Genomic DNA, 72089 nt, shown 5'->3' on the forward strand with positions numbered 1-72089 from the left:
ACTTAGGAAACAGACGTCCAAGTCCAGGAAGCACAGTGAGTCCCAAACAGGATCAACTCAAAGACGACCTCACCAAGACACACTGTAATTAAAATGGCAAAAATTAAAGATAAAGAGAGACTATTAAGAGTGGCAAGGGAAAATCAACAAGTTATGTACAAGGGAATTCCCATAAGGATATCAGCAGACTTTTCAGCAGAAACTCTGTAGGCCAGAAGAGAGTGGCACAATATATTTAAAGTGATGAAAGGGAAAACCCTACAGCCAGAAATACTCTACCTGGCAAGGCTCTCATTCAGATATGATGGAGAGATCAAAAATTTTATGGATAAGCAAAAACTAAGAGTTCAGCCCCACCAAACCAGCTTTACAAGAAATGTTACAGGGACTCCTCTAAGCAAAAAAGAAAAGGCAGCATGAAAATCATGAAAGGGAAAAGCTCATTGGTAAAGGCAAATATACAGTAAAGGTAGGAAATCATCCACATACAAGGCTAGTAGGAAGGGTAAAAGACAAAAGTAGGAAAACATATCCACAGTAAGCAGTTAAAGGATACACAAAACAAACAGATGTAAAATATTATGCCCAAAGCAGTAATTATGAGGGGAGGAGAGTACAAAGGCAGGGTTATTAAAATGCGTTTAAAATTAAGAAATCAACTTAATCATATTTATTTGTGTATACGCATATATATGTGTATATACACATTATGTGTATACACAAATACACATATATATATATATATATATCTACATTCATACAGCAAATGGTAACCACAAGCCAAAAATCTGTAGTACGTGCACAAACAGAAAGGAATCCAAACATAACACTAAAGACAATCATCACCACAAGGGAAGAGAACAAAAGAAGAAAGGAACAGAAAAGAATTACAAAATTGCATATATACCAATAATTACCTTAAATGTAAATGGACTAAATGCTCCAATCACACAACATAGAGTCACTGAATGGACACAAAAAGAAGACCTGTATATATGCTGCCTAAAAGAGACTCACTTTAGATATAAGGACACACATTAGACTGAAAATAAAGGGATGGAAAATGTTACTACATGCAAATGGAAATCAAAAGAAAACTGGGGTAGCAATACTTAATCTGAGACAAAACAGACTTTAAAACAAAGATGGTTAAAAGAGACAAAAAGGACGTTACACAATGATCAAGGTATCAATCCAAGAAGAATATATAACAATTGTAATTATATATGCACCCCACATTGGAACAACTAAATACATAAACCAAATATTAACAGACATAAAGGGAGAAATTTACAGTAACACAGTAATGGTAGTAACACACCCCTCTTACATCAATGGACAGGTCATCCAGACAGAAAATCAATATGGAAATACTGGCCTTAAATGACACATTAGACCACATGGACTTAACAGCTATATATAGAACATTCCATCTAAAAGCAGCAGAATACACATTCTTTTCAAGTGCACATTGAACATTCTCCAGGAAAAATCACATGCTAGGCCACAAAGCCAGCCTCAGTAAATTTAAGAAAACTAAAATCATAATCAGGCATCTTTTCCAACCACAATGCTATGATACTAGAAATCAAATACAAGAAAAAACACTGCAAAAAACACAAATACATGGAGGCTAAACAATATGCTACTAAACAATCGATGCATCACTGAAGAAATCAAAGAAGAAATTTAAAAATACCTGGAGACAAATGAAAATGAAAACACAAAGATCCAAAATCTATGAGACACATCAAAAGCAGTCCTAAGAGGGAAGTTTATATCAATACAAGCTTACCTCAGGAAACAAGAAAAATCTCAAATAAACAACCTAACTTTATACCTAAAGGAACTAGAAAAATAACAAAACACAAAGTTAGTAGAAGGAAAGAAATCCTAAAGATCAGAGCAGAAATAAATAGAGACTGAAAAAACAATAGAAAAGAACAATGAAAGTATGAGCTGGTTCTTTGAAAAGATAAACAAGATAAACAAAAGTAACAAACCTCTAACTATACTCATCAACTCAGTAAAATCAGAAATGAAAAAAAGTTATAACCAAAACTACAAAATACAAAGGATTAGAGATTACTGTGAACTATATGCCAATAAAATGGACAAGCTATAAGAAACATACAAATACCTAGCAACATACAATCCCCCAAGATTAAACCACAAAGAACTAGAAATATGGACAGTATCAGTAATTAAACAAATGAATAATCAAAAAAAAAAGAAAAAAACTCCCCCAAAACGAAAGTCCAGGACCAGATGGCTTCATAGGTGAATTCTACCAAGCATTTAGAAAAGAGTTAACACCTATCCTTCTGAAACTATTCCAAAAAACTGCAGAGGAAGGAACTCTTCCAAACTCATTCTACTAGGCTAGCATCACCCTGATACCAAAACTAGGCAAAGATATCAGAAAAAAAAGAAAACAGGCCAATATCACTGATGAACACAGGTGCAAAAATCCTCAACAAAATACTAGCAAACCAAATCCAACAATACATGAAAAGAATCATACACCATGATCAAGTGGGATTTAACCCAGGGATGCAAGAATGGTTCAATATCAAAATCAATGTTATACCACATTAACAAAAATTGAAGAATAAAAGCCATATGAAGAATAAAAAGCATATGATCATCTCAACAGATGCCAAAAAAGCTTTTGACAAAATTCAGTATCCATTTATGATAAAAATTCTCCAGAAAGCGGGTATAGAGGGAACATACCTCAACAATAATAAAGGCCATATGTGATAAGCCCACAGCTAACATCATACTCTATGGTGAAAAGCTGAAATTATTCCTCTAAGGTCAGGAATGAGATAAGGATGCCCACTCTCACAACTTTTAGTCAACGTATTGGAAGTCCTAGCTATGGCAATCAGACAAGAAAAAGAAAGAAAAGGAATTCAAACTGGAAAGGAAAAAGGAAAACCATCACTGTTTGCAGATGACCTGATACTATGCATAGGATATCCTAAAGAGAGCACCAGAAAACTACTAGAGCTCATCAATGATTTCAGTAAAGTTGCAGGATACGTAATTAATATACAGAAATCTGTTGCATTTCTATACACTAAAAACAAACCATTAGAAAGCAAAATTAACAAAACCAATTCATTTATAATCACATCAAAAGGAATAAAACACCTAGGAATAAACCCACCTAAGGAGGTAAAAGACTTGTACTCAGAAAACTATAAGACTCTGATGAAAGTGAAGACAACACAAACAGATGGAAAGATGTACCATGTTCATGTACTGAAAGAATTGATATTGTTAAAATAGCCATACTACCCAAGGCACTCTACAGATTCAATGCATTCCCTCTCAAAATACCTGTGGCATTTTTTTTTACAGAACTAGAACGAATAAATTTAAAATTTGTTCAGAAACACAAAAGACCCCCAAATAGCCAGAACAATCTTGAGAAAGAAGTATGGAAATGAAGGTATCATGCTCCCTGACTTCAGACTATACTACAAAGCTACAGTAATCAAAACAGTATAGTACTGGCACAAAAACAGACACATAGATCGATGGAACATAATAGCCCAGAAATAAACCCACACACTTCTGGACAATCTAGGACAAAGGAGGCAAGAATGCATAATGGAGAAAAGACAGTCTCTTCAATAAGGGTGGAGAAAAGACAGTCTTTTCAATAAGTGGTGCTGTGAAAACTTGACAGCTACGTGTAAAAGAATGAAATTAGAACATTCTCTAACACCATATATAAAAATAAATGAAAATGGATTAAAGACCTAAATGTAAGACTGGAAACCAAAAAGAAAACATAGGTAGAACACTCTTCAGCATCAATCGTAGCAATATTTTTTTGTATCTGTGTCCTAAGGCAAAAGAAACAAAAGCAAAAATTAAACTTAAAAGCTTTTGCACAGCAAAGGAAACCATCAACAAAACAAAAAGACAATCTACTGAATGGGAGAAGATATTTGCAAATGATAAGACTGATAAGGGGTTAATATCCAAAATATATAAACAGCTCATACAACTCAATATCAAAAAACAACCCAATTAAAAAGCAGGCAGAAGATCTGATGGACATTCTTCCAAAGAAAACATACAATGGCCAACAGGCACATGAAAAGATGGTCAACATCACTAATCATCAGATTAGTAATGCAAATCAAAACCCAATGAGAGGACTTCCCTGGTGGCGCAGTGGTTAAGAATCCACCTGCCAATGTAGGGGACATGGGTTCGAGCCCTGGTTCGGGAAGATCCCACATGCTGCGGAGCAACTAAGCCTGTGTGCCACAACTATTAAGCCTGCGCTCTAGAGCCTGTGAGCCACAACTACTGAGTCCATGCGTCACAATTACTGAAGCCCACGCGCCTAGAGCCCATACTCCGCAACAAGAGAAGCCACCACAATGAGAAGCCTGCACACCGCAATGAAGAGTAGCCCCCGCTCGCCGCAACTAGAGAAAGCCTGCACGCAGCAATGAAGACCCAACGCAGCCAAAAATAAAATAAATCAATTAAAAAAAAACAACCCAATGAGATATTACTTCACATTTGTCAGAATGGCCATCATCAAAAAGACCATACAAAACAAAGGTTGGAGAGGATGTGGAGAAAAGGGAACCCTCGTGCACTGTTGGTGGGAATGTAAATTAGTGCAGCCACTGTGGAAAACAGCATGGAGGTTCCTCAAAAAAGCTCCAGAACTACCTTATGATCCAGCAATTTCACTCCTGGGTATATATCCAAAGAAAATGAAAACATTAATATACATGCACCCCAATGTTCATAGCAGCATTATCTACAGTAGCCAAGACATGGAAGCAACCTAAGTGTCCATCAACTGATCAATGGATAAAGATGTGTATATACACAATGGGACAGTACTCAGCCAAACAAAAGAATGAAAGTTTGCCATTTGCAACAACATGGATGGACCTGGAGGGTATTACACTTAGTGAAATAAGACGGAGAAAGACAAATACTGTTTGTTATCTCTTATATATGGAATCTAAAAAAAAACTAGTGAATATAATAAAAAAGTAACAGACTCACAGATATATAGATATATAAACTAGCTGTTATCAGTGGAGAGAGGGAAGGGGGAGGGGCAAGATAGGGGTAGGGGATTAAGACATACAGACGTCTATGTATAAAATAAATAAGCTACAGGGATATATTCTATATACAGCACAGGGAATACAGCCAGTATTTTGTAATAACCATAAACGGAGTATAATCTATAAAACTTTTGAGTCACTATGTGGTACACCTGAAACTAATATATTTTTGTAAATTGAGTATACTGCAAAAAAAACCAGATTGGGTGTGGTAAACTGCTTTGAAAGTTGCTTTTGCATTAAGATTCATTTAGAAACTAACACACCATTGTAAAGCAACTGTACTCCAATAAAGATGTTTTAAAAAAAAAAAGATTCATTTAAAGGCAACAGATGGAAGATAAAGAGAGCTGGCCATTGCAACATTACAAAAATAACGTTTCTATTAAGGCAAAGAGGTTTTGAGAGATTTGCTACAGAAACTTACTGCCATGAACCTCTAAAATCTCCCAAGGTAAGCCGATCCTCTTTAAATTTCTTAAATAGCAACTGACCTGTCGCCTGAGAAGTGGCTTGTGATTGATCCAGCTGCCAGGCATTAGAAGACACGTTGCTTACCACTGTTTGTAGTAAAATGTCCCACCACTATACAAGGCAAAAATTGTAGAGCTTTTGAAACTGCACACAAGCACTTGAAAGGTAATGGTGACTGGAAACACCTGCAAGAAATTTATCACTTTTATTAAAAAGCAATGATTGTACAATTCCAGATAAAAAACCAGGTGTCTGATGAGTTGTTTCTGAAGGTAGAAAATAGCTCTTTATAAGAAATCATAGTAAAAAGACTCATTCAATTTGTTTGGCAAAACATTTTATTCACAAAATGTCCCTTTCCTCCTTAACTCTCAGCTCAAATAACTCGTAAGGCTGGAAGCCGACATCTGATATTTACACAGCTCAAAATCTGAATACTCACTAATGTCTTAGCTGTTCTACATATTCTGCTGCTGTCTAGTCCCCTCCTCCCCCATCTCTGTTCTTAAATCACAATATGAATGAAGAGCTCGGAGGCTGGATAAATCAAATCCCCATCATCCCTCCCCAGCCCCACAACACATAATCTGTTAAGAAATCCTACTTAAAAATCATCCCCTTCTTCTTTGGAGGATGATGCCATTCTCTGGAATGAAAGCAACTCACACAGAAATGATTTGTGATTGCAGGTGATATACAAAGACATTTTTATCACGTTGGGGAATAACTACTGCTTCTCTCGGTTCACGGGAGTCTTCTTTACATCTTAAAAACTATAAATAATCCAATGTGCCAAAGAATTATTACAACTTTTCCCTTAAAAAATATGGGTCTTATTTCTTCTAAATGTAGACGAAGCTTTTCCCCTCACCTATCTCTGGTACCCGCACAGCTTGCCTTACTTGATTGAAATTGAGGACATTTTGCAGGATCTTAGTGATTTAAGTAGGTAAAGCTCAGAGGAATGTCTCAGTATGATACTGAGGAGACAAAAAGACAATGAGCTCTAGGCATCAGCTGATGCAAACCAACTATACCAGCTTTGGAGATGTAAGGGTCACCCCAGACAGCCTACTCCAAAAACTTTTAAGCATCTTTAATGGTGCCCTGAGGGCAGCTCCTGGCACTGAGCGTCAAATAGATGGAAGGTGCTAAATTTGTAATGCTCTGCCCTCCTCCCACCAGGCAACCGGAGGACAAAAAGCCGAGTACCCACAACTCCTGGTGTGCATCCTTCCTTCCCTCTCTGGCTTAGAATCTTAGGAATGTTTCGTCTTATTCGTTTTCTTGCTAATCAACTGATGAAGAGTGGGAAGGGGTATCAGGAACCATTAGAAGGTTTCTCCAAAACTTGAGGGAATAAGAGATCTTGGTAAGGGTTTATTTATTCATGGGACAAAAGTCAGAGCCTGGTCCCTCCCTTCTCTGCAAGGTCCACTGTGAGGAAGCTGCTAGAAAGAGAGAGCACACTACAGAGTCTCCCACCCCAGCCTGGTACACACTGAACATATTCCAATGCTTATGACTAGTTATTTTACTGACACTGTTTATACTCGTTTTCAAAGGTCACGCATCTGTAATAAAAATGGATTTTATCTATATTGACAGTTCTTTCAACCCAAGACTGAACTGCCACAGGTAAATTCCATGCACATTTTTCAGAATAAAGCTATTGAGACCAAAATGCTCATAATTCTATTTACTCCTAGGCAAAGAGAAACAAACTACAACAAATTGTAGGATCTTGATTTCAGATCTCTACGTTGGGGTGCCTCTCAGTGTGCATCTGTGGAGATGCTCAGGTCTTTGTTGCACAGTCTCATGTGCCAGCCGTCCACCAATGAGCATGTCCACCAGCCCAGAGCTAATTCAGTGGTTTACGATTACTCCTGACCTAATGCTTTCCACCTCCTCTCACCACAGGCATTTGGCACTGAGAGTGAAGTCAGCTAGAGGCAGGGTAAAAATGAGCAAAATACAGATACTACTGCTTTCCAAATATAGACAGGAACGTGGTAAGGATTCTCAGCCCCACTTTGAGCTACAACAGAACATATAAATATTTTCACATTACATTATTACATTAAATCCCATTCATATTCATCTACACATACATTCACATACTCTGCCAGATATTCGCATCCTTATGGACACACCCCCCTAGTATCAATGCATAACAAGATACATGCTACACAGATACGTATACCCTGTAAAAATCCACCGAGAAACACCCAGAGGCCCCAAAGAATAGAGGCATAAACAGATACGAGATTAGTAGAAAACTACGTGAGTGACCATAGGTTGCTGAAGAAACTGGAAGTGGGGATCAGCAGTGAAAAAAACATGCAGAAGGGAGGAAACGTGCTCAGGAAATGACTGCGAGATATTAGAACCCTTCAAAATGATCAGGTGACCTTCCCAGAAGAATGGAAGGGGTTTGGTAGGGGTGGCACAGATCAGCTCAGCTTTCGTGGTTTTTCTTCACTCGACACAATGACCTAATCAAAGTACCGTATTCATTTTGGATAACTGGGCATGAAGAAGGAAAAAACGATTTGGATCGTATCTAAATACTTTAGAACTAGATAGAAACTTGTCAAATGCATTAACGGTTTTAGTTGGATGAAAAAGAAAAGATCAAAAATAAATTCCTAATAAAAAATGAAAAAGCATTTATGACAACAGAACTGTGGTAACGGTTCTATACACATTAAATAAAATAATTCAAGTGTCCCCCATATTCTCCTGGTACCTCACGACTCTGGTCAAGCTGTGAAGTGAGTACACAGGTGTACACACACACACACACACACACACACACACACACACACTATTCTGGCTAGTCGTTTGCTATTTGATCTTTGTTCTAAGGGTAGAGTCTTGGATGCCTTAAACACCAATCTCTCTAGTAAACAAACTAAACCCTCTATCTCTGGGGCACAAAATTACATGGTCTTGACCCAGAGAAAGATGAAAGGCATTTAATAGACATTTCTCCTCCAATTAGGGATGAGTCTGACCCTCTATAAAATGGTTTATTTGCTCTTTTAACAGGGATTGAAATCAGTTCCAACTTGAATTGAAAAATAAGTTAACCAAGGGGAATAAATTGTTTAAAGAAGTATTAACTAGTGTCTGTTAGATGTATTTCCTAATAACCAAATACTAGAGAAAAAACCCAATTCCCAGGGCATTTCAGACATTCTGTTCTTACATGCGCTTATTTCACTGTATGAGTGCCTTAATCTGTCCATACGTATCCTCCTGTTAATAAGACCGGCAGAGGCGTTCAGACTGAGGAACACACACACTCTAAAGCCAGAATCTAAAACCTCGTGGACCCAGTTGAATGCTGTCTGTGTACATCAACACTGTTTCAGTAACTAAAAATTGTAATATTTCCCATCAACATAAAAAAAGGGATACTACGTCATGTAAGGCTCTATCCTGTCAAGACTCCAGATATGCAGCAATCAGATAGCCCCTGGGGACAGGTTCTTCTATTAAACAACAAGAAAGGTAGCTTTTGTTGTTCTTGTTTTTAAGAGGATATTTAACACATGGTATTTATAGCACCATCAGTCTGAGGAACTCTAACAGTACCTTTTGAGTCCATGAACAAGTTCACACCTAATTCCGCATCTTTTAGTATAGACCTTCACTGGCACTGAACAGCTGTCAATGTCCAGAACCACAAATTGATCTGAAAACCCTGGGACTTAGGTGGAGAAACAGCATCCACATTTTATGTAACAAAAAACCCGAGCAGCCTAAGGGACTTCCCCAAAGCAACCTGGTGGTTCTAGGACACTTATTGCAGACCCATCAGAGAATAGCTCCAGATAGTAGAATAAACACACCACACCCTGGGTGAGCTCAAGAGACCCTGAGAGCCAAATCTCGATATAAGAACACAACCTGAACCCAGCGCAGAAGGAGCGGCCTCTGTCTGTGTGCAAAAAGATGGGCTGGTAAGTCTGACGGCCTCCAGAGCACGTACCTGCGTGAGACAATGAAGGTCCGAACTGAGTGAAGGACAAGGAAATAAAAACACTGACTTTCATGCTCTCCTCTTCTCCCAAGTGATCACAACCCACACGAGAGCACACACACACCTACATGTGCCATCCTGACACCATTCTTTCTCAAAGTTACCCCATGGGAGGAAAACCAGACCTTTGAAATGATTAGCAAAAGGGGGGCATGTTTCTATTAATACATATGATAAAACACACACACTCCCATACCCATCAAGAACATTAAGATGACATCCTCCCCCCAAAAAAATTTCCATTTTAGTTGTGATTTGGCCTGACTGATACACCACACCCACACCCATTGAATATATTGGTTCACTCATTAGCCTGGCTGGTCATAACTATCAGAGTTGCCAGGCGGAGCTCCCCCACGTGGAGCCCACCCTCAGTGCCTGTCCGTGCTCTCTGGGTGCCCCTGCCCCCGGAGCCAGCTTCTCCTGGGCCATTCTGGCATCACCATCTTAGCTCGAGGCTAATGAACCAGAAAAGTGAGAGAAGACAGAAAAAGTCTCTCTTTCCCAATTCCTACACAACCTTTCTTTCTTATTAACACTGTGCTATACAGAGATGCTGCAGGTTTGTTCTAAGTACAGAAAGCAAAAGGTGTGAAAGCATATGACTTTTGCATAGAAACAAGAAAAGGAAAAATGTGGGAAAGGATTCCCACCAGTCCTGCCCCGGGGTCACCAGGGTGCACAGGGCCACCTGCTTCTTTCCCAACACACAGGAGAAAGCCCAGCCCCAGCATCCCGGTGCGGCGGTTCACCCAGCCACTCGGTTGTTCCTGGTTGGGGGGGTGCCTGGAGCGTCTGCTTGAAAAGTGCTGCTGTGGGTGGCAGGTTAATGGAACAAGGGGAAAGGCCACAGGACGATAGAGACTGTTACAGCAGAGAATCATCAGGACAGGGATAATCTTGTCCAAGACCGTGGATGTAAAACTAGTAGCTCTGGGGACTCAGATTTCAATAAGCAAGTACAGTGCTGAAATTCTGGTAGAAACAACGAATGGAAAGGCTGTTCAATAGTGGAGAACTGTTCTTTTTTTCCTATTTCAGGGTTGGGGGCTTCTATTCAGGGTCCACAAATGTTGGTCTGTATAGGCATGAGAAATCTGAGAAGTGTGTCCCTCTGAGGATTCTCTGGTACATGGGGGGTGATTCAGCATTAACCAAGGTGAGATGGTGGCCAGCCCCTGGCTCACTAGCCTCGGGTCTCTCTACTCCAGGAAGGCCTCAGCTCTTCTTGGCCTCCTTCTGAGGCTGGCCTTTGGTGGCTCCCAGGGTGTTCCACACCTCTGTGTACATTAGGGTCCCAATGAAGACAAACAAGGTGCCCAGCCAATGCCACCGAGTGAAAGGGTTCTGGAAGTACAAGATGGAAAAGATGAGGCTCACAAACTTGCGTAGAGTGACGACGAGGGTGACGGTGAGGGAGGCGCATTCTGTGGTCAGGATGAAGACGCCCCGGATGCACACGTACCTGGAGGCGCAGGTTAAGGGGGTTTTCTGTAGACAACCCAGAGATCAGTGGGAGAACCTTCTGTTCCAGGACCCAAAAAACACGGGGGTTGGCTACAGCTGCCCTGAGGCTCTTCCTTGCTAGAATATCCTGGAGAATTCCTGGCCTGCCATTCCATTTGGGGACCCTAACTTGAAACTGCCTGAAAGCCTCCTATGATTCTTATCCTGGATTCTTGCCAGAGTTTACAGAGAAGCCGCCTCCCCAGTAATGACAGAAGGTAACGCTCTCGGTAAAGGTGATCACACCTCCTCCCAAAAAGAACTCTGTAGGGCAAACGAATGAGGTGACTTCAGAGGAATGAGGTCCATCTCAATCTGTTTCATTGTTTCAAAGACTCAATGATTTGTATAATGGACTTACTGGTGGTTCCAAAGAGCCATTTTAAAAATCAGGTTTTACTTAATTTGAACTTTCTTGCAGGATTCTGTGGCAGCTTGTGAAACATCCTAGGACACTGGAAAACTCCATGTAGAAATCACAGCACATTTAATCCTTAATTACCCATTGATTTCTACACCTCCACCCAGAGCTTTTCCTTCCTGGTGCCCTGGGACTTACTGACCCTCCACACCACCAGCATCTCTTCCCCCTTCTTCCCGCAACAAAGGAGCTCACTGGATGGGCCTGTCTGTCTCCTGCTTACCGCAGAAGAGATCAAGGCAAAAACGAAACTCATGGCACTGCACCATTAGAAGAAAGGAATAAACATTCCTATGCCAAAATACCACAGCAAAGGCCATATGGCAGAGGGGTGCAAAGGATACTGGGTGATGACATTCATGAGGAGGTAGAACCACATGATGGGCACTATCACACCAACGACTGGAACCTGATACAATTCTGCAAAGATTAAGAGGAGAGAGAGTTGTATCACTTCCGACAGCTTATGTTTTCATCTTTTTGAACAAAGTAACACAGATGAACATAACAGAAATAGAAGCGTTATTTCTCTTGCAAATACATTTGGATCATACACTACTTACTTGCCTTGATTCGAGGCTACACCAGCCTCAAGAGTCATTACATTGGTTTCTTAAAACAAATAATAATTTATTTTACTTTAAAAAAAAACTCTTTACCGTTCACCTGAATAGGACCCCACTTTACAGAGAAAGAGTGTGAAACACAGAGAGCTTCAGAATGATACGGTCTTAACTGACAGTTAACACAAGATGTAAGATAACCCATAACTAAATGCCATTTGGAAATACGTTCAATCCTTAATCAAAGAATTCTAAATTATACAAGGCTGTACCATTCTATATCTATTAAGTTAGCAATTGAACATGTATAAATAATATCCTAATCTGGCAAGGTGGTAGTGGAAGTAGCAGCCATTCAGTGGGTGATAGTATAAATTGGTGTTTTTTGTTTTGTTTTGTTATAAATTTATTTATTTTATTTATTTATTTTTGGCTGTGTTGGGTCTTCGTTGCTGTGCGCAGGCTTTTCTCTCTAGTTGCGGCGAGAGGGGGCTACTCTTCGTTGTGGTGTGCAGGCTTCTCATTGCGGTGGCTTCTCCTGTTGCGGAGCATGGGCTCTAGGCGCATAGGCTTCAGTAGTCATGGCTTGCAGGCTCTAGAGCGCAGGCTCAGTAGCTGTGGTGCACGGGCTTAGTTGTTCCACAGCATGTGGGATCTTCCCGGACCAGGGCTCGAACCCGTGTCCCCTGCATTGGCAGGTGGACTCTTAACCACTGCGCCACCATGGAAGCCCTGGTGTTGTTTTAAAAATCAATTTCACAATATGTATTAAGAAGCCATAAAAGTATTGCTTCTTATTCTTAGGAATTAATCCTAGTTAATTCAAAAGAAAAAAGTTTTATATATTTTGCAGTCATATTTATAATAAGGAACTACTCTGAATCAATCTAAATGTCCAATGATAGAGCAAGGACTATGTAAGCAAACTAGATGAGGCGTTATATACGTGACCAAAAAAAATCGTAAAGATTATATATAGTCATATAAAAAACTCAGAATGAAAGTGAAAAAGCAAGTATAAAATTATATCTACACAAGGATTACGACTATGTAAGCATGTATGCGAACAGAGTCAGGAAGGAAACTGGTAAAATGAAATTAGCTCACGTGTAGGGTGATGAACTGTAACTTTCCTTCCTTTAAATACATGCTTATGTTAGTTTTATATCATGAGACTTGCACACTAAATATGCGGGAGGAAATAAAATATCCAAGATCAGAGAATAAGGACATAGTAATCCTCGAAGGGTCAGTTTTTTTTATATTGCTAAATTGTTTGTGGGGCTTGAATTATACAGCATAACTGAGAAAAGTGTAACAAAGTGATGTTGAGATCTGGTTAGTAAATGAACATTAATTTTCTTTTGCAAAAAAAAAAATTCATATATATAAATAATTTATTAAAATTGTATGTCTGGACTAGCGGGAAATCCCCATAATTTGGTATTCTATTGTCTTTGAAACACTTAGCAAGTATTGAAATGAAAAGAAAGTTAACAAATATTATTACTGTTTAATCACTTCAGAGATTCACTGTATCAATTTGCTGAGGAAAGACTATCAGTATGACATAAAGTATTTAGACAGATGTACAGTTCCCTTAGAATATTCAAGGATAACACGTTCATCTGAGACACTTAAGAGAAAAAAATGTATACTTCACTTAGGAATGATTCTAAAGATTCAATTTTTTGAAAGCAGACGTTAAAAAATTTTTTATAAAAATACCCATCCCTGTGACTTTTAGAAGGAGCATTCTAGTAACTAAATCAATATCAATCCTAAGGAATTTGATAATGTGTTTATTTCCATAGCCCTTTGCTATGTGGGGACTCTTAGAGACCTTAAAAACCACTGCATCAAAAATCAGCTATATGTCAATTATACCTCAATAAAAAAAAGTCAGGGGCTTCCCTGGTGGCGCAGTGGTTGAGAGTCCGCCTGCCGATGCAGGGGACACGGGTTCGTGCCCCGGTCTGGGAAGATCCCACATGCCACGGAGCGGCTGGGCCCGTGAGCCATGGCCGCTGAGCCTGCGCATCCGGAGCCTGTGCTCCGCAATGGGAGAGGCCACAACAGTGAGAGGCCCGCATACTGCAAAAAAAAAAAAAAAAAAGTCAAATGATTGAGTAATTGAGTAATTCAGAGCCTTAAAAACTTTCTTACACATTGCTACCATCACACTTTTTGCAAGCAAATGGGACAGGCAATTCTGCAAACTCAAACAGAGAACAGTCACAACTTCACAACTTGTGACCAGATAGCAAACAAATGTTTACTCAGCACCTACTGTCATTCTACAAAATACACTTACCATTTTAGGTCTGAGCAACATGAAGACTTAATTTTAAAAGTGTGTATTTGTTCCTTGTGTATTCATTTGTCTGTATAACAAGCTATGTCTTTTAGTAGATAATAGGATTAGTAATTTATTTGAAGTTAACTGGCAATTATTAGCTAATTTATTAAATCCTTTAAAAAGTAATAGCTAGGGGCTTCCCTGGTGGCGCAGTGGTTGAGAGTCCGCCTGCCGATGCAGGGGACACGGCTTCGTGCCCTGGTCCGGGAAGATCCCACGTGCCGCGGAGCGGCTGGGCCCGTGAGCCATGGCCGCTGAGCCTGCGCGTCTGGAGCCTGTGCTCCACAACGGGAGAGGCCACAACAGTGAGAGGCCCGCGTACCGCAAAAAAAAAAAAAAAAAAAAAAGTAATAGCTAACTTACACTGTAGACATTTGAACTAATTTTGTTTACTCCTGCTGCCTATCTGTCCTGTAACTAGGAAAAAGCCCTGTCATCATTTTTGTTCCTCTTTGCTCAGAGGCAGCTCGGCCTGGATCTGTGAGCAGACTGCCTTTCCCAGCAGAGAACAGGAGTAAAGAAGCTGGACTGCTGCCCAACTTCTCACGGCTCCAGTCACTGCAGTATTATTACTATTTGTTTGCATTCTCAGAACATCATACATTGCACATTCAAATGCAAACACAAATTCCACAGCAAAACAGAAAATTTGAAGATACTGTCTTACTTCATTGATTGAGAAGTGCCTATAAAGGCTTTTGCTGCTGCAACCACTGACTAATGGCACTATATTCCAGGAAGGTGGAATGGGGACTGTTTCCAGGGTGACAGATGATTTGGATAAGACCATGAAAAAAGCAGTGGTCAAGTCGAGAGTAAAATGGAGACGCTGCCTCTGAAACTGTTAGGTAATTCTACTAGATAACCCCAAACTCACCAGAATTATTGAATAGAACGGCATGGTCATAAATGTCAGAAGCCAGGAAGATGAAACCAGGAAGTGGAAGGGCATGCTAGGGGAAGAAACATTTCATGTAAATTTAAATGCAAAAACATTATAGAAGAATTAGAGTATCTTTACACTGATTGAAAGTTTTACAAGTTGTTTAACAAGCAATATCAAGAAAAGCAAGTCAGACTTATTTATTAAGTTAAAAGTATCCAGTGCTACTGACCACTTACATTGTAGGGCATGATATCAACCCCCAAATTACAGTTCTTGCCCTTTGAAGTCTGATGGTCATTACACACAAAACAAAAAAATAGAGCCAGCATCCTTTCCTCAACAAAAGGGAATGGAAAATTGAAACACACAGTCATTCTGCCCAAAGGATCTGCTACATTTTACTATTTTTACTATTTACTATAACGGATTTAAAAATTATATGGAACGTGCAGGCAGATTTTAGGGTGTTCAGGAAACTAGTGGGAAAAGAGAGTGGAGGACAATATGAAGTCAGGGATAAAGAAATGAAGACAAGAATTAGAAGAGACTGAAGAGGAAGGGGAAACAATAGGTAAGCAAAGATAAGGTGCTTGACAACAACCCACCACTACTACCACCACGATAACAAGGAATCACAGGAAACATCTGCCAAGCAGTTAACTGTACACCAGGTACCATGCTAAAAGAAACACGGAAACCAAACAGCATGTTCCTTTATGTTTTAAATTCTCAGCCGCGTACTCTAGTTCTAAGTAAATGTCTCAAGTTGCTTGTCTGCAACTTCAGTACAAACGGTTGGCAGGGAAGGAATCCCTGAGATTACTGAATCTGGAGGCAATGATATCACCATGACCTTGAGGAGCCGGGCATTATTTCAACAGAAGAGACGGGGGAGAGAGAGGAAAGTTAGAGGAGGTGGCTCTAGATCAGCAGTTTCAAACAAGAAGCGAAAGAGTATATAATTAACTAATTAACCTCTCCATCAAAGGAATAAAGCCCATCGGAGGGACTTACTCCTCAAATCCCATCTCCCCCAACTCTCCCAAATGCCTGACCGCACATATTCTCCTCGGCATGGGGTTTCTGAAACTTCTATTCCCTTTCTAGGTTTCCATAGTGGTTTTAACTTGATTTCATCTATAGGAACATTGGGTTCCTTGTCCCTTGGGGTTGTTCCTGGTTGGCAGACATGTTCTGTTCACACTGACTGATAATGATCACCTCGTGTAGAGAACTGTGGCAGCCTATTAAAACTGCCAAAGTCCGTGGGCCCCAAAACAGTTTATTGGATAATAAATTGATCCTTCGACTACATCAGAAGGATGACATATCACATTTGAAATAACATATTACAATAACAATAACAACTCAATAATTTTCATCTTCCCTGGGTTCAAGAAACTGCTTACATTATAAAACAAAGCCTCCTTGGAGTGTTTCCCAAATTGTTTGTACAGAGTCTCTTGGAAAATACCCATCCTTGCTGACATCAGAAGAGCGAAAGTCAGTGCCCCAATACCTAAAAAGCAAACATCGAGTTACAAGATGCCTGCATTTGCTAACTTCCAGATCTTTTCTTAAAGAACATTAAGCTCTACAAACATTACACACTAAATGTGCAACATGTACAAAATTTAAAAAGAAATAAAAATCAACCACAATATTACCATCCAGTCCTAAACAGTTTGCTATCTCTCTCTGTGTATATACTTAGGTAGGTATTTTATGCTGAGACAGGATCATAATGAATATATAATTTTATATCTTGCTTTCTTCACGACCTTTTTCCTGGATTTTCCTTCAAGTCATTCATTAAAATTTTTTCAAAAGTATGGCTGCATATTATTCTATCATGGGGATGTACCATACTTAAATGTCTTATAATAGGAGAATGGTTAGATTACTTCCAATTATTTCATCATTAAAATCAATGTACATCCTAGTACATAAATCTTTAAACAAAATGTTGATTATTTCCTTAGGATACACTCTCATAAGGGGGATTACTGAGTCAAAGGTTGTAGACATTTTAAAAACTCAATACATACACATACTTTTTTTCCCAGAAAGGCTGTGTCAATTTACCATAAACAGTTTATATGGAAATGGTTGCCTTACTGCATCCTCAGCAGCAATGAGAATAATCATTTATTATCTTGCCAATATAAGAGACCAAAATTAAAAGGTACTGCATTTTGGTTTCAATTTGCATTTCTTTGATTACTAGACTAGCAAGGCCGAACATAAGTTTACTGAACATTAATTTTGTCCCCATGAATTGTGTGTTCATGTCTTTTGCAAGTTCTTATTGGATAAAGTATCTTTCTAATAGCTGATAAAGAGCTTTCTATGTTAAGAACAACAATCTAAAGAGATAAAGTTTCAAAGTCAAGAGGCGAGGAGAATAGTTCTTTCATTGCTACTTTTCTTCCATTTGGTCAGTCTCAATATCTTATTGCCATCACTAACTTTCCCCTCTCTATCATACACAGCAAGGGCAAAGCTCTATAGGAGTTGTTTAATTAATTCAACAAAGAGATATTTGTATTTTTAAAAACTCCCCAGGAGATTGTGATGATCCGTCAGGTTTGGGAACATTGCCATGTGGAACAGCTTATGAGGAAAATAAATCTAAGATTTAGAAATGGGTCCCTTGGAAATTTAAAGAGTCAGCTGCTGTAATGTGCCCTCCTTTTGTAGAAGCTTCTGCTCAGCAGACAGATCATAAAGAAATGGATGATACTCTATTGCTCCCAGAGAGTGTGATGGACAACTAGACACAGACTTTTCTTTCTACACCCGTGGCAACCAAGACAGCATCCATGCTGTAGAACACGGTACCATGAATACAGAGTTTTTTTTTTTCGTTTCTTGAACACTAAGGTTCAGAGATATATAATCCCAGACGCCTCTCTCTTCTATGGCATAATTTGTTTAGCCAAAGCTTCTTGCCAAGAAACATATCCCTTAGGAGAAGCCTCTGAAAACAGAACTGCAGAGGCAATTAGCTTTATTGTAATTACTGTACTTGCCTAGAAACCACCATGCAAATGCCTGGAATCCATCATTCTCACCCGAGCTGGACTGGGAAGTCTAGGAAATAAGAAAAAGTACGAGGTACGGAGACCAGAACTACATTCAAGGGGCCTCAATACAAGGGAAATATTTATGTTACCCGTTTCCCTCCACTCTTCTCTTTCAGAGATTTAAATCCTTGTATCACATGAGCATTTACATTTATTATATCATTAATAAGTACCTGGGCCCCCAAGGCAAGTAGTGAATAGAAATCATTTGTGAACAGATTCTTACCACCTGCTTTGCTGACATGAAAGTGCAGATAAATATCCCCACAGACACCAGGGCGATGGAGGTATATTTGAATACACTGTATCTGCGAAAATAAGAAAAAGCACCTCAGGAAAGCGCAGATACAAATTTCCACAGGACACTGACAGTCAGATGGTGCATGAGAGTACAAGTCACCAAAACACAATCAAGGGGATCACGTCCCAGCAGAGTCCACGTAAGTGTGCGTGAAAAGAATCAGGATGCCGACTAGTTTCTAAACAGCGCCCTTTCTGGTGGTGGTTAAGACAGTTTGTTTCCCGTAGTTTGTGCACCAATAGATTGTTTCATCAGAAAACAAAGACAGACCAGACATAACAGCCCATCCTGCTCTCGAGTCCGGATGAAAGCCTGCTAGATCTTAAGGGGTGCCTGTTGCTTTCCCTGGCTTCTGGGGCCCAGATCTGAGTGTGAAGAGACACAGCATGAGAGGAAGGGCGGAAGGAATATCAGGGACAAGCAGCAGGGGAGGGCACTGTCTTTACGTCTCTTAAATATTGTTTTGAAATGTTGGCATAGTTGGATAAAGCAAGTAATATGAAACTAATAGAACTATTAGCAGTAATAAGAGTGGCATTTCACATTAACTAAAATAGTATCAATTAACATCCCTCTCAGGCTCTTGGTGATAAAGCAAAAGGCCTCAGACAGGAAAGAAAAGAAGTTAAAACCTTACATCTGAAGTTTTCTACTCAAATACTTTGTATAGTTCTGGTCACAGCGCCTCAGAAAATGGCCAGCGGAACTGGCTGCGGGGCAGAGCAAGGGGCCAAGTGCACCACGCTAGAGAAGAGGGGCGGGCGAGGACACAGGCGCTGCTGCGGGCAGACAGAAACATAAGGGAACTCTCCAGTCTGCAAAGATCAGATAGGGAGGTCTCAAATTCAGGCCTAAACAATAATGAAGGGCATGGTTAAGGTGAATATAGATTTGGTCTTCAAATCCTGGAAAAGGAAACACACTATAAACTTGACGGGTGCTACTCAAGATAAACAAAAGGAGAGAATTACTAAACCATGATATTAGACAGTTAGCTTAGGGAAATTCCTGTTCTCTGGGGGATACAGACTGGAGAGAGTCAAAAAAGACTTAGAGAGATTCCAGATGACAGACTAAAAACAAGCTCTTAAGGAAAACTGTAATGTTTAAGGCCCCCCAACATTTGGGGTATGTCAGGAGAATACATTCCTTTTATAATAAGTTCTTTTGTATCCCTGCTATGCACCAAAATCAAAGGTTGGAAAGACCATGGGTCTGTCCCAATGTGACCTTTACATTACCAAGAAGCACAGGGGTCCCTTCAAAGATAATGAACCTGACCATTACCTCCGTGTGCTTGAATAGAGTCAAAGGTTGTAGGTCTTTCTAGAGAGACCTAGAAAAGAAATCAACTACAATGGTGCTTATCTGGGGAATACATAAGCCTCAGGAGACAAAGAGCTCATGGTAAGGAGCCTTTTCATGACACAGCCCTTATTACTTAAAAACTCTAGCTTCCCACACTGAATTGACAGCTACTTTCCAAGCTGGTACAGAGGGTTTTAATACTTCGGGCTGGGTACTAAATACATTGAAAAGCAGGCACCAACTTGCACGATTTTGGTCTCAACAGTGAGGATGAACTTCCCCCTGAGAAGTGTTCCAGACTGCACGGGCTGTCTCTGCCCCACACCTCTCCTCCCTGGGAGTGAGGCTCCGAATGAAGGTGAGAGACAAATGCTTGGCAACAGCATCCCAGATACTTCTGCTATTTCCCAGCCGTACCCAGAGAGAGCCACTGGCGACAGTTACAAAGAAGGGTCCTGAAACTTTTCATCGCATCTTGTTTGGCCACTTGGGCCTTTGTTAGGAATTTTCTTTATAATACGTATGATTATTTCTTAGCTCATTGTGTTGTACGCTTCCTAGGACAGCACTGTCCCACAGAACTCCAGGGAAGCTGGCGATGTCCCGCATCTGGGCTCTCCAAGGCGGTCACCACTAGCCACATGTAGCTGCTGAGCACTTAAAATGTGACTAGTGAGATGGAGAAACTATATATTTAATTTTATTTACTTTTTAATATTTAAAATTAAATGTAAATAGTCACATGTAGCCAGTGGTGACCACGTGGGACAGTGGAGTTCTAGATCAATTGGCTTCGTAGATTAGTATGGTACTGAAGATTCAACGATGACAAGAGTTTATTAATTCTACACAGAGAATGTGCTGCTCCAAAGCCACAGGTGGGGCCTCTTACCTGGTCCACTGCCTCAGGAATGAGCACCACTGTCACAGACAGAACTAAGAAACAAGGCAGATGGCCAAGCACAAACTTATCATCACTATGAGAAAAGGAATCCAGATGAGCTTATGGCTGGGGCTCAGCTTATCCTTCCTATACACAAAATATAAAAGAGTATTGTTTACCTTTTCTTCAAAATGATAATTCCTAGAATCATGTTGGCAATTAGAGAACCCTGTGAAAAGAGACAACAGAGTTTTAGTGCACTAGGGAAAGGAGATAACACAATTCAAGATAAGTATGAACAGGGGCAAGGTGAGGGAAACAGCTGGAAAGGAGGAGGTTAGGATGAATGATCAGTGAGGTACACCATGTTGCTAGGATGGCAGAAGTTACAAACCATAACGATCTACACGTAAAATAATACAACATTTTAAAGTTGACAATGAGAAGAAAAATGATCAATTCTCAATAAGGGGTCAAAGCTGAAGCTGGGCTAGCAGGAATGAAGTATGTTATAGACTTATTTTTGTCAAATTTCCCATCTGGTTTACAGGAGCCTTTAACACGCTTCTCCTCGCCCACAGTTTGGCTGAATGAAGTTGTGCAGGGATCTGTCTCTTGTCTGGAAAGTTGTCAATCAATCAGCAAGTGTCTATTGAAAGTCTGTTCTGTGATCAGTGCTCGGAAGGTCATCTTGGTCATTATAATCAGCTCTGGAAAGTTGCTTTAGGGACAGCACATTCCATCTCACAAAAATCTCAGGCCACACAGAAAAGTTATCATCCCAATTTTTACCTATTTTGCATTCTTCTGCAATCCTAACTATATTCCCTCTTGAGTTTCTTTCCTGTTCTTCTGGGAACACTCTGTTCTTATTTATATACAAACTAGCTCTCCCACCATGCATGAGGCAAAGATGAAAACCTCTGCTGCTTTGGGAGAAACCCTACCTTCATCAAGAATTTCCTTTTATGTAATTATCTGAAGTCTCTATTTTCAAAAAACATCAGAAAAGAGAAGTATCTATATCATGTACTAGAAGTCAACGTAATTTCATGGAAGAAACAAAGAGTGATGAGAAATAAGTTAAATAACATTCATAGCAAGAACGAATATAAAACCAACCAGATGAAGAAAATTAAAGGTAAAATCTGTTATCCAGGGAAATTTTAACCTTCCTTTTATTAATCACCTGTAAGACCTCTGATAAATAAAAGTAAACCACCCACTTTCATATTTTTTTGCCCTATTTCTCAGATGAAAGCCAGCCTCTGCTTATTCATCCATGAGACCTATTCTTACACCCTAGACTTTACTCCTTATAGGCTCTTTCTACTTCTGTCATGTGTTTAATGGACCCACTTGGCTGCATTTTCCAGAGGAACATGTTCACATGAGCCGGCAGACTTACAGATCTAAATATCATGTGCAGGGGCATGGCGATGTTGAGATTCAGGGCGTAGTTGTTGACCACGCTGACGGTGAAGAACATGGTCACCATTATGGCGTAGTACCTGAGAGGCAGAGACGACAGCTCATCACACAGGATCCACGATTTCAAGAAAATCAAGTAGAGAAGGAAATACATATTTTTGGTTTAAAAAGTCTTGTGCTTATTTCCTCTGGATTAAAAGATCGTATCACTATTATCATGTGAAGTCAAGCACCAAGTACATAGGAAAATACTTCACAAAGCCAGAATAACGTGGAAAAAGTTTGAACTACAGAATGTGTTCCAAGAAACACTATTTTAATATTTTTCTAGTATGTACAGCAACTATAAATGAGGCTTCAAAAAGAGTTACCTGATAGACAGCAATAGGTTTTTTAAAGTGAATGGATAATTTTTATTATTGTATCAGTTCTTTGTATATAATTTTCATGTAGCTCTAAAGAACTTAAAAATTGTTAAACTCTCTCAAATATTTCCTCTGTACACTTGTTTATACTATTAATTTTCACTGTTTCTAAAGAAAAGATGTGCTAAGTCAAGGCTTACTTTCACCCTAGCAACTGTTAAAATTATCCCACCTTGAACCAGTGGCCTCCAAATTAATGAGGGCATCATTTGACTTGCATAGATTTGTATTTAAAATTAGGGCCCCTGTTTTTTGAGACTGTATAGGTCTTTAAATAATAATAAAAAGCAAAAACTAAAAGAAATCCAGGAACTCTAATCATTTAGAAAGATAAAGGGATGAACACAAATAACAAGTTATAAATAAATTAATTAATTACATAATTTTTAAGATGCCTTTCATACATATTAGCTTAAACCATTTAAAATGCCGTTTTTTGGTAGGTCAAAAGGGATTGAACATCAGCAACTTCATATGATTCAACCTAATACATTCAACAAGGGAAAATAATAAGTACATGGCTAAAGAATGCAGGGCAAAGGTGAATAAGTGGTTCCACATTCTTCAGGAATTGTCGAAAGTCTTTGAGCACAGATCCCCATCCTTTTCACCTTTGCACATCTGGAGAAGATGACAGCAGTGCGTCTCAAGTTATCTTCCCTGACAAGAACCAATTTTGCGTTCCTGGTGAGGTAGGGGGCTATCTGACCGTGCACACCAGGGCTAAAAGAACACAGTCTGGAAAGTCTGAAGAGCTTTACAATGAATGCAGAACACAGTAATACACACATGCAAAGTTACTGGTGAGAACTACTTCACAGCTTATAAATAATATACTGCTGGTGATTTCACAAGCTTTCTTGCCCAATTTTCCTAGTTCAGTCTTGAAAAGATGCCATCTGGAGATAGAGGTCATCAAGTTCTTTCAGGATAATTAATTCCAACTATTCCACATCACTGCCTACATAGTATTGCCTAGAAATCGCTCATGGGGATGAACGACAAGAGCAAGATTTTGATTACGGCTTCCCAGATAGAAAATAAAATAGGCGGCACGAACTGCACACATGGGAGCATGGTTGTTAGGGCAGGTTCACGGGGAGCCTCCAAGGGCAGGTTAGGGAGTTTGGGCTTCACTTTGAATCTAACGGTGACCTGAGTGCATGTGGAGTGGGTGTTGTGATACAATGGTAGGAAGTTGAAATGGAGGGATGAAGAGGTGATAGGCAGGAGGTCAGCCAACCAGGCTATTATTATAAAAGTCATGGCGAGAGTGAATACGTTCCTGAACTGTGCTAGTGGCAGCCAGAGAAGAAAGAAATAGTGGAAGGAGGAGGGAAAGGACCAGAGGAATCAAAAAATGCTGGGGTTCCTACTCTGATATAAATGCTGGTCTTGGGAGCAGAAAGTTTTATGCAGATACTAAAGCCAATGGGGGAAGGGAAAGTATTCAGAATATTTAGCATCACCTTGGGATATTTAAAAATACAATATTAGTAACAAAATTCAGCCAGATTTTCTACAGCGGGCTACTCAGGAAGGCTGCAAAATAACACCAATGAATCTTAGCCAGTCCTTGGATGCATTCACACCAGAACGTCCCTCTCAAAGGGATTAAGTGACACTATCCTACTAAATACAACTGGATGGATTACACTTTGTGTGTGTGTGGTTCTTTCTTTTAATTTAACAACAAGGACCTATTGTACAGCACAGGGAACTCTACTCAGTATTCTGTAATAACCTATACAGGAAAAGAATCTGAAAAAGAATGGATATATGTATAACTGAATCACTTTGCTGTACACCTGAAACTAATACATTGCAAATCAACTATACCCCAATATAAAACAAAAATAAAATTAAATTTAAAAAATACACTTTGAGGGCTGCCCTGGTGGCGCAGTGATTGAGAGTCCGCCTGCCGATGCAGGGGACACGGGTTCGTGCCCCAGTCCGGGAAGATCCCACATGCCGCGAAGCGGCTGGGCCCGTGAGCCATGGCCGCGGAGCATGCCCATCCGGAGCCTGTGCTCCGCAACGGGAGAGGCCACAACAGTGAGAGGCCCGCGTACCGCAAAAAAAAAAAAAAAAAAAAATACACTTTGATTTCAAGTCTCTCACAGCAAGAATGCTGTTTTCAATACACTGTTCGTTATAAGATCTGCCCTGTTTTCTGTTTGGCCCCATGAGTACAGTTATGCAAATTTGGACTAATGGATGGAGGTCTGGAAGCAACAATTTTACCTTAGCTTGCAGTTCATTTTCTTTTGATTGAGGTGACAGTCACATAACATAAAATCCACCATTTTAAAGTGAACAATTCGGTGGTATTTAGTACACTTACAATGTTGTGTAACTACCACTTCCATCTCCAAAAGCCATTAGTCTTTTAAAAGTAACAATGATACCACTCTTAACATATTTGATAACTTTACCAACAAGAGGAAAATATGCATAACTGGTTAAAAATTGGTTGTCACACCAGGCCTTTGACCATATACCAGACAGACACAGACAGACACACGCACACATATATATAGTTGCCTCCATCAGAGTTATTTTAAGTGTCATGGCAGGAATTTTATTCTAAGAATAGGCTCCCTGCAGTGTCACAATGTATTAAATTCAGAAAATGAATTATTCTACTGATATATTTGGTACCAATCTTATAAAACGATGCCTCATATTCCTTTTGTATACATACCAGAAAAGCTCTTAACTTAGAAAAAAAAAAAAAAGGCTAAAAAGAGACTTCAATGCGCCATACCTTATTGGGATAGCTGGATGCTTCCTTCCCAAGTCAGCTTCAAAGAGGAAGCCTTCCACAGCGATAAATAAAAATTGTGCAAATGTCACGATGTTCCCGCATCCTGGATGCTTCCTGTGTAGTGAATAAAAAGAAAAAAAAAAAGACACAGAAAACTGAGATAAAGAGCACTAAGAATTGTTTTATTCATAGTTCAGAATAACAGGGAAGATGGATTTCTGTTACCCATTGTCCTTCTTTATCTCAGTTTTCATATCCCACGGATCACACACACTTAGCAACAGACCCACAGAGAAGAACGTCAGCTTTCTTCCTTTACTCTTGCACGGGTATAGCAGGCCATGAGTAAGAATGATAACGCTTGTTCCTAGAACTATGATACAATTTTCCCGGTAAACTGTAGGAAGTTGGTCACAGGTTCTCGTTGAGATCCTCACTTAACCAAGAGGGCTTTAGTCCAGATCCTCGTCAGCTTGGGCACAAGGCCCAAGGACAGAAACATGCTCAGATCTCCTATAATGTTTACATATCCTCCCAACCAGGATATCTCCGAGACTGCTGTCAATCAAAGACTCCTACCCAGTGTTAATGACAGGGATGTTACCTTAGACAGAATCCTCATGGGGGCAACAATGGTGGGGGGCTGGGGGCGGAATCTTACTATTTTTCTAAGTATAAAGCAAGGGTTATATGTACAGCACATAAGTCCATATACAGTGTACCTGCAGAGAGATGATTAGGAAAAAATGTCTACAAAGGGTCTTTGGTGGGGTTGGGGGGAGGGCCAATAATGAAGACAGGACTGAGGAGCACTGCTGCTGTCTTACTAGTCTCCACCACCCTTAACACAAATGTATCAGGGATTCAACAAACGTTCGTGGAATTCAGTGGAACCTCTTCAGTGATCTACTCAAGGGTTGGGGAATCTTCCACAGTGACCGTTACGAGCAAATCTACAAGGTAGAAAAGTTCCTCTGATATCAATCCCTCTTGAGGCACTCTGTGAAAGTTAGTTACTTCAAATGTTGTGGTTTTCTTGAGCTTGTCCTCCATGAGGCACTGCCCAATCATTGGAAGAAGGACAAAGTGAGCAGCTGTCTTTGTTCTCCTGAGGCCTCCAGAGTTCCCACATTACCAATAAACGCATATTACGAAATATAGTGCCCTGTTCTGCATTTTCCTCTTAACCAAAGACATTTACCCAAACCTACTGATGAGAGGGATTTAACTGTATTATTATATATTAATATAATGCTATTTATTAAAAACAACTCCATTCTCTATTGGTGTTATTAATATTAAACAGCAGTGCCAAGGATCATTCTTAAATACTCCCATCAGGCATAAAAATAAACAACACCAAGCCTAAGCCATTCCTGTGCTCACCATCGGAAGCGAACTCCTGTTCCGCTTTAGGCTCTACTACCTATGAAGGTGTCCTTGAAAACTACTGCTCTATATCCAATTCAGCGTTTTCTTCTAGCACGCCTTATGTTTGAGGGACAGGGCTAAACGTTGCAGGAATCCATAAATAACCATGTAAGACATTTCCCTCAGTCTAGGAGCTAATTAAAACCATTAGCCTAAGTATGACTGACAGAAGAAGGAACCTTAGCTCCAGATAGTTCCTAGCACAGTGCTTTTCAACCCTGGCCAGGCTGCTCTTTAATAACCATAAGCCTGAGAAGCCTCCCCCTCCCAGGTGGGGTGGGGCTCTGGATTTGAGGGCTGGGAGGTGTGTGTGTGTGTGTGTGTGTTGTGTGTGTGTGTGTGTGTGTGTGTGTGTGTGTGTGTGAGAGAGAGAGAGAGAGAGAGAGAGAGAGAGAGAGAGAGAGAGAGGGAGAGGGAGGGAGAGAGAGAGAGAGAGAGAGAGAGAGTCATAGGGTTGAGAGCCAGTCCACAGTGCTTAAAAGCACACAATGACACGCAGGATATCCAGCTATGCTGCTAACCTTATGACAGTAGAAGTTTATTACCCTAAGTTTACTTTGCTTATCTTTAAAATGGGAACAGTATTAGGGCCTATCTCATTGGTTTATTGTAGAGTAAATAAGCCAGTCCCTGAAACACACTTAACAGGGGGGAAAAGGCAAAAACTAAAACACTAGGATACCTTCAATCTAAGTATAGGAACCCTTTTAAAGACATTTATGTTGAGCAATTTTTACCTGTAAAAAAGAAGTGATGTGTTTTTAACGTCATAGGATTCAATGAGAAAATATACATAAATCGCCAAGCACAAGACTTAGTCCAAAAAGAGCTCATTATACTTCTTGTTTTCCCTTCCATTTTCTCTTTCCTGAAAGCTTAGGACAATTCAATTAAAGAGTAATTATCAAGAACCTATTGTGTGTGCAGGTAGGTGCTGGCTGAGAGGGAGCTGCCAATTGAATGAGACCTGATCCCTGCCAAACACCGAACGTGAGACAGTAGGAACCCAGTGCCCTGTGGGGATGGTTAGAGGACCGTTCTATTCATCTTCACACCACCAATCTCTGGGCACCGAGTCTGGCTTTCACCCAAGCAACTGAATGAATATGGATGCCTCACTTTAAGCAAACATGATCTAGAATATGAGGACTGTATGAAAGTTAAAAATAAACTATTTTGAAAAATGATTCACTTTTAAAGTGTATTCTTCATAGGATGTTGTAAAAGGCATCATAACAGGATCGTATCAAGGTGGCAGAGGAGTAGGACATGGAGCTCACCTTCTCCCACAAATGCATCAAAAATACATCTACATGTGGAACAATTCTCACAGAATATCTGCTGAACGCTGGCAGAAGACCTCAGACTCCCAAAAGGGCAAGAAAATCTCCACATAACTGAGTAGGGCAAAAGAAAAAAGAACAAAAGAGAGAGAAAGGAATCCAGATGGGATCTGCACCCCTTTTGGGGAGCTGTGAAGGAGGAAAGGTTCCTGCACCCGGGGAAGTCCCCTCACTGGCAGCAAAATCAGCTGGGACAGAGAGGGAACTTCAGAGCCTCGGAGGAGAGTGCGGCACCCTGTTTGCAGAGAGAGACCTGCATAGAAGATCAGTGCTGCCAGCACTCCCCAGCTTGGGTCGCTTGTCCACTGGGGAGAGTCGGGGCTGGGTGCTGAGGCTCAGGCTTCGGAAGTCAGACCCCGGGGAGAGGACTGGTGTTGGCTGTGTGGAGACAGCCAGCACACGCGGAGGAAAGAGACAGCAAATATCCAAACCCAAAACCACCCTCACGCCAAAAAAAATTAAACCCACACAAGCTACACAGGGACACTGCCACATATAAATAGCCCTCCAAGACTACAGTAGATAATTGTTTCTCCTAAACTCACACAGTAAGAGAAATACAAGCAAAATGAAGAAGCAGAGGAACTACTCCCAGTTAAAAGACCAAGAGAATTCCCCTGAAGGAACAAACAATGAAACAGACCTCATCAGTCTAATAGACGCCAAGTTCAAAAAACAGGTAATGAAAATACTGAAAGAATTAAGAAAGGCTATTGACAGGAATGCAAATTACTGTAAAAAGGAACTAGAAACTATAAGGAGGAGCCAAGAAAAATTTAAAAATTCGTTTGCCAAGACGAAAGCTGAGGTAAAGGCAATGAATAGAATGAATAATACAGAAGAAAGAATAAGTGATCTGGAAGATAGAATAATGGAAATTACCCAATCAAAACAGCAGACAGAAAGCCAAATGAAAAAAAGAAAAAATGAAAGCAATAAAAGAGACCTGTGGGATAATATAAAGCAGTCCAATCTACATATAATAGGGATTCCAGAAGGAGAAGGAAGAGAAAAGGGGGTTAAAAATGTATTTGAAGAAATTATGGCTAAAAGCTTCCCAAACCTAAAGAAGGAAACAGATATCCAGATACAGGAAGCACAGAGGGTCCCAAACAAGATGAACCCAAACAGACCTTCACCAAGACATATAATAAAAATGGCCAAAGTTAAAAAGAGGATTCTAAAGACAGCAAGAGAAAAACAAAGAGTTAATTACAAGGGAACCCCCCATAAGGCTATCAGCTGATTTCTCTACAGAAAACACTGAGGGCCAGAAGGGAGTAGCAAAATATATTCAAAGTCTTGAAAGGGAAAGATCTGCAGCCCAGAATATTCTACCCAGCAAGATTATCATTTAGAATAGGAGGAGAAATAAAGAATTTCTCAGACAAGCAAAAGCTAAAAGAATACAGCAATTCTAAAGCTATCTTAAAAGACATATTGAAAGGTCTGCTCTAAATAGAAAAGAAGCAAGAAGATACAAGAAGGAGGAAATCACAACTGGAAAATAAATCAGCCAGTAAACAGATCAAAAAGAAAAAACAAAACCTACTTGTGAAAGTGATGATAAACACAAGGAACAGCAAAAGGATAAACATGAAGATGTAAAAAAGACGTCAAAATCATAAAATGTGGGGAAGGAGGGTAAGAAAATGCAGATTCTTTTCTTTTTTAGGGTATGCTTGAGCCTATACGACTACCCATCTAAAGCAAGCAGATACAGGAAAGGGGGTTAACATACTTGAATAACAGGGCAACCACAAATCAAAAACATACAATAGATTCACAAAAACCAAAAAGAACACAAGCATAAAAGGAAATCACCAAACCACAAACAGAAAAACAAAGAAGATACAAAGAATCAACTGGAAAACAAAATTTAAAATGGCAATAAATACATATGTATCAATAATTACCTTAAATGTCAATGAACTGAATGCTTCAATCAAAACACATAGAGTGGCAGACTGGATTAAATAAACAAGAGCCTACAATATGCTGCCTACAAGAGACCCACCTTAGGGCAAAGGACACACATGGATTGAAAGTGAGGGGATGGAAAAAGATATTTCATGCAAACGGAAATGACAAGAAAGCAGGAGTTGCAATACTCGTATCAGACAAAATAGACTTTAAAGCAAAGGCTATAAATAAAGATAAAGAGGGACGCTATATAATGATAAAAGGATCAATACAAGAAGAGGATTTTACACTTGTCAACATATATGTACCTAATATAGGAGCACCCAAATACATAAAACAAATACTATAGACAAAGGGAGAAATTGATGAGAATACAATAATAGTAGGAGACTTTAACACCTTGCTCACATCAATGGAGAGAGATGCTAAATGATACAACAGAACAGTTATATTTAATTGATATTTGCAGGACATTACATCCAAAAAAAACCCAGAACACACATTCTTTTCAAGTGCACATGCAACATTCTCTAGGAATGACCAGATACTAGGGCACAAGACTCACCACAACAAATTTAAGAGTATAGAAATTATATCAAGCATCTTCTCTGACCACAGCAGTATGAAACTAGAAATCAACCACAGGAAAAGAACTGAGGAAGAATGAAAAAAAGATTACATGGGGACTAAACAACATGCTACTAAAAAACCAATGGGTCAACGAGGAAATCAAAAAGGAAATTAAAAATTACCTTGATACAAATGACAATGAAAACACAACCATACAAAATCTATGAGATGCAGCAAAAGCAGTTCTTAGAGGGAAGTTCATAGCAATACAGGCCTTCCCCCAAAAATAAGAAAAATTTCAAATAAACAATCTAACCTACCACCTAAAAGAATGAGAAAAAGAAGAATAAACAAAACCTAAAGTCAACAGAAGGAAGGAAATAAATAAGATAGAGATTTAGAAGACAATAGAAAAAAAATCAATAAAACCAAGAGCTAGTTCTTTGAAAGGGTAAAGAAAACTGACAAATCTCTGGCCAGGCTCACCAAGAAGAAAAGAGAGAGAACCCAAATAAACAAAATAAGAAATGAAAAAGGAGAAAGCACAAGTGATACCACAGAAATACAAAAAAACATAAGAGAATACTATAAAAAATTATATACCAACAAATTTGACAACCTAGAAGAAATGGACAACTTTCTAGAAACATACAGCCCACCACACTGAATCAAGAAGAAATACATTATTTGAACAGACCAATCACTAGAAGCGAAATAGAATCTGCAATTTAAAAATACGCCCACGGGGCTTCCCTGGTGGCGCGGTGGTTTAGAGTCCGCCTGCCGATGGAGGGGACACAGGTTCGTGCCCCAGTCCGGGAAGATCCCACATGCCGTGGAGCAGCTGGGCCCGTGAGCCATGGCTGCTGAGCCTGCGCGTCCGGAGCCTGTGCTCTGCAATGGGAGCGGCTACAACAGTGAGAGGCCCGCGTACCACAAAATAAAAATAAATAAATTTTAAAAGTAAAATAAAATAAAAATACGCCCCACAGGGACTTCCCTGGTGGCCCAGTGGTTAAGACTTCACCTTCCAATGCAGAGGGTGTGGGTTCGATCCCTGCTCAGGGAGCTAAGATCCCACATGCCTCATGGCCAAGAAACGAAAACACGAAACAGAAAGAAATATTGTAATGAATTCAATAAGACTTTAAAAATGGTCCATATCAAAAAAAACTTAAAAACAAAAAAACTCCCTACAAACTAAAGTCCAGAACCAGATGACTTCACAGGCAAATTCTACCAAACATACAAAGAACTTATACTGATCGTTCTCAAACTCTTCCAAAGGATTGAAGAGGAGGGAACACTCCCACAGACATTTTATGAAGCCACCATCACCCTGATATCAAAACCAAAGATACCACCAAAAAAAGAAAATTACAGGCCAATGTCTTTGATGAATATAGATGCAAAAATTCTCAACAAAATATTAGCAAATTGATTCCAACAACACATAAAAAAGATCATACACCACAATCAAGTGGGATTCATCCCAAGTTCACAAGGATGGTTCAACATAGGCAAATCAATCAATGTAATATACCACATTAACAAAAGAAAAGTCAAAAACCAAATAGTCATCTCAACAGATGCAGAAAAAGCATTTGACAAAATTCAACATCCATTCATGATAAAAACTCTTACCAAAGTGGGTATAGAAGGAACACATCTCAACATAATAAAAGCCATTTATGACAAACCCACAGCCAATATAATACTCAATGGTGAAAAGCTGAAAGCCTTCCTGCTAAAATCTGGAACAAGACAAGGATGCCCATTCTCACCACTTCTATTCAACACAGTATTGGAAGTCTTAACCACAGCAACCAGACAAGAAAAAGAAATAAAACGTATTCAGATTGGAAGGAAAGAGGTAAAATTATCACTATACGCAGATGACATGATACTATATATAGAAAACCTTAAGGACTCCACACAAAAACTACTAGATCTAATAAATGAATTCAACAAAGTAGCAGGATACAAGATTAACATTCAGAAATCAGTTGCATTTCTTTATGCTAACAATAAAATATCAGAAAGGGAATGTACAAAAGCAATACCTTTCAAAAATCACACACACAGACACAAGGAATAAAACTGACCAAGGAGATGAAAGACTTATACGCTGAGAACTATAAAACATTAATAAAGGGACTTCACTGGTGGCGCAGTGGTTGAGAATCTGCCTGCCGGTGGAGGGGACACGGGTTCGATCCCTGGTCCAGGAAGATCCCACATGCACCGGAGCAACTAAGCCCGTCCGCCACAACTACTGAGCCTATGCTCTACAGCCCTCAAGCCACAACTACTGAGCCCACGTGCCACAACTTCTGAAGCCATTGTGCCTAGAGCCCGTGCTCGGCTACAAGAGAAGCCACTGCAATGAGAAGCCTGCACACCACAAAAAAGAGTAGCCCCTGCTCGCTGGAACTAGAGAAAGCCTATGTGCAGCAATGAAGAACCAACAGAGCCAAAAAAAAAAAAAAAAGACTTAAACATAAGACATGACACCATAAAATTCTTAGAAGAGACCATAGGCAAATCATTCTCTGTAATATATCACACCAATGTTTTCGTAGGTTAGCCTCCCAAGGCAACAGAAGTAAAAACAAAATAAACAAATGGTACCTAATCAAACTTACAAGCTTTTGCATAGCAGAGGAAACCATAAAAGCAAAACAAAACAAAGAAAAGACAACCTACGGAATTGGAAAAAATATCTGCAAATTATGCAACTGACAAGGGCTTAATCTCCAAAGTATACAAACAGCTCATACAACTGAACAACAACAAAAAAACAACCCAATTGAAAAATGGGCAGAAGACCTTAATAGACAATTTTCCAAAGAAGACATACATATGGCCAGTAGGCACATGAAAAGATGCTCAGCATCACTAATTATTAGAGAAATGCAAATCAAAACTACAATGAGGTACCACCTCATACTGGTCAGAATGGCCATCATTAAAAAGTCTACCAATAACAACTGCTGGAGAGGGTGTAGAGAAAATGGAACCCTCCTACACTGTTGCTGGGAATGTAAACTGGTGCAGCCACGATGGAAAACAGTATGGAATTTCCTCAGAAAACTAAAAATAGAATTACCATATGATCCAGCAATCCCACTCCTGGGCAAATACCTAGACAAAATTATAATTCAAAAAGATACATGAGTAGGACCTGTGAAGAAGGGGAGAGGCAGCATGTGGAAAGGAGGGCCTCTGGAGTGTGGTGTTACACAGTTTGCAGAGCACACTGGACACAGCAAAAAATTAGAATATCTTCAGAGGAACTCAAGAGAGTGATCAACATTAATGTGTCAGAAGATCGGAGGAAGAACCAAGATGGCGGAGTAGAAAGACGTGCTCTCACTCCCTCTTGCGAGAACACCAGAATCACAACTAGCTGCTGGAAAATCATCGACAGGAAGACACTGGAACCCACCAAAAAAGATACCTCACATCCAAAGACAAAGGAGAAGCCACAATGAGATGGTAGGAGGGGCGCAATCACAGTAAAATCAAATCCCATAACTGGTGGGTGGGTGACTCACAGACTGGCAAACACTTATACCACGGAAGTCAACCCACTGGAGTGAAGGTTCTGAGCCCCATATCAGGCTTCCCAACCTGGGGATCTGGCAACAGGAGGAAGAATTCCTAGAGAATCAGACTTTGAAGCCTAGTGGGAATTCATTACAGGACTTCAACAGGATTGGGGGAAACAGAGACTCCACTCTTGGAGGGCACACACAAAGTAGTGTGCGCATCGGGACCCAGGGGAAGGAGCAGTGACCCCATAGAGACTGAACCAAATCTACCTGATAGTGTTGGAAGGTCTCCTGCAGAGGCAGTGGGTGGCTCTGTTTCACCGTGGGGACAAGGACACTGGCAGCAGAAGTTCTGGGAAGTACTCCTGGGCATGAGCCCTTCCAGAGTCTGTCATTAGCCCCACCAAAGAGCCCAGGTAGGCTCCAGTGTTGGGTTGCCTCAGGCCACACAACCAACAGGGAGGGAACCCAGCCCCACCCGTCAACAGTCAAGTGGATTAAAGTTTTACTGAGCTCTGCCCACCAGAGCAACAGTCAGCTCTACCCACCACCAGTCCCTCCCATCATGCTTCCTAGATAGCCTCATGCACCAGAGGGCAGACAGCAGAAGCAAGAAGAACTACAATCCTGCAGTCTGTGGAACAAAAACCACATTGACAGAAAGATAGAAAAGGTGAAAAAGCAGAGGACTATATACCAGATGAAGGAACAAGATAAAACCCCAGAAAAACAACTAAATGAAGTGGAGATAGGCAACCTTCCACAAAAAGAATTTAGAATAACAATAGTGAAGATGATCCAGGACCTCAGAAAAAGAATGGAGGCAAAGATCGAGAAGATGCAAGAAATGTTGAACAAAGACCTAGAAGAATTAAAGAATAAACAAACAGAGATAAACAATACAATAACTGAAAAGAAAACTACACTAGAAGGAATCAATAGCAGAATAACCGAGGCAGAAGAACGGATACGTTACCTGGAAGACAGAATGGTGCAATTCACTGCTGCAGAATAGACTAAAGAAAAAAGAATGAAAAGAAATGAAGACAGCCTAAGAGACCTCTGGGACAACATTAAACACAACAACATTAGCATTATAGGGGTCCCAGAAGGAGAAGAGAGAGAGAAAGGACCAAAAAATTGGTCGAAAATTTCCCTAACAGGGGAAAGGAAATAGCCACCCAAGTCCAGGAAGCGCAGTGAGTCCCATACAGGATAAACCCAAAGAGAAACACACCGAGACACATAGTAATCAAATTGGCAAAAATGAAAGACAAAGAAAAATTATTGAAAGCAGCAAGGGAAAAACAACAAATAACATACAAGGGAACTCCCATAAGGTTAACAGCTGATTTCTCAGCAGAAACTCTACAAGCCACAAGAGAGTGGCATGATATACTTAAAGTGATGAAAAGGAAGAACCTACAACCAAGATTACTCTACCTGGCAAGGATCTCATTCAGATTCGATGGAGAAATCAAAAGCTTTACAGACAAGCAAAAGCTAAGAGAATTCGGCACCACCAAACCAGCTCTACAACAAATGCTAAAGGAACTTCTCTAATTGGGAAACACAAGAGAAGAAAAGGACCTACAGAAACAAACCCAAAACAATTTAGAAAATGGTCAAAGGAACATACATATTGATAATTACCTTAAACGTGAACGGATTAAATGCTCCAACCAAAAGACACAGGCTTGCTGAATGGATGCAAAAACAAGTCCCATATATATGCTGCCTAAAAGAGACCCACTTCAGACCTAGGGACACATACAGACTGAAAGTGAGGGGATAGAAAAAGATTTTCCATGCAAATGGAAATCTAAAGAAAGCTGGAGTAGCAATACTCATATCAGACAAAATAGACTTTAAAATAAACAATGTTACAAGAGACAAGGAAGGACACTACATAATGAAGAAGAAGAAGAAAATATAACAATTATAAGAAGAAGATATAACAATTATAAATATATATGCACCCAACATAGGAGCACCTCAATACATAAGGAAACTGCTAACAGCTATAAAAGAGGAAATCGACAGTAATGCAATAATAGTATAATAGGGGGACTTTCACACCTCACTTACACCAATGGACAGATCACCCAAACTGAAAATAAATAAGGAAACAGAAAAGCTTTAAATGACAAAACAGACCAGATAGATTTGATATTTATAACACATTGCATCCAAAAACGCAGATTACACTTTCTTCTCAAGTGCGCACGGAACATTTTCCAGGATAGATCACATCTTGGGTCACAAATCAAGCCTTGGTAAATTTAAGAAAATTAAAATCATATCAAGCATCTTTTCTGACCACAATGCTATGAGAGTACAAATGAATTACACACGCACACACACACACACACACACACACACACAAAACGTAAAAACACACAATCACATGGAGGCTAAACAATAAGTTATTAAATAACCAAGAGATCACTGAAGAAATCAAACAGGAAATCAAAAAATACCTAGAGACAAATGACAAAACACGATGATCCTCAAACCTATGGGATGCAGCAAAAGCAGTTCTAAGGGTGAAGTTTATAGCTATACAAGCCTACCTGAAGAAACAAGAAAAATCTCAAGTAAACAATCTAACCTTACACCTAAAGGACCTAGAGAAATAAGAACAAACAACACCCAAAGCTAGCAGAAGGAAAGAAATCATAAAGATCCCAGCAGCAATAAATGAAATAGCAACAAATAAAACAATAGCAAAGATCAATAAAACTAAAAGCTGGTCCTTTAAGATAAAGAAAATTGATAAACCATTAGCCAGACTCATCAAGAAAAAGAGGGAGAGGACTCAAATCAATAAAATTAGAAATGACAAAGGAGAAGTTACAACAGACACCACAGAAATACAAAGCATCCTGAGAGACTACTACAGGCAACTCTATGCCAATAAAATGGAAACCTGGAAGAAATGGACAAATTCTTAGAAAGGTAGACCCTCCCAAGACTGAACCAGGAAGACAGAAAATATGAACAGACCAATCACAAGTAAAGAAATTGAAACTGTGATTAAAAATCTTCCAACAAACAAAAGTCCAGGACCAGATGGCTTCACAGGTGAATTCTATCAAACATTTAGAGAAGAGCTAACATGCATCCTTCTCAAACTCTTCCAAAAAATTTCAGAGGAACGAACACTCCCAAACTCATTCTATGAGGCCACCACCACCCTGATACCAAAACCAGACAAAGATACTACAAAAAAAGAAAATTACAGACCAATATCACTGAGGAATATAGATGCAAAAATCCACAACAAATTACTAGCAAACAGAATCCAACAACACATTAAAAGGATCATACACCATGATCAAGTGGGATTTATCCCAGGGATGCAAGGATTCCTCAATATATGCAAATCAATGTGATACACCATTTTAACAAATTGAAGAATAAAAACCATATGATCATCTCAGTACATGCAGAAAAAGCTTCTGACAAAATGCAACACCCATTTATAATAAAAACTCTCCAGAAAGTGGGCATAGAGGGAACCTACTTCAACATAATAAAGGCCATATACAACAAACCCACAGCAAACATCATTCTCAATAGTGAAAAACTGAAAGCATTTCCTCTAAGATCAGGGACGATACAAGGATGTCCACTCTCACCACTATTATTCAACACAGTTTTGGAAGTCCTAGCCATGGCAATCAGAGAAGAAAAATAAATAAAAGGAATACAAATTGGAAAAGAAGTAGTAAAACTATCACTGTTTGCAGATGACATGATACTATACATAGAGAATCCTAAAAATGCCACCAGAAAACTACTAGAGCTAATTAATGAATTTGGTAACATTGCAGGATACAAAATTAATGCACAGAAATCTCTTCCATTCCTATAGACTAATGATGAAAAATCTGAAAGAGAAATTATGGAAACACTCCCATTTACCATTACAACAAAAAGAATAAAATACCTAGGAATAAACCTACCTAGGCAGACAAAAGACCTGTATGCAGAAAACTATAAGACACTGATGAAAGAAATTAAAGATGATACAAACAGATGGAGAGATATACCATGTTCTTGGATTGGAAGAATCAATATTGTGAAAATGACTCTACTCCACAAAGCAATCTACAGATTCAATGCAATCCCTATCAAATTACCAATGGCATTTTTTACGGAACTAGAACAAATCATCTTAAAATTTATACGGAGACACAAAAGACCCCGAATAGCCAAAGCAGTCTTGAGGGAAAGAAACGGAGCTGGAGGAATCAGACTCCATGACTTCAGACTATATACTACAAAGCTACAGTAATCAAGACAATATGGTACTGGCACAAAAACAGAAACACAGAGCAATGGAACAAGATAGAAAGCCCAGAGATAAACCCACGCACCTATGGTCAACTAATCTACGACAAAGGAGGCAAAGATATACAATGGAGAAAAGACAGTCTCTTCAATAAGTGGTGCTGGGAAAACTGGACTGCTACAAGTAAAAGAATGAAATTAGAACACTCCCTAACACCATACACAAAAATAAACTCAAAATGGATTAGAGACCTAAATGTAAGACCGGACACTATAAAACTCTTAGAGGAAAACATAGGAAGAACACTCTTTGACATAAATCACAGCAAGATCTTTGTTGATCCACCTCCTAGAGTAATGGAAATAAAAACAAAAATAAACAAATGGGACCTAATGAAACTTCAAAGCTTTTGCACAGCAAAACAAACCATAAACAAGACGAAAAGACAACCCTCAGAATGGGAGAAAATATTTGCAAACGAATCAATGGACACAGGATTAATCTCCAAAATATATAAACAGCTCATGCACCTCAATATTAAAAAAAACAAACAATCCAATCCAAAAATGGGCAGAAGACCTAAATAGACATTTCTCCAAGGAGCACATACAGATGGCCAAGAAGCACATGAAAAGCTGCTCAACATCACTAATTATTAGAGAAATGCAAATCAAAACTACAATGAGGTATCACCTCACACCAGTTAGAATGGACATCATCAGAAAATCTACAAACAACAAATGCTGGAGAGGGTGTAGAGGAAAGGGAACCCTCTTGCACTGCTGGTGGGAATGCAAATTGATACAGCCACTATGGAGAACAGTATGGAGGTTCCTTAAAAAACTAAAAATAGAACTACCATACGACCCAGCAATCTCACTACTGGGCATATACCCAGAGAAAACCATAATTCAAAAACACACATGCACCCCAATGTTCATTGCAGCACTATTTACAATAGCCAGGTCATGGAAGCAACCTAAATGCCCATCGACAGACGAATGGATAAAGAAGTTGTGGTACATATATGCAATGGAATATAACTCAGCCATAAAAAGGAACGAAACTGAGTCATTTGTTGAGATGTGGATGGATCTAGAGACTGTCATACAGAGTGAAGTAAGTCAGAAAAGAGAAAGACAAATATCGTATATTAACACATGTATGTGGAACCTAGAAAAATGGTACAGATGAACCGGTTTGCAGGGCAGAAGTTGAGACACAGATGTAGAGAACAAACGTATGGACACCAAGCGGGGAAAACCGTGGTGGGGTGGGGATGGTAGTGTGCTGAATTGGGCGATTGGGATTGACATGTATAAACTGATGTGTATAAAATTGATGACTGATAAGAACCTGCAGTACAAAAAACAAACAAGCAAACAAATAAACAACTAATACTAAACTTTCTTTGGGTTATTTGTATGGAAATATGTTAATATGTTTCAGACATTACATGAAATTTCTAAAAATCTTATATGATCTGGTATAATGTTATAAGTCATAATTCTAGTTATTACTTTAAAATGTATATCTCAGAAATAACTAAATTTCCTTGTCAATTACATTATTATGAACTTTCATCAAATCTTTAACCGTGGTCATTTTTAAGTCTTTTGTCATTTACAGACAGTTCTGGGTGTACTGATGGTTTTGCAAAAATGTTCCTATAAAAGGGTTTCATCTTCAAGGAATTCATGGAAAAGACTCTGACAAGTACAGGTTTCTGGTAACTGACTATACTGTTCAACTGAATGAATAAGCATTTTCAGAACTCTAATGGAAAACTGATGAATTCATAAAAGTGCTAACAAAAGATCAAGATAAAAAAAATTAATTACCTGGGACTGAGTGAACTGATGAGGATGATTATAATTTTTGTGACTTTCTGTTTGAATAAAAAAAAAATCCCACAAGGACTCAGAGGCAAAAAATATACAAATCAATTTTCACTGCAAAGTAAAGGAGCTGTTACAGTGGAGGATTCCTGGACTGAATGTCAATATTATGACATAGTGTGAGTGTGTTTCGTGTTTGGTAATTGCAATCAGTGTTGCTTTTGTTGTGGTCATCCACTTACAATGCTTGGTCTCAGTTTATTTATCTCTTGTAAAAATAAAATACAGTGTGTGTGTGTGTGTGCGTGTGTGTGTGTGTGTGTGTGTGAAAAAAAAAAAAGATACATGCACCCCTATGTTCATAGCAGCACTATTCACAATAACCAAAACATGGAAATAACCTAAGTGTCCATCAATGGATGAATGGATAAAGAAGATGTGATATATACAGTGGAATACTACTCAGCGATAACAAAGAATGAAATAATGCCATTTGCAGCAACATGGATGCAACTAGAGATTATCATACTAAGTGAAGTAAGTCAGAAAGAGAAAGACAAATGCCATATGCTATCATCTACACATGGACTCTAAAATATGGCATAAATGAACCTATCTATGAAACAGAAACAGACTCACAGACATAGAGATCAGACTTGTGGTTGCCAAGGCGGGTAGGGAGGGATAAGGATGAACTGGGAGTTTGGGGTTGGTAGATGCAAAAGCTATTACATTTAGGATGGACAAACAACAAGGTCCTACTGTATAGCACAGGGAACTACATTCAATCTCTTGGGATACACCATAATGGAAAAGAATATGAAAAAGAATGTCTATATGTGTACAACTGAGTCACTTTGCTGTACAGCAGAGATTGGCACAGCATTGTAAATCAACTATACTTCAATTTTTAAAAAAATGTTAAAAATAAATAATTGAAATCAGGATCTTAAAGTGATAGCTACGTCCCCATATTCATTGCAGCACTATTTGCAATACCTAGTAAAGATACAGAAACAACTTAAATGTCCATGGACAGAAGAATGTATACAGACAATGCGGTATAAACATACAATAAATATTATTCAGCCTTAAAAAAGAGGGAAATGACACCATTTGCAACAACATGGAAGGCATTCTAAATGAAGTCAGCGAGTCACAAAAGGACAGGAGGACTGCATGATTCCTCTTATATGAAGCATCTAACATAGTCAAACTTACAGAAGCAGACAATAGAATGGGGATTGCCAGGGTCGGGGGGAAGGGAAAATGGGGACTTGTTCAATGGGTATAAGTTTTCAGTTATACAAGGTGAATAAGTTCAAAAGATCTCTGAAAATCGTAGTGCATATGGTTAACAATTCAGTAGTGCACACTTAAGAATTTGTTAAGAGGGTACATTTCATGTTCAGTGTTCTTACCATAAAAAAAAAGGGAGCACAAGGGAATTTTGGAGGTGATGGATATGTTTATTACCTTGATTATGATGATGGTTTCATAAGTGTATGCATATTCATCAACTTGTATACCTTAAATGTGTCCAATCTTTGTTTATGAATATACTTCAACAAAGGTATAAAAAAGTTAAAGCTATTGAAAACATTAAAAAAATTAAAATAAAAAATAAAAGGCATCATAATAATTTTTAATTTTATCTTTATTTATGGAGGTAGTTATTATTATGGCCATTTCATTGCTAAGACACTGAGGGCCAAATGGCACAGAATTAGGTAAGTCTCCCAGGGCCACCTGGCAAATAAATGGTGTTTGCAGACCTCCATATTATTATCATTGTTATTATTATTATTTTTTTTTACAATTCAGTAGTTTTTAGTATTATATTTAAAGTTGTGCAGTTATTACCATCATTTAATTTTTAGGACACTTCCAAAAGAAATCCCATACCCATTAGGAATCACTCCCTATTTCCCCCTCCCCTTGACAATTCTAATCTACTTTGTCTCTATTTCCATAGGATTTTTATATCTCCCTAATGTACTCACATAATTCAATTTTTAAAAAAATCAACTTACAGAGCTTTTTAAGAACAGAATGCTGTATAGCTACCAATGGAACTATTTATCTTAACTTGAATAAGTCACTTTAAAACTTCAGGGTACAAACCTGGATCCTTTTCCCCTGAATTGCTTGTTTTCTTTTAATAATAATTCTTTTTTAAAATAAATGTATTTATTTATTTTTGGCTGTGTTGGGTCTTCTTTTCCGTGCAAGGGCTTTCTCTAGTTGCGGCAAGCAGGGGCCACTCTTCATCGCAGTGCGCGGGCCTCTCACTATCGTAGCCTCTCTTGTTGCGGAGCACAGGCTCCAGACACGCAGGCTCAGTAGCTGTGTTTTCTTGAACTTTATTCCTTAGGTATTATAATCACTAACTGCAAACAGTTTCTCTTTGAATTCTCTTTGGCAAGAATACAAATTATTACTTTTTTAAAAAAGAAGCAATTCTGAAGAGAAAGAATTAGGCAGATAGTTTATGGCTTCTGTATTTCTTATTCTAGATTTAGAAAACTTCCTTATTTGATTCAACATGAGGCACTTGATGAAAAAATAAAATGCGAAAAAGAAAATGTTTCAGATTGTTTTCCTGACATAAGACACCTCGCCTAGTTAGTGAGCTGATGTGTATCTTGTTTCCAAGGTAGAATGTAAACTCTCTCAGAAGGGAGATCAAGGCACTCATTCATTACTTCACATCTGCCCTGCACACTGCATGGGCGCTTTATATTTTATTATAGGTCCCAATTATAAGTATGAAATCAGAAAAGAAAAACCTAAATTTGTTCTCCAACTTGGGGGAAAATGGTTACAAATGCTCACTTCTCCCTACAAGTCAGTTTAGCATTTCAATTCATACTTAGTGTTCCAAGGAAGCTATATAAGAAGCACAGTTCTTGCTCTATAAAAATTTATTAGCGTTCCACTGTGATGTCCCAAGATAAAGTCACAAATTATGAGAAAGCCAAATCTACAAAGAACCTTAAAAGACCATCTGGTCCAACCAGCTCTTATTTTCTTGATCTGAAATATGATAAGTTGGAGTTGCCCAAGCAAATCAGGACAAAGCTGCTATTCAGTTTGGGGTACCACTCATTAAACTAACAAATGTACCCCTTACCACATTATGAAAACCCATTGCTGTATGCAAACATTCAGATGTACAAGAAAGATAAGGAATGATGTTTTTTTTGGGTTTTTTTTAACAAATTATTCTAAGTATTCTAAATAGAAGATCCAGTAATGCAGAAAAACATCCTGTAAAGTTAGATTTACCCACAACTTTTCAGGAACAGCTCATAAAACTGGGTGTATGTATATTGAAACAAAGGTTGTGAGAAGGGGAACCTATTACGAGCTTCAGGCTTTGCACCTGCAGCTCATTTAATCCTTCAAAATCCTGTGAGGCTGGCAGAGCTATCACCGCCCTTTCACAGCTAAGAGAACAGACTCAGGGAGACCAAGTAACGTAGTTAAGGGCTCACAACTGGTTAAAAAATAAATTTAAAAAGGCCCTCAGTTACTAACATAACGTATTCTGATGTCATACAGCCTTTGGCAAGGTTTAATTCAATGGCATATTCGACACAAACATTACACTATTATTCTCTGACCTTCATTTCCATGGCTGGCCCGATTTTATCACATTTTTATATTTTTAAACCAATTTCCAAAGTGACCTTTCTTTGAAGTGTACCAGCTGACAGCTGGTACGGCTGTGAATGTACTGTAAATGACAGATACATTTTTTTTTTCATTTGCACTTCCCTCACTGCCTACTCCAGAGAATGACAAATGAAAGATTTTAATCAATACTTTTTGCACATTAAAATTTCAAGCTCTGTAATCGCAAAAATTAATGCCACAGAGTTTACCTTAAGCAAACTGGTTGCTTCAGAATGACTTAATCAATGTTATCATGAAAATAAAATACATTTCTAGCCGGCACCACAGGAGGAAATGGGTGACCAAAGCCTCAGGGATGCTCAAGCTCAAAAATAACAGGAACGTTGAAAAAGGTATTGGACTAGGAGTTTAGATTCCTGGATTCCACTTCTGGTTCTGCCACTTACAAGTAGTAAGAAACGACCTAACTTCCTGGGACATGTTTCACTTTCAGTAAAACAGAGAATATAATTCTTGACCTATCTTGTACACAAGATTGTTCTGATGGTGAATGGAGATAATGTGCAGATTTAAAAACATGGTGCTAAACAGCACCATAGATATTATTTTATAGGTGGAAAAAGGAAGCCCAGAGAGGCTAAATAACTCGAAAACGTCACACAACCAGGGGATGACAGAGCCAAAGACGGGAACCCCTGAGATTTTCAGTCCTGAGCTTTATAGAGTCCACCTGTTGTCTTTAATGGCTTCTACTCAATGAACTTTGCACATTATTACTCAACATTATTTGCGTGCCACCTCAATAAAACTACCCTGGTGTCCCTTTGGGAAAGTGTCATAACCATTCTTGATTTATAAAGCTACACCTCAAAATGCAAGCTTCCTGATTTAATATCTTAATGCTGGAAAGGCTATTCCCGGTCAATTGGACCGACCTGCAGCATAAGAATTCGTTCTACTACATCCGCGAGAGGCATATTGGGCAAAGTACCCACAACCATCTCTAAGGCCAATAAAAGAACTTCTTTGCAGCCCACTTTAAAACAACTGAAACTTTCTTTGCAGCGTGTACCAAATCAGATTGCTTTTTAAGTCCAAGCTTTGCTCACTTCATATATATGGCATTAGCAGGATCGAGAAAAGAGCTGGAGGAACCTTGGGTTCTGCCACGAGCTCCCTGGGAAAAAAAACTCTCCAGGCTTCAATCCCCCAGAGTGTGAAAAGAGGGTGACGACAGCAAACACCCCCAGTGTTCCCCTCGAGGGATGCTGAGAAACTATTGGGCGGGAGAGCGGACGGTGCGCAGGATGACTGAGCAGCCGACTCAGCGGGGTCCCAAGCAGCCCAGTGCAGACACTGGGCGCAGGCGGTCCCACCCCGGGCCCCGCCCGGCTAGGGGGGGGACTGCGCGTGGGGGTGCCCCTCCCCCGGCTTCTTTAGTGCGACCGGCGGGGGTCACTCACCGGACCAGGAGCTCTAGGAAGATCACGTTACTGCAGCAGCCTGCGAAAACCAGGCCCACCGCGAAGGCCGGGCGCATGGCCGGGGCAGGGTAAGGAGAGCGAGCGCGCAGAGGAAGCGCCCGCCTAGACTGCTACCCCAGGAAACCCGGCTGCCGCCTCGCCGCGGCACTGAACATCACCACCGTCCCGGAGTGCTGCTCTCCCGGGGCCGTCGCTGTCTCCCTTTTCCCGGCGGCTGCCACCAACGCTGCCGGCGAGGAGCTGTAGTTAGCCGTTAGCCGGGGCCCCATTCATCCGAAGGGGTGTCCGAATCCGGGCCAGACTACACTTCCCAGAATGCTGCGCGCCCGTACGTCCGGCTGCGTCGTAACTCGCTTCTGCCCGGCAGCTCCACCGGAGAGGAGAGATAGGCGAGGTGCCCGTCATGCCTCGCGCGGTAGCAAGCCGCGGGGCTTGCTGGGAAGTGAAGTTCCAACGTTGTTAATGTTGTTTCTTAAGAGGCCGCCAAGGGCTCTGAAAGGGATTTGTCCAGCACTTTCACGGTAAACTCACAGCTGACGGCACTAGAGGTACACACCTGTGATTGCTTGATCGTTGGAAGTATTCTAGTATCTGAAAATTCTCCTGAATTGGGAGAAAGTAGAAATTCTCTGAACTTCCTTCTCTACCTTTTGAAAAGAACATTGGACTCGGGAAGTTCTGGGATTGAATCTTGGCTTAGCCACTAATCAGCTTGGCTATCTCAGGCAACTGCTTTCTCATCATAGGTAAAGATGGGAACAGTTAATGCCCATCTTACCTGGCTGTTGTGAGGATTAAAAGCTATGATCACCTGGGGATCTTGTTAAAATGCAGGTTCTGATTCACTAGACCTGCTGTGGGGCCTGAGGTTCTGCACTTCCAACAAGTTACCAGGTGTCAGTGATGCTACAGATCTGTCAAACACACTTTGAAGAGCACAAGCCTATAAACCAGCTGACTCTGGAGCCCTTTCCATCCCACCCGTCTCACTGGCTCAGGGACTCTGGGCCAGCCAACCAGCCACCCAGGCTCCTCTTTCCCTGTAGCCTACAGTCAGGCTCAAACAAACTAACTTGTCCTTCTCCTTCACTTTAACACTGAATATCTTTAAAGAGTAATCTATATTCACGGTCTCTGCTTTTTACTCTCATCAAAGCCAGGTTATTGAAAGTAGCCTCATTTAGAGCCCTAATGACCTCTCAATTGTCCAAACCAAATATCACAGGCTCACCTTACTTGATCTTGCCACGGCTTTCGACAATGAAAGCTCAATCCTCTTGACATTCTCTTGTCCCTCTGCTCATAAGACACGAGCGGCCTGTTTCTCTTTCTACTTCTCTGACTTATCTTTTTCAGTTTTCTTTTTGGGCTTTTCCTCCTCTGCCCACTGAGTTCTCCTAACAGAGCTCCATCATTTGTCCCTCCTCTGTTTCCCTGAACACTTTCTATTGGTTATCTCATCTCCATAACTTCAACCATCACCATATGTAACTGAGATCTTATGTGTATGTACAGCCCCAATCTCCTGTGTGCCTTAAATCAAAGTTTCCAACTGCTTATTTGACATTTTCACCAATAAATCCTTGTAAACCCCTCAACAACAGCATATACACAGTTCATTATCTACCCTCCCAAATAGGGCCCTTATTTCTACTAAGGACATTATCCACTATCTGTTCTCTTTGGGCAAAAACCTAAAAGATACTCACAGTCTTCCTTGCCTTCCCATCACACATTTCTTTTATCTCTACATTCTGTCTCACAAGTATCTCTAGATTCCAGCCTCGCCTTTCAGTTTACATCGATGTCTACTTATCCTCCTAACACATCTTGGTGCCTTCAGCCTCTTCCCTCTTCAACTCATCCTCCATGCTGTCGCCATACTGTTTCCAAAAACAAACTCAAACTCTTTATGTCACACTGCTTTTCCAAGATGTCAGTTCCAATTACCAGTACTGTGTAACAAACCACCCCAAAATGTGATGATTCAAAATGTAGTATAGGGCTTCCCTGGTGGCGCAGTGGTTGAGAGTTCGCCTGCGGATGCAGGGGACGCAGGTTCGTGCCCCGGTCCGGGAAGATCCCACATGCTGCGGAGCGGCTAGGCCCGTGGGCCATGGCCGCTGAGCCTGCGCATCCGGAGCCTGTGCTCCGTAACGGGAGAGGCCACAACAGTGAGAGGTCCGCGCACCGCAAAAAAAAAAAAAAAAAAAAAAAAAAATGTAGTATAGAACAAAAAGATGTTCTCTCTCACACACAGTTCTGTATGTTGACAACGTTCGACATATACCTAGTCCGTTCTCCGTTGGAGTTTCGGATGCCGTTGTGGTCAGATGCCAGCTAAGGCTGGAGGCTTCCGAAGGCGTGACTGGGCTGATGAATGGCTCTCTCCTCATGGCCTCTCTTAGGCTGTGTTTCCTCACAATATTGTGGACTCAGGTTAGCCAGACTTCTTACAAGATGACTAGCTCCCCCTAGAACAAACGTTCCAAGAGATCAAGTCAAAAGCTGTAGTGGCCTCAGTGTGTGACACTGACACAGTGTCACTTGCACCAAATTCTGTTGGTTCCATTGGCCAACCCAGATTCATTGTGGGAGGGGACTAGCAAAGGCATCATCTGTGTGCGGGGGAAGGGGCATCTTTGAAGACTAGCTATACAATGTTTCTTGGCTCCTTGTGTGAAATTCACACTCTGTAGAAGGCATGCAAACATGTCACCATCAAGCCTCAGTTTACGTTTGTAATTTCCTCTCCTGCCATTCTTTCCAGTGCTACCTGGACTCCTGCCACATTAAATGCTCTGTTCTCTGAGTTTATAGTGACTTTCAAAATTCGCATCTGTGCACACGCTGTTCTGCTTGCTCTGAAAACCCTTTTCTTTTTGGCCATCTCCTACTCATCCTTTTATGGCAATGGGGACACAGGAGTGAGTAGATACTTCTACACTGTACAGGGGGAAGGTCCCTGCTCAGACATCACCTTTCTGTGTGTAGTTTTTCAAAGCACCATTCACAGTTCCCTCCTCTATATCTCTAGCACCCCATCCATACATAAACCAGTCCATGAATCATGTTGTATTGTAGTTATACATGTTCATGTTGGTCTCCCCCTTTAGACCATGCCCCTTTGTGGACAGAAACCAAGAATAACTAACTCATCTCTAGATCCTTAGCATTATATACAGTGGCTGGTATATAATATGTACACACGCTTTTTGTTGAATGAATGAATGAGTGAGCTTGACTTCATTATTTGAGTCAAATAATTCACACCTCATAAATTCAATAAATATATAATATTTTTCATCTTGACTCATTTCTAAAATGTACACATCAAAAATGTACTGCTCAATAATTTGCATAAACAATGATATATAACCAATACCCTGGCCAAAAACAAAACATTACCAGCACCCCAAAAGATCCCTGTGGCCCCTTCAAATCACAAATCCCCTCCAGGAATAACCCCATTTTTTACTTTCTAGCAACAGAGATTAGTTTTGCCTGGTTTTAGACTTGACATAAATGGAATCATACAAAATATTTTCTTTTGTTTCTGCTTCTTTCACTCAACGATATGTTTGTCGGTTCATATGTGTTGTTGCACGCACTTGTAGTTCATTTATTCTCATTGCTGGATAACATTCCCTTGTATGAACGTACCACAGTTTATCTCTTCTCCTGGTGATGGACATTTGGGGCATTATGAAGAGTGCAACTATGAAATTTCTTGTACATAACTTTTGGTGAACATAAACACACATTTCTGTTGGATATTAGTGGATTAATCAAGGTCCTTAGTCAAGGAACAGAAATCATACAGTAACGAACAAGGAAAGTTTAATATAAAGAATTATTAACAGTAACAGAGGATTACTTAACGTAATGGGTTACGAAACTCCCAAGATAATAGGAATAGTAACTACAACCTAGGAATGAAGCAGACCACTCAAGGAAGGAACAAATTCGGAAGAGGGCCTTCTCTCTTGCAAATTGAGACTCAGGCTTTACCAAAGAGGGCATGGCTATAGCCCACTAGCTAGTAGAGAAGTTCCGTAAGGTGCTGATAAAACTAGCCGTGAACCACCCTCTGGGGTCCGGCTGGGGCACTGGCCAAGTCATCGGGTGTTGTACTTTCCAGGAAACTGGCTGGGGCTCTGGAGAACATCCTGGTAACCTCCTGGAAGGATACCACTGAACTCACTGAGGCGATGTCCTATATGCTGCAGGAACAAGAAGAAAGGAAAAAGCACCAGAACCAGGAAGACAAGGCCCCTCCTCCCGCTGTGTTCCTGCAGTGCTGTCATGACGAAGGTCCACACCGTGCCACCTGGCAGAGGGGAAATGTCCAGAGGATCCAGCTCCAGCATCACAAGCAGGGCCGTGAGGGGTGGATTTGGAGCTGAGAGGCTGTAAATCGACAACTGAGACTCCCATGGGGTGGGGGTGGGGGTGTTAGGGTCATTTCAACTTCCATATTTTAATTGTTTCATCGTAAAACCAAAGTTACAAAGTGCAGGCAAGGCTTCATCTCCCAGGCTTTTTTCTGCCTTCCCCTCTGAGTTCAAACTTCTAGCATCTTTGAATGAATAGCAACATCATAGACAGCAGCTGGGCTCAACGTGTTTAAACCTTCGCACAATCCGCTTCCCTTGCGTGGAAGGACCTATTGCTTTGGGAATGTTCATCATCTTTGCTCCTGTGTTGTCAGCAGGAAAAAGCTGTCAAGGTTGTCTTAAAAGCCATTTTTGCTTCTAGCTCCAGCCACTCAGACATATTTTGAATCATTTATTAAATCCACTTAACCAAGGTGTTGACAAAAAATTAAGTAAGATGACTGCTGTGAGATACTGCTTGACAAGTGTCCTCAAGTTGACAATCCTACAGAGATCTGTCACTTGATTTAAAAAAAAAACATTCTCATATATATTATGTGAGGATGATTTTCTCCTCTATCACATAAATCTTGAGATGCTTGGAGCTGTGCATGGGGAAGGCACACTATAAATATACATGAGGTATTATTTATAAAGTCAAATTTTTTTGTTACTTGTTTCATAGGTCAGATTCAAGCAATGCCCCAGTGTGTTGATAGATTTATGTGATCTAGCTTCTTCAAGGATGTTATTCAAAGACAGATGACCTTTTTCAGAGCACTGTAGTTAAGGCACATGGAGCTTTGGCCAGGAAGGAAACTTTCTTGACCAGAATGTTAGTGGTATGAGGCCAAGGACTTTGTCTTATTAGCCACGGTACCCTCTATATCTCTATGGCATTTGGCTCATAGCAGATGCTCACTGAGTTTGGATGGAAGGTAGAAAGGAAGAAAGAAAGGAATGGAGGGACAGAGGGATGGAGCGACGGAGGGATGGAGGGACAGAGTGAGGAAGAGAGAGAGGGAGGGAGCGAGGGAGAATGAAGGACCTTTAGGAAAACCAGCTCCTATGTAAGAAACTCATATGCAAAACAGGTGAGGGGTTGAAAATGGTACCTGCTATGGTAGAAACTACTAAGCAGGTTAAACACCTGAAGAAATAATCCTGAGTGCTCAGGGCTATGGGCGAGCTCCTGGTGGCAAGAACTATGTCTACTTGAACCGTGTGCCTCCCAGTTTTCCCCTTCATTGTTGCTGAATTGATGTTTGTTAAATTGTATTATTGAATTGAGGTGGCAAATCTCACTATGAGGAAAAGATACTTTTAGGAAAAAAATGATGTCAGAGAATCAAGTATTTACATCAGGTATGACGTGTCTCTAAGTTACTTACTATGCTTCCACCTTCCCCAACCCTAGGATAACTGATAATATTTTAAGAGAATAAAACGAACCCATGGGGTCATTTCATTTTGATTTTCCTACCCTGGTTCCATCACCTTTTCCCCATCTCAGGCATTAAACTATGTTACTAACCCCCCTGCTGAAACACGCTTTGATCTGCTATTCCCCAGGGGTGAACGTAGCACATCACAGTGACTGTTTCAGTTTCTAAATGCTTCTGCACAGAGCCCATCTACCCCTCCATCAATTATGTGAGGTAGATGGGGATAATTATTCCTACGAGAAAATCTGAGGGTCAAAATGTTTAAATATATTTGCTAAGGCTCACAAATTTGAATGCATGTGGGACTAGGCAGGTGAGGTCAACATGAAACTGATTTTCAAAGTAAATGGTGGAACTGTGCAGAACGTATTGAGTTTTTTTGGGAATCGGAAGGTGTAATCCGTGTCTGGGTACATTCAAATTCAAATTTTTTTAATTTTAGTTTTAATTTTGGTAACATGTATATTACAAACAGTTTACCATCTTAACTGTTGTTAAGTGCACAGTTCCCTGGTATTAAATACATTTACATTGTTGTGCAACTGTCACCACCATCATCCTCAGAACTTTTTGCATCTTGCAAAACTGAAACTCTGTAGCCATTAAACAATCATTCAGCCTTACTTCCTCCCCCCCGCCAGCCCCTGGCAACCACCATTCTAGTCTCTGCTTCTATGAATTTGACTACTCTAGGTACTTCATGGAAATAGAATCACACAGTATTTATCTTTTTATGACAGGTGTATTTCACTTAGCATAATGTCCTCAAGGTTCATCCATGTTGTAGCAGGTGTCAAAATTTCCTTCTCTTTTAAGGGTGAATAATATTCCACTATCTGTTTACACCACAATTTGTTTATCCATTCATTAATTGATGGACACTTGAGTTGCTTCCACCTTTTGGCTATTGTCAGTAATGCTGCTATGAACATGGGTGTACAAATTTTTCTTTGAGACCCTGCTTTCAGCTCTTTTGGGAGTATACTCAGAAGTGGAATTGCTGGGTCGGATGGTAATTCTAGCCTTAATTTTTTAAGAAACCATCATACTATTTTCCACAGCAGCCACACCATTTTCTATTTCTACCAACAGCACACAAAGATTCCCTGTATTCTGTCTCCTCGCCAACACTTATTTTCTGGTTTCTTTTCTTTTTTTTTTCTTTAAAAATAGTAGCCATCCTAGTGGGTGTGAGGTGGTATCTCATGGCGGTTTTGATTTGCAAGTCTCTAATGATTAGTGACACTGAGCATCTTTTTGTGTGCTCACGAGCCATTTGTATATCTGCTTTGGAGAAAGGTGCATTCAAGACCTTCGAATTCTCATTTTTAAAGCATGGAATTTTTTTTTTTTTTTTTTGCGGTACGCGGGCCTCTCACTGTTGTGGCCTCTCCCCGTTGCGGAGCACAGGCTCCGGACGCGCAGGCTCAGCGACCATGGCTCACGGGCCCAGCCGCTCCGCGGCATGCGGGATCCTCCCGGACCAGGGCACGAACCCGCGTCCCCTGCATCGGCAGGCGGACTCCCAACCACTGCGCCACCAGGGAAGCCCAAAAGCATGGAATTTTGAGCCAGGTCCTTTCTGCGGGCTGATGGCTTCTGACCCCGGATCACGCCCTAAGCAACAGAGCCAGGACGAGAAGGAGGCAGTCCTTGCCCAGCGCACATCTGGCACCTGCTCAATCTGCTCACCCAAACAGGTTCCCTTTGCGATGGATGACACTTCTTACTTTTTCTTCATTTAAAAAAAAATTTTTGTAGATTTATTTTTGAATTTGTAACACATGCACATAGTACAAAATTCAAAAGGCACAAAGGATACCAGTGTAAAACAATTTCCTTCCCTTTCCTGAACCTCCATCACCCAGCACCCCTACTTTGAGGCTACCATTGTCACTAATGTTTTGTGCATTCTTCCATTTACGACAAAATATGTAGGTTTTTTCTCACTCAGACACTATTTTTTTTTCTTTAATAATACATCTTGGAGAACGTTCCATTGTAGTGTTGTGTTGTTCTTTTTAATGACTGCATAATATTCTATTTATGGATGTGCTGTCTTTTATTTCACCAGTTCCCTGTTGTTGGATCTTTAGGCTGTTTCCAATATTTTGCTCTAACAAACAGCACTTCACTGAATATCAATGGCATGTATTTTTGAGTAAACTGAAAAAGTGGACAATTGGTCATGACTTAGCTATGAAACATAGTCCAGTTAACTGACTGACTCATGTCATGTTTCAGATTCATGTTTTAGATTGGTAGGATTAATAGTACCAAGCTTTTTCAATGCAGCATTATTTACAATAGTCAAGATATGGAAATAACCTAAATTCCCATCAATGGATGAAAGAAGATGTTTTATATATATATATATATATATATATATATATATATATACACACACACACACACACACACACAGTGGAACTACTCAGCCGTAAAAGAGAATGAGTTCTTGCCATTTTCAACAACATAGATGGACCTTGAGGGTATTACGCTAAGTGAAATAAGTCAGAGAAAGGCAAATACTACATGATTTCACTTACATGTGGAATCTAAAAAAACAAAGTGAAGAAACATACAAAACCAAACCAAACCCAGACTCATAGGTACAGAGAACAGATTGGTGGTTTCTAGAGGGGAGGGAAGTTGGGAGGGTGGTGCAAAATGGGTGAAGGGGATCAAAAATACAAGCTTCCAGCTATAAAATAAATGTCATGGGGATGTACAGTACAGCATGGGGAATATAGTCAGGAATATTGTAGTAACTTTGTATGATGACATGTGGCAACTAGACTTATTATGGTGATCATTTCTCAATGTACACAAATGAATCACTATGTCGCACAACTGAAACTAATATAACATTTTATGTCAATTGTACCTCAATAAAAACAAAACAAAACACCAGGATCCAACCCTCAATTTGCATATTCACCTCACCCACCTTACTATATTTAAAACAGTTATTTCATTCATTGTGGATTTTTCTGCATTGATTTTGATTTTTTGAAATATTGCATTAAAATATTATTTTTTACCACAAGAAAATATTGAAAAAAAAAATAGTGCCAAGCTTTCACAGGACTCCCATACCAAAGGATACTTCTTCCTAAACCCTTTCCCATAACCAGATAGTGAAGAAAACAAAAACAAAGTAGATATTTTATCTAATACTTATGTACAAGACAAAATATTATATAGTATGCTTCATACCTTGTCTTTAAAACTATGGCCTAAGAATAATTCCTCATAGGTATAATATCACTAGGAAATAAATGTTAGTGCCACAAGGGCAAGATTCCAGCTTAGCAAATGTCCAGATAATGCATCAAGTTTAGAACTGAAAATCGTACTGAAATAATTTTTAATGGGAATCTTCATGTTATTCCCTGCTTTATCACATTTAATACAGGGAACATTGACTGTCCTTATCTTGTGCACTGAACATTGTGGTTTTGAGCATCCGTTATTGCAGTGTGGTGATTCTTACTGAGTCACTGGATGAACCACGGCCTCTGAGCGCCCTGATACTAAATGGCCTCCGATTTTCTCCAGGAAACGAACTCTGCCCGTTGAAGGCTGATCGATGCTCCTCCGGCGCCCTCTAGTGTCCTATGCTCACCCTGGTCTATCACTTAACACTATTGAAATTGTTTCCTTGCCTATCTTCCCGTGCCACACCGCAAGCTCTGTGAGGGAAGTATGAGGTTCTTGCCACTTTTGTGCACCCAGCTCTCAACAATAGTGCCTCGCCAACAATAGTCACCCATAAATATTTGTTGAGTGAATGAATTATTGAATAAATGAATGAAGGAGTGAGTGAATAGATTCCTGTATTCCTTTTTTGAGTTCTCCTCCCTGCTTTTTATGATTTTAATTTGATCTTCTTTTGCACTGTTGCTCTGTATACATTAAGCTACATTAAGCATGTTGGCCTTTGGCCACTGTCCCTTCCAACTCTCTCTAACCTAAGAAACCCGACTGACTGACCACGTGATTGGGTTTAAAAACAAGTTAGGAATAGAGAGTTCTGCATGATTCAAGTTTATAGCTTTAGCGCATAATCTTTCTAACAGGTGTTTTGGGAATTTAAAGACATATTTTGTTTTCCTTCTGGTTCTTGGGTTCCGAATAGAGGTGTCAGTCAGCTGATTGCTGGGTTAGAAAGCTATTGCTGTTTTGTAAGTCTACAAAAATTCAGTAGGCGGTGGGTTATGTGGTCAACACAATGCTAGGAATTATGGGATTATACATCACAAGGCTTGCCCATGGTAAGAGCTTCATATGGATCTGTTGATGGATAAAGGAAAAGTGCAGAGAATGGGTCTGCTGCCCTCAATAATAATAGCTAACATATGGAGCACTTACTGAATGCCGGGCACCTTTCCCAAATTATCTCATTTAATCTTCATAAAAATCCAGTGAGATAGGCATAGGCACTATTATGATCTCCACTTTCTAGGGGAAGCAATTGAGGCTTAGAGAGATTTCCAAGGTGATATAAAGTTGTGCATTTGGTTGACACCCAGATCTGTCTGATACTAGAGACCAGAGTCATAACTTCTCTGATCCAGTGACCCACGAGGTTTTTAGTTTCATCAGAGAGACAAGATAAACACACATGAAACCACCAAGGCGTCTCAGAACACTCCAGATATAACCCAGCCCCTGGGCCCTCTCCTCTGCTCATCTACCACTCTTCCCGGTGCATCTGCTCTCCAGCCACTCTGGGCTCCTTGCTTTTTTTGCAGGATGCTGAGCACATTCCTGCCCCAGGGCCTTTGCACTTGCTATTCCTTCTGCCTGGAACACTTCCCCCAGGTACATCCATGGCTTTCTTCCTCATTTCATTCAGTTTTTTGCTTCAATGGTACTTCCTCAGACATTCTGACATTCTATCTGGCCCTGCCCTACTCTATTTTCTTTATTTTACCATTACCTAACATGATGGTAATTACCTTTTATAGATTTATTTTTTATTTTCTGTGTCTTCCACTAGATAGCAGACTCCAGGAAGCCAGGGACTTTGTGTACACCTCCAGCAATGAGAACAGGGCCTGGTACATAGTAGCACTTAATGTACCTGTCAAATGAATGAAGATCATTAAGATAATTATCCTTTAAGATAATTGGCAAGTATTAAACAGCAGTTCTGTGCCAGGTATTTTGCCAGATGTTTTATGTCATAGCATCTCACATATTACTTTGCCACATCCCTATTAGAGAGGTATATTATTTTCTTCTCACTTTATTTTTTTTTTAACATCTTCATCAGAGTATAACTGCTTTACAATGTTATGTTATTTTCTGCTGTATAACAAAGTGAATCAGCTATATGTATATATATATCACCATATCCTCTCCCTCTTGTGTCACCCTCCCACCCTCCCTATCCCAACCCTCTAGGTGGTCACCAAGCACTGAGCTGACCTCTCTGTGCTATGCAGCTGTTTCCCACTAGCTATTTTACATTTGGTAGTGGATATATGTCCATGTCACTCTCTCACTTTGTCCCAGCTTACCCTTCCCCCTTCCCATGTCCTCAAGTCCATTCTCTATGTCTGCGTCTTTATTCCTGTCCTGTCCCTAGGTTCATCAGAAACATTTTTTTTAATATTCCATATATATGTGTTAGCATACGATATTTGCTTTTCTCTTTCTAAGTTACTTCACTCTGTATGACAGACTCCATCCACCTCACTACAAAGAGTTCAATTTCATTTCTTTTTATGGCTGAGTAAAATTCCACTGTATATGTGCCACATCTTCTTTATCCATTCATCTGTCAATGGACACTTAGATTGCTTCCATATCCTGGCTATTGTAAATAGAGCTGCAGTGAACATTGTGGTACACGACTCATTTTGAATTATGGTTTTCTCAGGGTATATGCCCAGTAGTGGGATTGCTGGGTCGTATGGTAGTTCTATTTTTAGTTTTTTAAGGAAACTCCGTGCTGTTCTCCATAGTGGCTGTATCAATTTACATTCCCACCAACAGTGCAAGAGGGTTCCCTTTCCTCCACACCCTCTCCAACATTTCTTGTTTGTAGATGTTTTGATGATGGCCATTCTGACTGGTATGAGGTGTTACCTCATTGTAGTTTTGATTTGCATTTCTCTAATGATTAGTGATGTTGAGCATCCTTTTATGTGTATGTTGGCAATATGTATATCCTCTTTGGGGAAATGTCTATTTAGATCTTCTGCCCATTTTTGGATTGGGCTGTATGTTTTTTTGATATTGAGCTGCATGAGCGGCTTTTATATTTTGGAAATTAATCCTTTGTCAGTTGCTTCGCTTGCAAAAATTTTCTCCCATTCTCAGGGTTGTCTTTTCGTCTTGTTTATGGTTTCATTTGCTGTGCAAAAGCTTTTAAGTTTCATTAGATCCCATTTGTTTATTTTTGTTTTTACTTCCATTTCTCTAGGAGGTGGGTCAAAAAGTATCCTGCTGTGATTTATGTCATAGAGTGTTCTGCCTATATTTTCTTCTAGGAGATTTATAGTGTCCGGCCTTACATTTAGGTCTTTATTCTATTTTGAGTTTATTTTTGTGTATGGTGTTAGGGAGTGTTCTCATTTCATTCTTTTACATGTAGCTCTCCAGTTTTCCCAGCACCACTTATTGAAGAGACTGTCTTTTCTTTTTTGTATATTCTTGCCTTCGTTATCAAAGATAAGGTGACCATACATGTGTGGGTTTATCTCTGGGCTTTCTATCCTGTTCCACTGATCTACATTTCTGTTTTTGTGCCAGTACCATACTGTCTTGATTACTGTAGCTTTGTAGTGTAGTTGAAAGTCAGGGAGCCTGATTCCTCCAGCTCCGTTTTTCTTTCTCAAGATTGCTTTGGCTATTTGGGGTCTTTTGTGTTTCCATACAAATTGTGAAATTTTTTGTTCTAGTTCTGTGAAAAATGCCATTGGTTGTTTGATAGGGATTGCACTGAATCTGTAGATTGCTTTGTGTAGTAGAGTCATTTTCACAATGTTGATTCTTCCAATCCAAGAACATGGTATATCTCTCCATCTGTTTGTATCATCTTTAATTTCTTTCATCAGTGTCTTATAGTTTTCTGTATACAGGTCTTTTGTCTCCCTAGGTAGGTTTATTCCTAGGTATTTTATTCTTTTTGTTGCAATGGTAAATGGGAGTATTTCCATAATTTCTCCTTCAGATTTTTCACCATTAGTATATAGGAATGAAAGAGATTTCTGTGTATTAATTCTGAAACCTGCTACTTTACCAAATTCATTGATTAGCTCTGGTAGTTTTCTGGTAGCATCTTTAGGATTCTCTTTGTATAGTATCGTGTCATCTGCAAACAGTGACAGTTTTACTTCTTCTTTTCCAACTTAGATTGCTTTTATTTCTTTTTCTTTTCTGATTGCTGCAGCTAAAATTTCCAAAACTATGTTGAATAATAGTGGTGAGAGTGGGCGGCCCTGTCTTGTTCCTGATCTTAGAGAAAATGGATTCTGTTTTTCACCATTGAGAACGATGTTTGCTGTGGGTTTGTCGTACATGGCCTTTATTATGTTGAGGTAGGTTCCCTCCATGCCTACTTTCTGGAGAGTTTTTATTGTAAATGGGTGTTGAAATTTGTTGAAAGCTTTTCTGCATCTATTGAGATGATCACATGGTTTTTATCTTTCAATATGCTAATATGGTGTATCACATTGATTGATTGTGTATATTGAAGAATACTTGCATTCCTGGGATTAACCCCACTTGATCATGGTGTATGATCCTTTTAATGTGCTGTTGGATTCTGTTTGCTAGTATTTTGCTGAGGAATTTTGCATCCATGTTCATCAGTGATATTGACCTGTAGTTTTCTTTCTTTGTGACATCTTTGTCTGGTTTTGGTATCAGGGTGATGGTGGCCTTGTTGAATGAGTTTGGGAGTGTTCCTACCTCTGCTATATTTTGGAAGAGTTTGAGAAGGATAGGTGTTAGCTCTTCTCTAAATGTTTGAAAGAATTCGCCTGTGAAGCCATCTGGTCCTGGGCTTTTGTTTGTGGGAAGATTTTTAATCACAGTCTCAATTTCAGTGCTTGTGATTGGTCTGTTTATATTTTCTATTTCTTCCTGGTTCAGTCTCGGAAGGTTGTGCTCTTCTAAGAATTTGTCCATTTCTTCCAGGTTGTCCATTTTATTGGCATATATAGTTGCTTGTAGTAATCTCTCATGATTCTTTGTATTTCTGCAGGGGCAGTTGTTATTTCTTTTTCATTTCTAATTCTGTTGATTTGAGTCTTTTCCCTTTTTTTCTTGATGAGTCTGGCTAATCGTTTATCAATTTTGTTTATCTTCTCAAAGAATCAGCTTTTAGTTTTATTGAATTTTGTTGTCATTTCCTTCATTTCTTTTTCATTTATATCTGATCTGAAATTTATGATTTCCTTCCTTTGCTAACTTTGGGGGTTTTTTGTTCTTCTTTCTCTAATTACTTTAGGTGTAAGGTTAGGTTGTTTATTTGAGATTTTTCTTGTTTCTTGAGGTAGGATTGTATTGCTATAAAATTCCCTCTTAGAACTGCTTTTGTTGCATCCCATAGGTTTTGGGTCATCGTATTTTCATTGTCATTTGTTTCTAGGTATTTTTTGATTTCCTCTTTGATTTCTTCAGTGATCTCTTGGTTATTTAGTAGCGTATTGTTTAGCTTCCATGTGTTTGTATTTTTTACAGTTTTTCCTGTAATTGATATCTAGTCTCAGAGCGTTGTGGTAGGAAATGATACTAGATACAATTTCAGTTTTCTTAAATTTACCAAGGCTTGATTTGTGACCCAAGATATGGTCTATCCTGGGGAATGTCCCATGAGCACTTGAGAAGAAAGTGTATTCTGTTGTTTTTGGATGGAATGTCCTAGAAATATCAATTAAGACCATCTTGTTTAACATATCATTTAAAGCTTGTGATTCCTTATTTATTTTCATTTTGGGTGATCTGTCCATTGGTGTAAGTGAGGTGTTAAAGTCCCCCACTATTATTGTGTTACTGTCGATTTCCTCTTTTATAGCTGTTAGCATTTGCCTTATGTATTGAGGTGCTCCTATGTTGGGTGCATAAATTTTTACAATTGTTGTATCTTCTTCTTGGAGTGATCTCTTCATCATTATGTAGTGTCCTTCTTTGTCTCTTGTAATAGTCTTTATTTTAAAGTCTATTTTGTGTGATATGAGAATTGCTACTCTGGCTTTCTTTTGATTTCCATTTGCATGGAATATCTTTTTCCATCCCCTCACTTTCAGTCTGTATGTGTCCCTAGGTCTGAAGTGGGTCTCTTGTAGACAGCATATGTATAGGTCTTGTTTTTGTGTCTATTCAGCCAGTCTACGTCCTTTGGTTGGAGCATTTAATCCATTTACATTTCAGGTAATTATTGATATGTATGTCCCTATTACCATTTTCTTAAGTGTTTTGGGTTTGTTATTGTAGCTCTTTTCCTTCTCTTGTGACTCCTGCCTAGAGAAGTTCCTTTAGCATTTGTTGTAGAGCTGGTTTGGTGGTGCTGAATTCTCTTAGCTTTTGCTTGTCTGTAAAGGTTTTAATTTCTCTGTCGAATCTGAATGAGATCCTTGCTGGGTAGCATAATCTTGGTTTTAGTTTCTTCCCTTTCATCACTTTAAATATGTCCTGCCACTCCCTCTTGGCTTGCAGAGTTTCTGCTGAAAGATCAGCTGTTAACCTTATGGGAATTACCTTGTATATTATTTGTTGCTTTTCCCTTGCTGCTTTTAATATTTTTTTTTGTATTTAATGTTTGATAGTTTGCTTAATATGTTTCTTTGCGTGTTTCTCCTTGGATTTATACTGTATGGGACTCTCTGCACTTCCTGGACTTGATTGACTATTTCCTTTCCCATGTTAGGGAAGTTCTCGACTATAATCTCTTCAAATATTTTCTCAGACCCTTTCTTTTTCTCTTCATCTTATGGAACCCCTATAATTCTAATGTTGGTGCGTTTGATGTTGTCCCAGAGGTCTCTGAGACTGTCCTCAGTTCTTTTCATTCTTTTTTCTTTATTCTGCTCTGCAGTAGTTATTTCCACTATTTTATCTTCCAGGTCACTTATCTGTTCTTCTGCCTCAGTTATTCTGCTATTGATTCCTTTTAGAGAATTTTTAATTTCATTTATTGTGTTGTTCATCATTGTTTGTTTGCTCTTTAGTTCTTCTAGGTCCTTGTTAAACATTTCTTTTAGTTTCTCCATTCTATTTCCAAGATTTTTGATCATCTTTACTATCATTACTCTGAATTCTTTTTCAGGTAGACTGCCTATTTCCCCTTCATTTGTTAGGTCTGGTGGGTTTTTACCTTGCTCCTTCATCTGCTGTGTGTCTCTCTGTCTTCTCATTTTGTTTAACTTACTGGTGTTTGGGGTCTCCTTTTCACAGGCTGCAGGTTCGTAGTTCCCGTTATTTTTGGTGTCTGTCCCCAGTGGGTAAGGTTGGTTCAGTGAGTTTGTGTAGGCTTTCTGGTGAAGGGGACTAGTGCCTGTGTTCTGGTGGGTGGGGCTGGATCTTGTCTTTCTGGTGGGCAGGGCCACATCTGGTGGTGTGTTTTGGGGTGTCTGTGTACTTAGTGTGATTTTAGGTAGCCTGTCTGCTAATGAGTGGGGTAGTTGTTTGGCATGGGACATCCAGCACTGGAGTTTGCTGGTCGTTGGGTGGAGCTGGGTCTTAGCATTGAGACGGAGATCTCTGGGAGAATTCTTTCCAACTGATATTACATGGGGCCAGGAGGTCTCTGGTTGTCCGATGTCCTGAACTTGGCTCTCCCAATTCAGAGGCTCAGGCCTGACACCAGGCCAGAGCACCAAGACCCTGTCAGCCACACGGCTTTCAAAAGAGAGTGGTGTGTATGGTGAGTCTGGCCTCCAGGCGCTGGGCCTGATGCTGACGTTCCCGTTCCTGCTCCCGCCTCAGAGCGTCTGCTGACCCCACGTGTTCTCACTTTATAGGTACAGACAAGGAAACCGAAATTTACAGAGGTTGAATAACCTGCACCAGGGCAGTTACTGGCTGAGCTGGCATGTGAACATGCTCTTTCCCACTGTGGATCATGTCCTGAGAGTTCATTCTCCCCAGGCTTATTTTTCCAGCAGAGCTACAGTCTATATCTCCAAAACTTTTAGCAGAAAGTAGTTTTCTCTTCCATTTTGCACTGATTTCAACAAGTTCTAACAGTACAGAGAAGGTAACTGGAAGATGAGCTTTAAGCTTCAGCCTAACGTCAACAGCACAGCCTCACCAGGGTCAGCACATGGGACAGCTACTTGTCCAGGACCCATTTCCTCCAAGATGCTTTAGATTGCCCTACTTTTTATTTCAGCCATGACAGATGGCTTATCGAGAACAAATAACTCTGTGAGCAGTAACGAGGAGAGGAGAGTGGCCAGAGGACCTCCAAGGCAGAGGAGGTTTTTTGTTCCTACCCACCTCTTTAAGACAATGAAAGCTTGTTCCTACGCAGAATATTTTCCAAAGTTTTCGATGATGTGTCAACAGGTGTTTTTTCCAAGTGTGGTTTTTGCATACTGCTTTCCCCTCACTGCTCTGATTGCTGAAAGTTGCATCATGCCCTTGGAAAGTGGAGCATTGGTCCCTGATCTCCTGCTGGAGAATAATTATTCTCTGAATGTGGACCTGGAAAATTCCGTCTTTAACAAACCTGCCCCACTTGCTTTAGCTTGGTCTTAAGGGGAAGGGTGAGGGAAGGCAGGTCTTTCATGCAAAATCAAAACAACCCAGAATTAAGATCAACTCTGTTTACCCTGAGGCACCAATGTTGTAGTCTGGGTTTTTGTTAAAAATAAAAGTTTCGGCATTTCATTATTAACAAACCCTGTAACAATACAGATGCTCTTTTTGTCATTGTTAAAGAGTCAGCATTGGTTTCCTCCCCCAGACCCCCAACACCCCCAGTTTCATGCAACAGTGTGGAGGGTGGTACGGGGGGCAGGTGGATTTGAAAAGAGGACGTTCCAGTCTGCTCAGCTTCAGGCCTGTGGGGGCAACAGCTGAGAAAGGAGGCTGCAGCTCATCCCGAGATGCCACGTGTTGACAAGGCAGCTGGGGGATTCTAGGAAACTAGCGTCTATGTGAAACTACTTGGCTGCAGGCTGTCCTTACACAGACAGATCCTTGAGGTGGTTCTCATTATCCGTAGTTTTGCAATCCCCAAACAGTGAAATAGAAGCTCAGAGAGGTTGATAGTTAACCCAGGGTTACTTACCTAAGATTCACTTCTCTATTTAAAAGCCTTCATTGATCTCCTATATCTTTACAGAAAAAACAAAAACAAAACCGAACTTCCTTCCAGGGCCCTTCTCACCCTATCTTCCCAGCCTCATTTCATACTCTCCATCCCATGCATGGGGCCTGGGTTACAAGAAGCACCTGGGCCTCCCCCAGCAGGCGCTGACCACCTTTGTCCAGCCTTGCTGCGTTGCATCTGTTATTTCTGTCTCCAAAGCCCTCGCTTTAGAACCACCTGGCAAATGTCTGCTCATTTCTTCAATTCTGCTCAGGTGCGACCTCATCTTCCAGGCAGTTCTCCCGACCTCATCCTGAGTTGGGACTCTGGCTTAAAAGCCCCTGTGGCCCCCCGTGCTTTGTGTATCCTGCACAATGCTGTGCAAATCTGACCACTAGTCATTTCAAGACAAACTCTCCTCAGTGGCTTCCCATCACCCACAGAATAATGTCCAAAGCGTAGCATCAGATCTGTGGCCCTCTTGCTGTGAACGCTTCCCCTCACTTTTTCTTCTAGAACTGCATTGACCAATTTGGTAGCTACTAGCCCTGTGTGGTTATGTAAATTTAAAGAATTTAAAAATAAATAAAATGGAAAACTCACTTCTTAGTAACATTAGCCACATTCCAAGTACTCAGTAGAAATGTGTGGCGTGTGGTTACCATGTTGGAGAGATTTAGAGAACATTTCCGTTGTCAGAACATTAGAACAGAACAGAAAGTTCTATTGGACAGCACTGTTCTAGAACCATCTACCCCCACTTCCTGTACCGCCTCTGTGTCTTTACTTTTGCTGGTCCCTCCCCAGTCCTTTTTAAACCCCCAAGTCTGCCCCTTCTAGTCCCAGCTGGGCAAACTGCAGAACCTCATGCCTGAGGAATGGCCTTCACTAATGCCACTGTCCTGTTTTTACCTTATCAGGTGGTAGAGCGTCCCTGCTGGATTAAAGGTGATTTGGGCTCTATTTGGAGGTTATCATTTCAAGGCCACCAAATTCCATTGGTTTGAGTGGAAAGACACAGCTACTGTAGAATGTTTTTCACCTTCTATTGACCTGGGACCCCATGATTCATCTGCAGCGACAGCTTCCATACCACAGTATCATCAGAAAGATCTCAGCATCCTTATTGGCATTCTATAGAAGCCTTAGTGACAATTCTGAGCTGATGGAAGGGTCTTATGCATCATGAATATGAATATCATTATTCAAATGCCTCTGGTAGATGTCAAAGATAAAAGGAAACGTTTTATTTTGTGTTCATTAAGCACTAGAAGGTATGTTTCCCCTGGATGAGACTCATTAAGCCTGTAATGGTTAATGGGAGTTAAATTCCAACATCACATCAAGGAGGAGAAATGATCCCTCAAGTATTTGGAAACTCCTTCCTCCAAATTGCAGATCAAAGCTAGGTTATGAACTTCTGTGCTGTCTTGCTAATGGATTAGACTAACTGCATTCTTTGAATTTTTTTTCCTTTCCAAACACTAACTTCCCCTAAGTAGAGATGATTACAGAAATTTTGTAAGCGTGAGGGATTGTGAGGTCTACCAGAGCCAGCCACTGTTACCGGGTTTCCCTCCAGGCGAGAGAAACTAAAATTGTATAAACGGCAGTTCTATATCAGGGGCTTTACTTATGCCCTCTCACATCTCATAGAATCCCAGTGAGATGTTTGCTTCTGTCTTATCCATGAGGAAACTGAGGCCTGGACGGTGACGTAACCTACTTCAAATCACACGGCTGATAGGAGGATGAGGCAACAAGCCCGGTGCTGTCTGGTTTAAAAACACATTCTAATCCACCGTTTTGGGCCAGCTCCCAAGTGTCTGTCAGATACCTACTCTGTGATAAATTTTACATACGGGGCTGTGGTAGGCACCCAAGAAGAGGAAAAACAGAGCTAAAAGGATTGCCAGAGAGGTGTGATTGATTCACACGAACTCATCCAGGCTATCTGCTGATGTGGTTTTCTCTCCTGCTGATGAAAAAATGAATGAATCCCAGATCATGGTGAGCGAGTAGCTAGGAAAGTGCCCTTGAGGTGCCTTGGGAGAGGAAGGGGGAGGTCAGGGGTGTGGACAGCGCTGAGTGGTGTCCTCAGCGTGCTTGTGGGATGGGACCTTCCTCCCTGCATCTCACCTCACTGTGGGGGAGGCTTCTGGTGACTTCTGGAAGGAGAGACCTCAGAAAGCTCAGCCCCATTCAGAGTTTAATAACATTTAAGACAAAATGTCTCTGCTGCTGAAGATGGAGGAGAAAATGGATCCCTGCTCTCCTTATACCATCTTCCCGCGACTGCTTCTGGGCTCTAAGTAGAACTCAGCCCAGCTTTGTCGTCTTCCCTCCCAGGACCCATTCAGTGGGTCTGGATAATATTTGTGCTTTTCTCCTTTGTGCTCTCTTTGGCTTATCCTGTCTGGAGTGAAATGTGAGGCCCAGGGAAAAAAAGAAATGGATTTGCAAAGCAATACTTGGAGTAACAGACGACCCTGCTGAGACCCCACCTGGAAGACTGTGCTCAGCTCTGAGCATCTAATTACCAGCCGGGTACCGACAAATGGGGTGAGTGTTGGGAGGAAAGATACAAGAGTGATGGAGGGCTTACAAAACTGGATTTATGAAGAAAGATTAAAAGAGCTGAATGGTGGAGACCCGTAAATGATGATCTGGGGGAACTCGGGGACCATCTACTCATATCTGACGGTCGCAAACAGTCAGCAGAGTAAGAATTATTTTGCTTAGACCTAAGAAATACAACAAAGGGTAATGAAAAGAAATATATAACAATAATAGACTGTAATTTTATACCTATTCCCATCCCAAGAAACCTCAACACATTTTATAGCTCAGTATAATATATACCCTACAGTGGGGTGTATTGAGGCTATAAAGCGGCTTGTAATTTACATAAAGCTTTTGCAAAATAATAATATTTAGTGAGAGGGTAATGGGCACTTTGTGTATGAAGTGCAGAGCCCTGGTTACGTTTTGCCTGCTGCTACTCACGGGCAGAGTGGAAGTGGACGAGAGGATTGCTTTGTATAAGTAAGACCACTTACCAAGTTTTCTGCTGCCATTTTCAGAGACACACACAATTCAACCCTGTTTTACAGAAAAAAGAAAACCTTCCTAGTCCGAGAAATACAGGTCTCAGAAAACCACAGAGGCTGCTACAGCTCAGCTCTGAACACACCCTCCGGTTGTCAGCTACCTGCCAGAGCGGCAGGGACCAGGGACCACAGCCAGACCTCTGGGTCTCTACCCTGCTCCCCTCCAGACCCTGGACCCTTAGGAATTGGGCAGGGTCCCTTGTCTCTCTCTCTGGACCTCAGCTTTCTCAGCCTTCACTGGAGGAGGCAAATCTCTGTCCCTTTTCTGAAGGTGATGCTGAGCAGTGCTGAGACTTGCCTTTTGCTGTTCCCTCTGCCTAGAATGCTCCTTCCTCCAATATCCACATGACTTACTTCCTCACTGCATTCAGCTTTCTGTTTAAATGCCAAATTGTAGACAGACTGCATCTGGCGACCCTTCTACAAGAGCAATACCCTCGCCACTTCGTTACCCTCCAGCCCCTTACCTTCATTTTTTAAAATTTATTTATTTATTTTTTTTTTGCAGTACGTGGGCCTCTCACTGCTGTGGCCTCTCCCGCTGCGGAGCACAGGCTCCAGACGCGCTGGCTCAGTGGCCATAGCTCACGGGCCCAGCCGCTCTGCGGCATGTGGGATCTTCCCGGACCGGGGCACGAACCCGTGTCCCCTGCATCAGCAGGCGGACTCTCAACCACTGCGCCACTAGGGAAGCCCTCCTTCATTATTTTTAAGGCATATTTATCAACATTTGAAATATATCATGTATCATATCATATCATATATCACACATTTTATGTCTCTTTTGACTAGAACGTAAGTTCCTTCAGGAAAGGGGCTTACCTGTTCCATCCACTGTGGCATCACCAGCAGCAGTAATGTCATTGGATGCTACACTTAACCTTCCCCAAATGATTTGACCTTTCCAAATGACATCGGGATCTATAAGGAGAGAGGGGGAGAGAGGGTCTCAAAGAGAAGGAATAATTGCAAACTGAAGGAAGTCATAGGCTCCAGAAACTTTGTTCTTTTATCACTTCTCCTGCCCTTGTAAGTGGGACCAAGAGGTCTGCCCTTACTTGCTGAGCTGTTGTGCAGAGAAAAGCCTTCTGCAAAAACAAAGCTGAGCGTCACCTCCCTGACTCTCTGAGGCACTGCTCAGGAGACGGGGAGAAAAAGCCAAGGCCACATGGCCTTTCTGTCACACGGCCTCACAGCGTGTCCCTGGAGGTTTTGTGTCTATGTCTGCTCCACCCTTGATTAAATGAAGTGGTTTCAGAGGCTCCCCGCATGACGAGTAGCATACGGCGGCCTCACCTCCCAAGACAACAAGTCACTTGCTTGTTCTGCTTCTCAAATCTCCTATGCAGCTCTCGTGAGGCCCCCACCAAGGATGGTGTCCGCCTCCTCCAGGTTCCCATATCGCTACCTGGCATACTGTTGACTCTGCATTAAGGACCATAAATGAAAAGGATGCTGACACCTGCCAATAAAGGAACCAGAGGGGAGAAACCTCTGAATCCTCTTGATGCTTCAGCAACTTACAGGTTCAGGACAATCACTGAAAACTTAGGTTGGGAAACACATTGCCAGCCATTAAGATTCTTAACCCGGTGGGAGGCAGGAAAAGCACAGCAGCAAAGCACCTCTTCCACTCTCCTGGCTACTTGGAACAGCGAGACATACAGCCAGTCGAAGTACACATTGTGCAAACAGCCTGTGCCAGAGACTTCAGGTGCCTGTGATCGTCAGCAGAGGGGAGTTGGCCCGGATTTATAGATTTCCCTAGGATGAGATCGTTACTTTATACATATATCCAATCCTGCATGAAAAGTTTCTTTATGATCCCTTTACAACTTTCTGCAAGTTTATGCAAAGTAGAAGGCAAGGAGCTTATAGACATAAAACTTGGACTCCGGTAGGAGATGACCATGGGTTCCAAGATAGTTGTAAAATTTCAGGCTTTAAATCTGGTTCCTGCAATGTGAAGTTTCCTCGAGTTGTAATCTTGTGCCTCAGTGTTCCTATCTATAAATTGGAGAGACGTTCACTAGTGTATCCCATAGGACTATTATAAGGGTAAGAATTTTAAGAGATTAAAAACATGCTGCAGACATAAACTACATGTGCAATGTATAAGGTTCCCTTATTCTGAGACACCAAAAAGATACATCAAGTAAACTCCCTTTGCTAATATTTACTGAGCATATGCTGTGGGTGGCCAGGAAGTGATAGGGGAGGGGGGTGGACCAGTCTCAGACACTAAACCTCCAGGGACATGCTGTGAGGCTGCGTGACAGAGAGGACATTTGGGCTTGGCTTTTTCTCCCCATCTCCTGAACACTGCCTTGGATATTCAGAGTTGATACTCCCCTTCATTTTTGCAGAAGGTTTTCTCTGTCCAACAGCTCGGCAAGCAAGGGCAGAGCCCTTGGTCCCACTTACGAGGGAGAGAAGAAATGATAAAAGAACAAAGTTTCTGGAGCCCATTAACTTCCCTTGATTTGCAAATTATTCCTTCTCTTTGAGGACCGCGCCCCCCACCCCCGCCATCTTCTTACAGACCCAGATGTTATTTGAGAAGGTCAAATTAGAAATACAAGACCAAAAAAGCCAGGTGCCAGTTAAGAAGTACCTTTTCTGAAAGAAAGCATTAATGGAGCCACCTCAGATGCTCTGTGCAGACTTCCCACACTAGGTGGGTAATGATGAAGGGACCCCTCTTCTTTCTTTTTAATCAAAGATACCCATTTTCCTTTTCGGTTCTTCACCTGGCAGTGTGGAGAGTTCATTAACCGGGTGGCCAAAGGGAGCCCGTTGGGCAATGTGCTTTAGAAGGGAAGGAATTAGGTCTATTTGATGTTTGAGGCTACATTTTGTGGGAAAAAATTACACAGATAGATTTATTTTGGCTCCCGAAATGGTGAATGACAGAGTTGAAAGTTCAGTGTGATTTGGGCATTGCGGCTGCCTCGGTGAGCCTGTGCTGAGGTGAAACCTGGACCATAAAGTTCTCTAAAAGATAATGTCCTGCTCCATTTGCGGAGAAATTCTATCTGAGTCATATGTCATATGTCACAGTCAGATGTCATCCTGAACATGCACAGAGGTAAATAAATCCAGAGATGAAAGTGGCAGGATGTGGGCAGCATTCTGAGCATTGGGTGGAGGGATAAGTTTAATTGAGTTCCGTATGTGTAATTTTGTGTGTGTGCAAATGATTTTTTTGAGGCTCTCTCTATCAAGCTTTAATTTAGGAACGTAAAGTTGGTCTATAAGAGTTAATGGGCTCTAATTTTAACATAAAACACGGAAGAAGGGGAAACTGTGCGGAGTTATGGGAAAAGTAACCACATATTTGGAATCAGATGCTGGCTTCAAACCCTGACTCGGCTTCTTATTAGGTGTTGTGACCTTATGCAAGTTGTTTAAAAACCTGCAGCTTCTGTTTCTTCACCAGTAAAAGGGAATAATATCATCTATTATAAGCCCGAAAATTCAGTGATACTATATATGTAAAGCTCCCAGCACACGGGATGCACTCAATTAGCTTTAACCTCTTTCCACCCTCTGTCTACCTTAAGATGCATCAGATGAAACGCACAGCCAAGGTTAATGGAGAAGGCTCTGTTTCCTGCGTGAGAGAGCTGTTGCTGATTGTGCCTCCAGGTACCCGGTCTCACGGTGGCCAGATCAAACCCACAGCCTCAGGAGGCTTCGGGGCCCCCAGGGGGCTCTGGGCAGCTGCTCACTGCACACCAACTCCGTTTAGAATCCAGATCCCTTAATGCTTCATTCCTCTTTGGAGATGTGATATGACCTTGGGGAAGTCAGCCTCACCTGGGCGTGGGGAGCCTGGATGATCAGCGAAGCGACCAAACACACCTCTCTTCCATGCTTGCTGCATGGTCAGGCACGTGCACTTCCACCTTGGGTCCCAGAGAAGAGAGAGGTGTGCGGTGCTCAATGGCATTCTCAGAACTCCTGCAGGAAGCCTTGCTCTCGTGGTGCTGCTGGGGAGTAACCACAGGCTCCGCGGAGGACTGGAATACAAGCCACTTCTATCTCCCTGTGACCTGTGACACTTCTTTCCTCCTGAGTGAATGTACTGAGCAGTTACGCCCTCCCTGCCTTGGCAGGACAGGTGTCATTCTGTCTTGCGAAGCAGGGGAGAACTTTGCCTTCCACTTTCTCCTGCTTTCTCCTCCAACCTTTCGGATTCTCCTAGAGATTTTTCTGCTTACAATCAAGTCTTGTTCAACACAAACAGGAAAAATCACTTCCCTCAAGCTAATGGCCTCCACAGTCCTTAGAAATGCTGATACGTGTCTAGCATGGCTTAAAACCAACTCAGGACGCCCCTGTAGGAGATTTCCTAGTTGCAGGAAAGTGGGCTGGGGTGAGCTGGAAGTGATTTGGAAGTAAAGAGGAAAGCATGAGAGCCAGGGGAGCTGGGGTGCGTGAGGAGGATTTATGAGAAGTAGAGAGGTGGGGTCTTTGAATAAGAAGTGGGATTCAGGGGAGGGAGGGATGTAACCAGACTGGTTGGTGAGCCCGGCTCTCTCTTAATTATACTGGGTTGGCCAAAAAGTTCATTTGGGTTTTTCTATAACATTGTTCTGTAAGAAAAAAGAGCAATTCTCACACAGGAGGAACCAAGGTGGCAGAGTAGAAGGATGTGCTCTTACTCCCTCTTGCGAGAAGACCAGAATCACAACTAGCTGCTGGACAGTCATTGACAGGAAGGCACTGGAACCCACCAAAAAAGATACTCCACATCGAAAGACAAAGGAGAAGCCACAATGAGACGGTAGGAGGGGCGCAATCACAGTAAAATCAAATCCCTTAACTGGTGGGTGGGTGACTCACAGACTGGAGAATACTTATACCATAGAAGTCCACCTACTGGAGTGAAGGTTCTGAGCCACACGTCAGGCTTCCCAACCTGGGTGTCGGGCAACGGGAGGAGGAATTCCTAGAGAATCAGACTTTGAAGCCCTGTGGGAATTGATTGCAGGACTTCAACAGGACTGGGGGAAACAGAGACTCCACTCTTGGAGGGCAAACACAAAGTACTGTGCATATCAGGACCCAGGGGAAGGAGCAGTGACCCCAGGGAAAACTGAACCAGACCTACCTGCTAGGGTTGGAGGGTCTCCTGCAGAGGTGGGGGGTGGCTCTTTTTCACTGAGGGGACAAGGACACTGGCAGCAGAAGTCTGGGAAGTAATCCTTGTGTGAGCCCT

The 72089-nt window shown here is 40.7% G+C and overlaps 1 protein-coding gene across 3 annotated transcripts; it reads right to left on the bottom strand.

The window, feature by feature from the left end:
* Positions 1-5878: 5878 nt before the first annotated feature.
* Positions 5879-45951, bottom strand: SLC35B4 (solute carrier family 35 member B4). Of its 3 annotated transcripts, XM_060020917.1 has the most exons (11): positions 45640-45951; positions 25582-25695; positions 22364-22466; positions 21135-21184; positions 18690-18771; positions 18410-18470; positions 16787-16896; positions 15369-15444; positions 11914-11989; positions 11023-11107; positions 5879-9591 (listed from the first exon to the last, which is right to left on the bottom strand). In XM_060020917.1, exons 1-11 carry the CDS (start codon positions 45714-45716, stop codon positions 9403-9405), a joined length of 1023 nt encoding a protein of 340 aa, XP_059876900.1. In that variant the 5' UTR covers positions 45717-45951; the 3' UTR covers positions 5879-9402. The 3 variants fall into 3 exon arrangements, with proteins under 3 accessions (XP_059876900.1, XP_059876901.1, XP_059876902.1); XM_060020918.1 differs by having other exon boundaries at positions 9478-11107; XM_060020919.1 differs by lacking the exons at positions 5879-9591; positions 11023-11107; positions 11914-11989 and adding an exon at positions 13705-14226.
* Between the last annotated feature and the right edge of the window lie 26138 nt (positions 45952-72089).

The sequence above is a fragment of the Delphinus delphis genome, chromosome 9, assembly GCF_949987515.2.
Source record: "Delphinus delphis chromosome 9, mDelDel1.2, whole genome shotgun sequence".
Taxonomy (NCBI): domain Eukaryota; kingdom Metazoa; phylum Chordata; class Mammalia; order Artiodactyla; family Delphinidae; genus Delphinus; species Delphinus delphis.

Bases quoted from the DNA above. Each gene is read 5' to 3' on its own strand.
- SLC35B4 (XM_060020917.1), bottom strand. From the start codon at position 45,716: ATGCGCCCGGCCTTCGCGGTGGGCCTGGTTTTCGCAGGCTGCTGCAGT. The intron at 25,696-45,639 runs GTGAGTGACCCC...TTCACTACACAG, and splicing joins TTCCTAGAGCTCCTGGTCCG to GAAGCATCCAGGATGCGGGA. The intron at 21,185-22,363 runs GTAAGTCTGCCG...CTCTTTTCACAG, and splicing joins TGCACATGATATTTAGATCT to GGTTCTCTAATTGCCAACAT.